Source organism: Pelophylax lessonae (assembly GCF_965119305.1).
Source record: "Pelophylax lessonae genome assembly, chromosome: 4".
NCBI lineage: Eukaryota > Metazoa > Chordata > Amphibia > Anura > Ranidae > Pelophylax > Pelophylax lessonae.
Window position 1 is genome coordinate 553,934,980 of NC_138771.1, and position 69,972 is coordinate 554,004,951.

General features: G+C 44.4%; 1 protein-coding gene across 1 annotated transcript; it reads left to right on the forward strand.

Annotated features, from left to right (window-relative positions):
* The first annotated feature begins 14,640 nt into the window (after positions 1-14,640).
* DDX56 (DEAD-box helicase 56) lies at positions 14,641-49,014 on the forward strand. The gene is made up of 14 exons (XM_082256239.1): positions 14,641-14,767; positions 16,948-17,109; positions 20,083-20,237; positions 20,320-20,490; positions 25,114-25,204; positions 25,877-26,118; positions 27,362-27,493; positions 28,276-28,389; positions 28,466-28,560; positions 29,361-29,437; positions 34,711-34,800; positions 37,417-37,522; positions 38,453-38,550; positions 48,741-49,014. The coding sequence occupies exons 1-14, from the start codon at positions 14,717-14,719 to the stop codon at positions 48,825-48,827; spliced, it is 1,671 nt and encodes a 556-aa protein (XP_082112365.1). The 5' UTR covers positions 14,641-14,716; the 3' UTR covers positions 48,828-49,014.
* The last annotated feature ends 20,958 nt before the right edge of the window (positions 49,015-69,972 follow it).

Below are 69,972 nucleotides of genomic sequence, written 5' to 3' on the forward strand. Positions count from 1 at the left end.
CTGGACATTGAATATTCAGATTGTCAGAGAGGCCTGGGTTCTGAGTGATGTGACAAAGTGACAACCTACCAGAATGCTTATGTGTCTGTATGGTGGGCAGCAGGGCATCAGGAGTTGTGTATGTAACAATGTTAACTGACTGGTGTTCAGTTGGCATCTGAAATTATGACTGAGGGAGGGCAGACCAGTAAAATGATAGTTTGTGAGTGGATAGATGTATGTGACATGTAACAGATGCATGACCTGCATTTAGTTCTAAGGTGTAGCATGAAGTACACTTTATTACCAAAAGTATTGGGACGCCTGCCTTTACACACACACATGGACTTTAATGGCATCCCAGTCTTAAGCCCCGTACACACGATCAGATTATTGAATGATCTGTCGTCCATTTTTTGTGGCATGCTAGTCTGATGTGGAAAGTGAAGAGGTTATTTTCATACGAATTTTCCGTACAACAGAATTCTACTTCAGAAGTGGTAGATGTCATGTGTTGAATTGTTTTGTATGTGTTATTTCGTCTCTGAGCATGCCTAGTCTTGCTCTTAAAGATTTTTTTCCGTCAAAATCTGTACTAATAAGACGAAAATCGGACGTTGTATTACAGACGACAAAAATTATATAGCCTGCACATCAGGATTTTGTCAGCCGAAAAGTCGGAGTTGGCTGTTGAAAGCACCATACTAACAATCCGAAAATCAGCAGATCGGTCGTCGGGTGAATTTTCCCTACAGATTTTCTTATCATGTGTACGGGCCTTAAGTCCCTAGGGTTCAATATTGAGTTGGCCCACCCTTTGCAGCTTTAAAAGCTTCAACTCTTCTGGGAATGCTGTCCACAAGAGTGTGTCTATGGGAATGTTTGACCATTGTTCCAGAATCGCATTTGTGAGGTCAGGCACTGATGTGGATGAGAGGGCCTGGCTCGCAGTCTTCGCTCCTAATTCATCCCAAAGGTGTTCTATTGGGTTGAGGTCAGGACTCTGAAGACCAGGGCTTGACAAATTTGCCTGAAATCTAGGAGCCAGCTAAAAAAGTTAGGAGCCAGTTTTTTTTTTTTTTTTTAAACTAACAACCAAGCTTTATTTAATAAAACGGATACTAAATTTACACATAAATACGACTAGAACCCCACTCTCCTCTATAGCGCAATTGGATGGAAACAGACTCTCTCTTTTTCCATCCGATGCCATCTGATCCGATCCTCCGATTACCGCTCCATAGAGGAGAATGAGGGGTCCGATCAGGTCTGTGAAAAACTGTCAGGCAGACCCGATCAGACAGCCCGTGTGAAAGGGGCCTTCGGCTGTGGCACGGCAATGAGGAAAAAAAAAGATTATATATATATATAATTTTTTTTTTAAAAGAATTGAAAAAAAAGAATATAGATATATATCATATTTTTTTTAAGAATTGAAAAAAAAAAGTTTTTTTTTTTTTTTTTTTTTTTTTTTAATTTTTAAAAAAAAAAAAGAAAAAATATTATTTATTTTTTTTAATTTAAAAAATAAATTAATAATAATAAAAACACTCCCTGTCCACTTACCTTTAAGCAAAGGTAACTGGACAGAGAAATGAAGCCTGCAAAAACTTCCCATCTCCTTCCAAAGAGCAGATGAGAAGGAAGGCATTGAGAACATGCATTACTCCCGGCCACCACAAGAGGGCGCCAGTTCCCCTAGCCTCTCATCTAACAGAAGAAGGCCGAAAAGCCGGGGCCTCAATTTATGGATGGCGTGGAAGTCCGTGCACTCGGGAAAGAAGGTGGGGGCGCAAAAGGGACAGGACACCTCCTGCAGGGCCCCCCAGGCGCCAGGTCGCTAATTCTAGTCGCAAATGCGACCTGGCGCCCGGGGTTTGTCGAGGCCTGCTGAAGACCATTCATTCAAGTTCCTCCACCCCAAACTCACTCATCCATGCCTTTATGGACCTTGCTTTGTACGCCGGTCAAAATTATTTGGTGGGCTTGGCCCCTTAGTTCCAATGAAGGGAACTCTTAAGGCGACAGCATACCAATACATTTTGGACAATTTTATGTTCCAACATGACTGTGCACCACTGCACAAAGCAAAAAGAAATGAAGAGAAAAAAGCACTTTCAAATCATACAAGGCTACTTAAAAATTCCTGATCTTCTAAGTAAATATGAGGATTTAGTCACACCATATGGTGCTTAAGCCCACCACTGCGTCAAAGTACCCAATTTTTAGTGGGTCCTACACTATTCATAGAATGAAAAATAAATCCCACTTCTCTTAAAGCGGTTGTATACTGCCTAAAAAAAACAAACCCTGCAAGACAAAGGCATAATGAGCTGGTATGCATCGCATGCTACCTCATTATGAAATACTTGCCTTAAAACGAAGCCCCCGACATGGACCCCTGGACACCGCTTTGGGAGCTGACATGCTCCCTCAGCGTCTCTTCCGGGTTCTACGGCTTCGGCGCTGTGAGTGGCCAGACCCGCGATGATGTCACACCTGCGCATGCACGCGGGAGTCCCTTTCCGGCAAGTGCCCGGCAAGGAACTCTGAAGGTCCGCCAGACCTTCAGAGCGCATGCGCCGCTAGCATCAGCGGCTGCATGCAGGGCAATTATCTCCTAAACCGTGCAGGTTTAGGAGATATTAATTGTACCTACAGGTAAGCCTTATTATATGCTTACCTGTAGGTAAAAGAGAAAAAAAGGAGTATACTATCTCTTTAACTAAGATAGATACTTCTTACATGGGAGAAGTGTGCTAGCTGCAGATTCCACTGTTTATACTGCACTATAAAGGGACGCTTATAACTACTTACTGGTGGATACTGATAATGAAGTACTGATGTGGGAGGGTTGGGTTGCTCCACCCCATAAGTCTGGTCAGGACTCAATATGTAACAAGCAAACAAAGGGTTGGGGGCACAACCTAAACATACATTTTAAGGCTGGTGATGCTATAAAGACCAATAAGCAAAGAGAAAAGCGCACACATACAAAAAAGCACTTTCAAATCCTGACCAGATTCCTGGGGTGGACCAACTCTCCCACACCAGTACTTCATTATCAGTGTCCACCAGTAGTTATAGAAGGAGTCCTTTTTATAGTGCAGTTAAGGCAGTGGAATCTGCAGCTCGCACACTTCTCCCATGTAAGGAGTAAGTATCTCCCATGGTTAAGAGAAGTGGGATTTATCTTTCTATTAACAGTGAAAGGTCCCACTGAAAATGGGGTACTTTGACGCAGTGGTAGGCTTAAGCACCGTATGACCATATAGTGTGACTAAATCCCGATATTTACTTTTTAAGATCAGGTATTTTTAAGTAGACTTAAAGTACTTTTTTTGTGTGCGCTCTTATCTGTTTTTATTTGTATATTGATCTTTCTAGCAGCACCAGTTTTAAAATGTATGATTAGGGTTGGTTAGTGCACAAAGCAAAGTCCATAAAGATATGGATGAGCCAGTTTGTTGTGGAGGAACTTGAGCTCAACCTGACAGAATGGCATGGGATGAATTGGAGCTTAGACTGCAAGCCAGGCCTTCTCGTCCACATCAGTGCCCTGACCTCACAAATGTGCTTCTGGAAGAATGGTTAAACATTCCCATAGCGACACTCCTAAACCTTGTGGACAGCCTTTCTAGAAGAGCTAAAGTGATTATATCTGCAAAAGGTGGGCCAACTTAATATTGAACCCTACAGGTTAAGACTGGGATGAAATTGCTGGAAACAATCACTATAAGGAAAGAGTCCAACAAATGCAAATGATGATCCACTATAAAAGATAAAAAGTTCAGCCACCAAGAGATGGAGTCAGTAAGATGGAAATATCAACCCCACGTGCAGCAAATGGTGAAGATGTCTGCTTACCAGAACCTCATGACCCCCTGTTAGGGTGGGTCAAATAAGCGTGTAGTAGGGAAATCCAAGGAGGGGGTCCTCTAGGCTGAGGGAACCAGTCCGTTACGATCACTCCAAAACAGGCAGGCTTCCGGCATCCAGACAAATCAGTGCATCAGGAGACACTACCATACCTCAAAATGAAAAAGGAGACTCCAATGGCATAGTAACCTTCAAATCTTTAATGTATGGAAAAATATATAAATGGCAACTCGCAATCCAAACAAGTCAATGCACATGGAAAGTGTAATCTGAAGAAGCGTGACGACTTGTGGGTGTGCCTGACGTTTCGTCCTACTCAGGACATTTTCAAAGGCGAAGCCCACACATGTTTACACGCTATATATAGGGAAGGACTGATGTACAATCCTCTACGGGGTCCCGGAAATCCGGAGCCACGGGAAGTAATCCTCCGGAAGAACCGTCGTCGGCGGAGATACGTCACTTCCGGTTTGTGGCTCTTCCGGGAGAGAGCATGCGTTACATCGCTACTCCTCCCAGTGGCCTAGGAAGGAAACTCCCCTCAGAGCGGTTGTCATCTGGAAATTACATTCCAGTTGGACAAATCCTCCTCCCGGCACTCGGACCCCTCCCAGCGGCATCCATCATGACCGGAACTCCCGCAGGACCTCACTATTAGAGGACAACACATATAACCATGTTTGCATAATAAATTAATTAAACATAGAATCCAAACATGACATATGGAACAATCATTTAAAGAAGTAAGCCATTACGGGGAAGCGGAATAAACCCCATAAAGGAACATACATAGAGTAATGATCATAATCCCATAAATGCACGAATACATGGAAACACATTCAATATGTAATACTATATACAGTCAGGTCCATAAATATTGGGACATTGACACAATTCTAATCTTTTTGGCTCTATACACCACCACAATGGATTTGAAATGAAACAAACAAGATATGCTTTAACTGCAGACTTTCAGCTTTAATTTGAGGGTATTTACACCAAAATCAGGTGAACGGTGTAGGAATTAGAACAGTTTTTATATTTGCCTCCCACTTTTTAAGGGACCAAAAGTAATGGGACAGATTAACAATCATAAATCAAACTTTCACTTTTTTAATACTTGGTTGCAAATCCTTTGCAGTCAATTACAGCCTGAAGTCTGGAATGCATAGACATCACCAGACGCTGGGTTTCATCCCTGGTGATGCTCTGCCAGGCCTCTACTGCAACTGTCTTCAGTTCCTGCTTGTTCTTGGGGCATTTTCCCTTCAGTTTTGTCTTCAGCAAGTGAAATGCATGCTCAATCGGATTCAGGTCAGGTGGTTGACTTGGCCATTGCATAACATTCCACTTCTTTCCCTTAAAAAACCTTTGGTTGCTTTCGCAGTATGCTTCCGGTCACTGTCCATCTGCACTGTGAAGCCCCGTCCAACGTGTTTTGAAGCATTTGGCTGAATATCAGCAGATAATATTGCCTGAAACACTTCAGAATTAATCCTGCTGCTTTTGTCAGCAGTCACATCATCAATAAATACAAGAGAACCTGTTCCATTGGCAGCCATACATGCCCACGCCATGACACTACTACCACCACCATGCTTCACTGATGAGGTGGTATGCTTTAGATCATGAGCAGTTCCTTTCCTTCTCCCTACTCTTCTCTTCCCATCACTCTGGTACAAGTTGATCTTTATTTCATCTGTCCATAGGATGTTGTTCCAGAACTGTGGAGGGTTTTTTAGATGTTGTTTGGCAAACTCTAATCTGGCCTTCCTGTTTTTGAGGCTCACCAATGGTTTACATCTTGTGGTGTACCCTCTTTAGTCACTCTGGTGAAGTCTTCTCTTGATTGTTGACTTTGGCACACATACACCTACCGCCTGGAGAGTGTTCTTGATCTGGCAAACTGTTGTGAATGGTGTTTTCTTCACCAGGGAAAGAATTCTTCGGTCATCCACCACAGTTGTTTTCCGTGGTCTTCTGGGTCTTTTGGTGTTGCTGAGCTCACCGGTGCATTCTTTCTTTTTAAGGATGTTCCAAACAGTTGATTTGGCCACACCTAATGTTTTTGCCACACCTAATGTTTTTGCTATCTCTCTGATGGGTTTGTTTTGTTTTTTCAGCCTAACGAAGGCTTGCTTCACTGATAGTGACAGCTCTTTGGATCACATATTGAGAGTTGAAAGCAACAGATTCCAAATGCAAATAGCACACTTGAAATTAACTCTGGACCTTTTATCTGCTCCTTGTAAATGGGGATAATGAGGGAATAACACACACCTGGCCATGGAACAGATGAGCAGCCAATTGTCCCATTCCCTTAAAAAATGGGAGGCACATATACAAACTTGTAATTCCTACACCGTTCACCTGAGTTGGATGTAAATACCCTCAAATTAAAGCTGAAAGTCTGCAGTTAAAGCACATCTTGTTTGTTTCATTTCAAATCCATTGTGGTGGTGTATAGAGCCAAAAAGATTAGAATTGTGTTGAGGTCCCAATATTTATGGGTCTGTATTTATGGGTATGACTGTATAAATAGTGATAAAAGTGTTGCCACAATTAGAAATGTTGCCACAATTAAAAATACAAATAGTACTACTAGTCAATAGTAATGTATTCCCTTATATTCAGTAAAAATACATTCACACCAGTGAAGGAGCAATATAAAAATATGTTCATAGGCTGGATAAGTCCATTAAGACCTTCAATAAAAAATACTGGACACTAAAATTGGATTATTCAATATGAAATCCAATTAAAAAGTATAAATTTAGTATATAAAAATTAAAAATATATTAAAAAGGAAAGGCTGATAAAAAGGACTAGTACATAGAGCTGGGGTCAACCATTATTCACAATGGTTGGAAAGGAAAGAAGGAACAAAATTGAAAAAAAGAAAGAAACGACAAAGTCAATATATTAACATTACAATATGATAAAAGCTTAATATCAGTTGGCCAGCAGAGACCCAGAGATAGGGTTAATGCCCCGTGTGTGTTATCCAACCAATATTTGAATAGAAAAAAGCTGCTAAATGGCCATGTATGTCCATAAATAGAGAAACACCTTCATCCCAATTGAACATGTAAACAATTTCAAAGAGTTTCCATGAGGCAGACGCGAAGAATTGCCCAACTCCAGTGGTGGAAGGCGCCAATCCACCCTATGATAAGTAGGCCATCGCATCCGCAACGTGGTAAGTAAGAGAAACAAAAGGAGGGGGGCTTAGCGGGATTTTAATGGTGTTTTACACAGATTTATAAAGACAAAGCAATAAAAATAAAGAATTATTTTATTACATCAAAACAAATAACATTAAAAGTGCAAAAGGCAGAATGAGTATATCCATTCAAAGAGCACATGATATGACAAGTAAATACATTATAACAGATAGGACATGGAAAAGTGCACATTTTTCAAAAAACCAGAACATCCGGTAAATTGGTGATTAGGAAAATCCATGTCCATCCACAAGACTTTACATGTATTTAGACCGCTTCTTCAGAAGTTTTTTGTATAAGCAGATACATATGCTATAATTGCAATGAGACAAAATAACAGCGTCAATAACATAGTTCATGGTAGTAGACCCCCAGCCACATCAAAAGGTCTCCCGGGCGGGTGCGGTGGCATGCAAAAAGTAAGGCTAACCCTAAGATAAGAGTGAGAGGTGGAGGAAAGTAATCATAAGAGGAGTGGGGGGAATAGAATAAAATATACTCCAAAGAAGGAAAATTAGGAAAAACCCACCTATAAATCGGTAGGCAGGATAAATGCCTCTTATATACCCATGAGTCCTCTGCAGTCTAAAATGAAATCAGAAAGGATGCCCCATATCATAATGACATGGTGTAATCCATAACACTGCACACCTAAAAGGGGAGATTTATATTGAGTGAAAGATGTCACAACAATATTTTATAATTGGTTAGATAATGACACAGGGATGTATATATTAACAAGTATATTCGTACAGAGAGTATGGTCCTTTAGAAAAAACAGGAGTCCAAAATGTGCGGTCAACAGGCTCTGTAGTCTAAAACATATGGCCACTTGATTTGACACAAGAAAAAAGGAATCACCAAATGGATCCCAGTGAAATATATAGCAGCTTGTATCAGGGTCACAAGTTTTCAAATGAGGAGACTGAAATAATGAAAAAAGAGATATCGAAGTAATAAATCTTAGGTCTGGACACATGCTTGGCCAGTCCATCAACTTTACCCTCAGCCCCCATATGTTGGGTCAAAATAGGCTTGTGTCCTCTTTAAATGGACATACAATCCACTGTGGAACTCCTCTGGTGGTCCTGAGTAGATCTCACTCCTTGTTCCGTACCCGGCTACAAACAGGGGTCTTCCTACTTTATATGCAGACACTATTCTTTTAAGATAGTTCCTTCAGCACTTTCCTCCTCCACAAATACAAAGGAAATTGACTAAATATTGTTTTATCATTAAATCTACTTTAATCGCTCACTCCCATTTAAAAGTTGCACTAACATTGTTCAGGTGCTTAGAAGAATCAAGTTACAGTTGCCTGTGTATCCATAGAAAACTTATAAGCATGTACAGTTGTGCTCATAAGTTTACATACCCTGGCAGAATTTATGATTTCTTGGCCATTTTTCAGAGAATATAAAGGATAGCACACAAACTTTTCTTTCACTCGTGGTTAGTGATTGGTTGAAGCCATTTATTATCCATCAACTGTGTTTACTCTTTTTAAATCATAATGACAACAGAAACTACCCAAATGACCCTGATCAAAAGTTTGCATACCCCAGTTCTTAATACCGTGTATTGCCCCCTTTAACATCAATGACAGCTTGAAGTCTTTTGTGGTATTTGTGGATGGGGATCTTTATCTTCTCAGATGGTAAAGCTGCCCACATTCTTCCTGGCAAAAAGCCTCCAGTTCCTTTAAATTCTTTGGCTGTCTTGCATGAATTGCACATTTGAGATCTCCCCAGAGTGGCTCAATGATATTGAGGTCAGGAGACTGAGATGGTCACTCCAGAACCTTCACTTTATTCTGCTGTAGCCAATGACAGGTCCACTTGGCTTTGTGTTTAGGATCATTGTCGTGTTAAAATGTCCAAGCACGTCACATGCGCAGTTTCCGGGCTGATGATTGCAAATTTTCCTCCAGTATTTTTTGATAAAATACTGCATTCATCTTGCCATCATTTCTTACCAAATTTCCTGTGCCTTTGTAGCTCACACATCCCCAAAACCTCAGCAATCCACCTCCGTGTTTCACAGTAGTAATGGTGTACCTTTCATCATAGGCCTTGTTGACTCCTCTCCAAATGTAGCGTTCATGGTTGTGGCCTAAATGCTCAATTTTGGTCTCATCACTCCAAATGACTTTGTGCCAGAAGGTTTGAGGCTTGTCTCTGTGCTGTTTGGCATATTGTAAGCGGGATTCTTTGTGGCATTTGCATAGTAATGGCTTTCTTCTGGGGACTCAACCATACAGCCCATCTTTCTTCATGTGCCTCCTTATTGTGCATCTTGAAACAGCCACACCACAGGTTTTCAGAGAGTCCTGTATTTCACCTGAAGTTGTTTGTGGGTTTTTCTTTGCATCCCAAACATCTTGGCAGTTGTGGCTGAAATTTTAGTTGGTCTACCTGACCTTGGTTTGGTTTCAACAAAACCCCTCATTTTCTACTTCTTAGAGTTTGAACGCTGCTGATTGGCATTCTCAATTCCTTGGATATCTTTTTATATCCCTTTCCTGTTTTATACAGTTCGACTACCTTTTCCCGCAGATCCTTTGACAATTCCTTTGCTTTCCCCATAACTCAGAATCCAGAGACGTCAGTGCAGCACTGGATGATGGATGCAAGGGTCTGTCAGGAGTCCAGAAACACATTGACATTTTATACACACACGATAATTACAAGCAAACAGATCACAGGTGAGGATGGTTACCTTAATAGCCATTCAAACCTCTTTGAGTCACCTTGTGTGCATGTTATCAGGCCAAAATCACCAGGGTATGTAAACTTTTGATCAGGGTCATTTGAGTAGTTTCTGTTGTCAATATGATTTAAAAAGAGTAAACACAGTTGATTGAACCATGAGTGAAAGAAACGTTTTTGTGTTATCATTCATACTCTCTGAAAAAAGGCCAAGAAATCATAAATTCTGCCAGGGTACGTAAACTTATGAGCACAACTGTACATCCTGAACGCGATGACGTCATCTAATACCCTCCGGAAAGTGCGGGAAAGACTGGTATTTGAGCATTGGAAACTGCTGATACATGCTTATGAGCAGTGCCAGGACAGGGTCATCCAGCCCCAGGGCAAGGATGCCAAATTGCACCCCCTTCCCCAATATTAATACATGCCGTAGAATGGGAGTACCACCCTGCATCCATATTTCCCCCCTTTGATTCACTGCGTTTAGAAAATTGCCCCTCCTTCTCACCCCTTGTCCTGGCCCTGCTTATAGGTGTTTTATGGATACACAGGCAATTGTAATTTGGTGCTTCTAGGCACCTAAACAATGTGAGTGCTGCTTTTAAAAGAGAAGTATTGTTTTTTTTTTTTGCCAAAGCGAACTTCATAAAGACATGGATGACCAAGTTTGGGGTGGAGGAACTTGACTGGCCTGCACAGAGTCCTGACCTCATCCCAATAAAACACCTTTGGGGTAAATTAGAGCGGAGACTGTGAGCCAAGCCTTCTCATCTAACATCAGTGCCTGACCTCACAAATGCACTTCTGGAGGAGCAGTCAAACATTCTCACACTCCTAAACCTTGTGGACAGCCTTTCCAGAAGAGTTAAAACGGCAAAGGGTGAACTAACTCAATATTGATCCCTACGGACTAAGACTGGGATGCCATTAAAGTTCATGTGCGTGTAAAGGCAGGTGTCACAATACTTTTGGTGATGTAGTGTATATGTTGCGGTTTGCAAGTGGTTTACCAGGATTATGGCTGAATATAGCCATAACCCCAATATCATTTTTTGCAGCCGGTGGTCAGCTTTCTCATGAAAACGATTAGAGCAGCTTTTGAGCCACTGTAATGGTTTCCGAAGCAGGAGGTGGGGATTTCCCCTCCCACCGCTCGCCGGTGTTTCTCGGGCGTACCTTTTTGCTCGAGAAATGACCTGACAGTGCGGCCAGCTGCTCCCATAGGCTATCAAAGAATAGATGCTATTTGATCGACTCTATGACCTTGGAGGACAGGAACATTGTTATTACGTCACTTCCAGTCCAGGCTGGAAGTAAATATATATTTTTTAAAGCAGAAGATCAAAAAAAGAAAACATTTGGGGTCTTTTTGACCCCAGATCTCTCCATAAAGAGGACCTGTCATTCTTATTTCTATTACAAGGGATGTTTATATTCCTTGTACTAGGAATAAAAGTGATAAAAAAAAGTAAAATAAATAAGAAAAAAATGCATGCATATGTAAATGGTATTCACACCACACATGTGAGGTATCGCCGCGAATGCTAGAGCGAGAACAATAATTCTAGCTCTAGATCTCCTCTGCAACTCAACACAGGTAACCTTTAAATCCGTTTAAAATGTCGCCTATGGAGATTTTTAGGTACGGTAGTTTGTCGTCATTCCACAAGCCTGCACATTTTTAGGGCGTGACATTTTAGGTATCTATTTACTTGGAGTAACATCATGCTTCATATTATACAAAAAAGTTGGGGTAAATATTGTTTTTTTTTTTTTTTAATCAAAGTGTATTTTTTCCAAAAACACGACTGGTCGGCGGAAATTCGTTGCGTGTGTACGAGGCTTTAGTATGGTGCTTTCGACAGCCAACTCCGACTTTTCGGCTGACAAAATCCTGATGTGCAGGCTATAAAATTTTTGTAGTCCATAAAGTGGGGTACACACTAGTAGAAAATCTGCCGAAAATTCCCATCCGAGGTAAAATCGTCCGATTTTCGGCTAGTGTGTACACATTTTTCAGAAGCCGATGCCGACATTTTCAACGAAAAAAAAACGGAGGGACAAACACCAACATTTTTTTCGTCCGTCCCCAGACGACCAATTTTCGTTTAATGTGTATGCAGTACATCCGTGAAAAATCGGATACGAAAGACCGCGCATGATCTGAAGTTGCTGACAACCCGGAAGTCTAGGAACAAATGTGCCAAAAAAAAAGAAAAACCGAACGAGAAATTTAGTGAACATTTATGCACTGTCAACTAAAAACGGTAATGAACGCTAAGAAGACAGAAGAAAAATCAGAGGATATTTCGTCCTATTTTCGTCAAGTGTGTACGGCCCGAGTTTTTGTCTCATTAATACAGATTTAGACGGAAAAAAATCTTAAGAGCAAGACTAGGCATGCTCAGAGACGAAAGAACACATACAAAACAATCCAACACATGACATCACTTCTGAAGTAGAATTCTGTCATACGGGAAAATTCGTATAAAAATAACCTCTTCACTTTCCACATCAGACTAGCATGCCACAAAAAAATGGATGACAGATCGTTCGATAATCTGATCGTGTGTACGGGGCTTTAAGCTCCTGTTTGGCTGCCAGTATGCCAGTTCTGACAGTGGAAAGCCTCTCACCTGGCTGCAGATCACTTGCCCAGTTACCTCTGCAAGTGTGGACCTTCCTTGAGCTGAGGGAGAAAGACAAAATGGAAATTTTTTGTCGTCCGTAAAGTGGGGTACACACTAGTAGAACATCTGCCAAAAATTCCCATCCGAGTGTAACCCTCTGGAGTTACACAGGCTGTATTATCTGAAATGCCCAGTAGATGGCAGATGGACTCAGTATGCTGTTAATAAAACATTGAGCATTGATCACAGGACTTGCTGCCTTTTCAGTCACATGGTTGTGACATCATACTTACTGTCATTTTCCTTTCCTGGTGCCTATCCATGGCAGCATACCAATGATAGAGCTCCGTCTCGACTCCTCCCTCAGGAACAGTGAATAGCTTAAATTAAAGACATAGCCCCTCCCCCAACATTCTCCATAACATAGAAATACCGAAGGGTGGGAGCGTATGCTGCCATGGATAGGCATCAGGAAAGGAAAATTACGGTAAGTATGATACAATTTTCCTTTTTCCTGGTGCCTCCATGGCAGCATATCAATGATAAATAACTAGCTTACACGGGTGGGTATGATGCTAACAGAAAAAAAATGTATTTAGGCAATGCCATGGCTGCACGAACTGTGTTTCTTCCAAACTGTACATTCGTAAGCCCCTTCATCTTCACTGATCAGAGGTATGAGGAAAAAAAGGAGAAAATGTTGGGGGGGCTATGTCTTTATTTTAAGCTATTCACTGTTCCTGAGGGAGGAGTTGAGACAGAGCTCTATCATTGGTATGCTGCCATGGAGGCACCAGGAAAGGGAATTATCTTCCCTGGGCTTGTCAAGGAACCCGGGTAATTGTGGGAAAAGGATTTAAAGGGGCCTTTGCCTGTAGCTGAGCATGGTAAGTAAATGGGCACGCCACTGCGTTAGCTTTTGCACCCAAACCAGTTTGTCCTACTGAGAACATAACAGAGCTTGTCTTCTCATCATGAACCTACTGACCGAGACCAGTATTGTGCAATATGGAACCAGCAACAGAGGGAGCCGACTGGATATTTGCAACTTCCATCCTGACTGAGTCTGACAACCTGTCAGAATAGTGAACCAGTCAGATTAGGTAATGGAAGTGACGTTCCGTCAGCTGCGCATGCGTTCCACCACTACCAGGTTTGCTAATCTGACAGAACAGCTGCAGTCAGAAGGCAGAGGTGGACATCTTACTACACCCAGCTACCTCTTGAATTTTAGAGCAATTTTAGCAAGAAAGTGAGCGTATATACTGTATATAAATATAGTATATTGACATCTGTGATGCTTTTTTCATGTTACATTTTTTAAAGAAGCTGGATGGCAGGAGTAGGAAGGTGGCGGAGGCCATGTTGGTACACCCCACACTGCTCAGTGCTAAACCTTTCGGCTTTCTAATTTAAACATCCAAACAGCATCACAGATATCAATATACAGTAATCCCCCGCTCCATCGCGGTTCAGTTTTTGCGGTCCCGGTAATTCGCGTTTTTTTTTGTAATGTTATTTTACTATATAAATCATTAAAAATGAAATATTTTTGTGTTTTCCATAGCTCTTGCTCTGTCTCTTAGTACCTTTTATGTGTTTAAATGAGTTTCTATTGTTTTAAAAGTGTGTTTAAAGACCTTAAAATGCTTTTACACGTACAGTGACAGTAAAAAAATCATGCCTACAATGCATTTTAATAGGGTTTTTCTATTTTGCGGAATTTCACTTTTCGCGGCTGGGTCCGGAACGTAACCCCCGCAATGGAGGGGGGTTTACTGTACTATATTTATTTTTATGCGCTCACTTTATTGCTAAAATGACTGAGATTCAAGAGGTAGCTGGTTGTAGTAAGATGTCAGCTGCTGCCTTCTGACTGCAGGTGTTTTCTTAGTTTAGAAAACCTGGTAGTGGTGGAACGCATGCGCAGCTGATGGAACCTCACCTCCATTATCTAATCTGACGGCACAAAGGAGGAATTTACTTAAAATAATAGTCTTATTTCTCCTTTCAACATCATGTCAGCACTTTTATTATTTAGCATTTTACACTTAGTATTTTTCACTTCGGGCTTCAAAAATCATATTAGTCATTTTTATGTGACAAAACTGCTCTCTCAGTCTCACAAACATGTATAGACTGAAGTCTTCCACAAGATGGCGCTGCGTCTCACAAGCGGATTATCCTTCCTGGTACAGGAGCTGGTTTAGTGTTTTCTCTATGGTATGCTCCGACACGCTACCTAGTACAGGCGTCTCGGTGGTATCGGTCCTCCACGGTACTACACGTGGGTATGGCTGCTCTTCGCTTCCATGAGCTGGGGCTGGATGACCGTCTGCTGAAGGTGAGAGCTCGGTGTTAGTCTGGTGTTGAGTGTAGAAGGGTTAAGTGCTACTAAAGAAACTGTGTTGTGTGACCAGCTGAAGGCTGTACACAGTGCCTGTCCAGGACTTGTAGAGCCAGAAGTCCCAGCATGGTCTGTAGATCGAACGGGTGCACAGAGTGTAATGTTCCTCCCATACAGGGGCTGGCCATCGGAGCTTGTTGTTATTAGACCCTCTACCAGGGCCCATCCTATAAGGAACAGACCCTCCATCAGGACCCACCCTATAAGGAACGGACCCTCCGCCAGGGCCCATCCTATAAGGAACAGACCCTTCACCAGGGCCCATCCTATAAGGAACAGACCTTTGATCAGGACCCACCCTATTAGGAACGGACCCTCCGCCAGGACCCACCCTGTAAGGAACGGACCCTTCACCAGGGCCCATCCTATAAGGAACAGACCCTTCATCAGGGCCCATCCTATAAGGAACAGACCTTTGATCAGGACCCACCCTATTAGGAAGGGACCCTCCGCCAGGACCCACCCTGTAAGGAACGGACCCTTCACCAGGGCCCATCCTATAAGGAACAGACCCTCCATCAGGACCCACCCTATTAGGAACGGACCCTCCGCCAGGACCCACCCTGTAAGGAACGGACCCTTCACCAGGGCCCATCCTATAAGGAACGGACCCTCGGCCAGGGCCCATCCTATAAGGAACGGACCCTCGGCCAGGGCCCATCCTATAAGGAACGGACCCTCGGCCAGGGCCCATCCTATAAGGAACGGACCCTCGGCCAGGGCCCATCCTATAAGGAACGGACCCTCGGCCAGGGCCCATCCTATAAGGAACGGACCCTCGGCCAGGGCCCATCCTATAAGGAACGGACCCTCGGCCAGGGCCCATCCTATAAGGAACGGACCCTCGGCCAGGGCCCATCCTATAAGGAACGGACCCTCGGCCAGGGCCCATCCTATAAGGAACAGACCCTCGGCCAGGGCCCATCCTATAAGGAACAGACCCTCGGCCAGGGCCCATCCTATAAGGAACAGACCCTCGGCCAGGGCCCATCCTATAAGGAACAGACCCTCGGCCAGGGCCCATCCTATAAGGAACGGACCCATTCTATAAGGAACGGACCCTCGGCCAGGGCCCATCCTATAAGGAACGGACCCATTCTATAAGGAACGGACCCTCCGCCAGGGCCCACCCTGTAAGGAACGGACCCTCCGCCAGGGCCCACCCTGTAAGGAACGGACCCTCCGCCAGGGCCCACCCTGTAAGGAACGGACCCTCCGCCAGGGCCCACCCTGTAAGGAACGGACCCTCCGCCAGGGCCCAATTGACCACACTAAGCAGGAGAGCAGAGCATGGTGAGATCTCTAGCTGTGCTGGGAATTCCACCTGCTCTCCAATGATCAGGTTTGTCCTGACACCTCTCTGCACAGCCTTTCACTGGGAAGATCAGTGTGTTGCTGTTTCTCCTCCCCCAGTTGTTATGCAACTGAAAACAGATTGTGATCCCTTATATATAAAAAAAAAAGGGGGGGGGGGAAAGTGTTTATATTATATATATATATATATATATATATTTTTCATACATCTATACATAAATGTTTTGCCTTTCATTTATATTTTAAACGGAATGGTTTGTTTAACAAAGTGAGAGTTTACATATACTTTAAGGGACCTGTTCATATTTGAACGATGTGCTGTTTCGCCAAAGAAATACCGGCCCTTTTTAGAGGCAGGATTCATGGGAGTGCCTAAAAAATGTGCGCAGCAGCCTAGTCACCTAGTCACCAATTTCCTTGTCCTAGTAACCTGCTTTTTGTTGATCTACACAAAAACACCTGAAGAAGCTGACAGTTATATGTGAACCTAGCTTTTGAACGTTTTTCAGTTAAAGAAATCTCTGCAATACATCAATGATAAAAAAAAAAAAATAAGTTGTATGAAAGTTGTTTTTGATGTCCTGAAACATTTGATTTATGTAAGGTTCCAATCTTTGCACAAGAGTATGAAGCTGTTGAATAGTGCACGTATGTCGATCACCTTGTCTTCACAGAAACCTTAGAAGTCATTGGTCCATAGAGTATATATTACTAACCTTTACAAATTTAGTAGCTTGACCTATAAAATAAAGTGTGTGATTTTTTTTTTTTTTTTTTCCCCTGCTATTTCCATGTCGCTGTAGGCCATAGCAGATTTAGGATGGGCCAAGACAACGTTAATTCAGGAGAAGGCCATTCCGCTAGCCATGGAAGGAAAGGACCTGCTGGCGCGGGCAAGAACAGGGTCAGGGAAGACCGCAGCCTACTCCATTCCCATAATACAGAACCTTCTACAGTCCAAGTTGGTATGTGTACTTGTCTTGTGTTTTTGTGTTATGATGACTTGTCCTATTTATTCTCTCTCTATCTGATGACAGTATTGTCTTTGTATTTTAAGTACTAACTAGGGATGCACCAAAATGAAAATTTTGGACCGAAACCGAAAATGCAGGATGCCATTGGCCGAAAACCGAAAATGACTTTCCCCCAAAAAAAATTAAAATAGATAGAAGAGGGGCATACACCAAAAAACAGGCAGCAACGTACACCTGTCGCTGCCACCCTGTCACAGTATATGTACTGTGACGGGTTGGCAAGAGGTTAATTTAATTACCAATGGTATTTGTATTATGCAGCATGAGGGGGTTAATGTATTGTCACTGATGCATTAGTGACCGACCAGTGGCAGGTAATTAACCCTTTTGTGCTGCATTAGTGCAACCAGTATCAGTGTTAATTAACACTGGTTGCACTGATACTGGTTGCACTAATGCAGCACAAAGGGGTTAATTAACTGCCACTGGTCGGTCACTAATGCATCAGTGACAATACATTAACCCCCTCATGCTGCATAATTAATACAAATACCAATGGTAAGCTGCCTCAGCTATCACCCCTCCCCCCTCCTCTCTCAGCCTCAGCGTCCCTCTCCAACTCACTCAGCTCCTCCGGTCACTGTGTCCATTATTCAAAAGTCCCGCCTCTGGCCGACCGCCCGCCTCCCGGTGATGTCACTACTACTAGGATCTGTCCATGAATGAACTGACACACCGGGCGGGCGAGCGGCCTCTAATAGCTGTCACTATGAGCCGTTCACTTCTCTTCAATTCCCTGACAGTCCGGGCGGCCGCTAATACATAGTACTATGTGATCCTTCCTGTCAGCTCAGCGGGACTATGACTATGTGTGAATGAGATCTGATCTGACCTGACACCGGGCGGGGGGGGCGGGTTGGAGCGGCCGCTATTAGCTGTAACTATGTGAGCCTTTCACTTCCTTGTCAGGCATGTATCTCCGCTGACAAGGAAGTGAAAGGCTCACATAGTTACAGCTAATAGCGGCCGCTCCAACCCGCCCGGTGTCAGGTCAGATCAGATCTCATTCACACATAGTCATAGTCCCGCTGAGCTGACAGGAAGGATCACATAGTACTATGTATTAGCGGCCGCTCGCCCCGCCCTGCTGCCTGGTATGTCCCTTCACTAATGCAGAGATCCTAGTAACAGGGACGTCATTGAGAGGCGGGCGGCCGGCCAGAGGCGGGACTTTTAAAACCTGCGCTGCGCCCTCCTCCTTCCTCACGGCGGCCATATTAATTTCGGCACCGTTAACCCATTATCGGCCGAAATGAGAGAGGCTCATTTTCGGCCGATAATTTCGGTGGCCGAAATTTCGGTGCATCCCTAGTACTAACTATATGGCTGCACATGTATGTAAAATTAGTACCATCAGTTTTAGAAATGTTAATGTAATATTACTGCAGCTTTTCAGCACTAGGTCATGGTTATTATCCTTACTAGGCCTTTGTTTTTATGTCTGTTCCATACCATATCTGCATTGGTTTACATTAACTACCACTGTTGGGGAAGAGCTGTTTTTTCTTTTGAATATATATTTCTGTTGCTGTTGAAACCTAAAATCACCTGCTGTCTAGTAATTTATACGGTCTGGGCTATGAAATACTGCACTGAAGCGTAACTCCTTGTTTACTGGGGATTTAAATGGTCCAAATATTTCCTTCACTATCTGATGTGTCTGCTAAGCATGCTGTATAGGCACCAGCTACATAGAGTATACAGGGTTGTCTACTGGTAATGGAACAGCGTTGCACAGCCATCCATTGAATACAAAGCTTCCTTTTGGTTGGCAGAGATTGTGATATCATCCACCCTCCTTTCTGCTTCAGCAAACCAGAGGAAGTTTTGTATTCAATCCAAAAATACAAAACCTGTGAATGCCCGACTTGATTTTGTTGCGAGAGCAAGGAGTCCCTGGACTGTTTCTGAGACCCAGCACTGTGTCTATGTAGCTGATGCTACATACAGTTTATACCGTGTGCCCAGCAGGCAAATCTGTTGAAGAAAATAATTTGTTTGGGCCAAATTTAAGTATTGGTAAGGTGGAGTTAAGCTTTAAAATAAACCTGCCATGAGAGAAGCATGATTAATGTCTTTGCTTTCCTTCTTTTCAAAATGCAATAGGCTGGTAGTCTTTGGCTTTAAAGCAGATTTCCAGCTTTTGATGAAGTTTTAATAGTTTGTTTGAACCAAACCTCAGGTACATACAGTATACAGTGATGTATTCCGGCAGGGGGATGGGCACTTCCTGTCCCACACTCTGAGGAACATTAATTTGGGCTGAGCGCTCAGTCTGACTCAATTTTGTCCCGGGTTTGGAGCAGACTGTCCCCATCCCAATGAAGGAACATAGCACTGTATACTGTATGTAGCTGGGGCTACATGGAGTTCATACAGCACTGAGAGCCGCTGTATGTCTTAGTGAAGTAAATGATTTGTTTGGACTAAGCAAACTTTAAACTTCACTAAAATCTGGAGTTCAGCTTTAATGCTTTGATTTGCTGACCTGGAACAAGTGTTAAGATCAGGAAAGTTAAAAAGTCCTTTATCTGCATACCTGTTCTAAGTCCGTTTTTGTTTTGTCAGGGTCAGCATGACAGCCATTGAACCATATATTTTCAGCAGTTATGTTGGGATCAGCAGTACAGCCTCCATGTTTCTGCAGGGCAGGATTCCTTTAGATTATACATACTTGCTTTAGAAAGTACTATTGCTGCTCTATAAATAACCGATAACTATGCTGATGTGGGAAAGAATGGGGCAGCATAAGGGAGATAGTAAACATCATAGTATTCCTTGCTTTTGTAAATTTACTTTCTCCCCCTTTTCTTTCCTCCTCATATTACTTGAGTTCATTGTACACAGTATGAACTTTTTTGTACCTCCTGTGTTCTCATATCTCCCATATTCTTTTGTTTGCAGACTGTCTCTGAGCAGGCAGTCCGGGTCCTGATCCTAGTACCAACCAAGGAGCTTGGCCAGCAGGTTCAGCAGATGATTCGCCAGCTGACATTTTATTGTGCCCGTGATATAAGAGTGGCAGACATCTCTGGGCAGGTGGATGTTTCTGCCCAGAGGTAGGTGTTCTTCATGTACAGTGCTTAATACCTTTTGTAAAGTTGGTGCACTTTCAGTAACTGGGGCTCCTTTTCATTTCAGGCCAATCCTTATGGAGAAACCCGACATTGTGGTGGGTACACCATCCAGAGTACTTTGTCACATGAATCAGGGAACGCTGTGTGTGCGGGACACCCTCCAAGCAATGGTGATTGATGAAGCTGACTTGATCTTCTCATTTGGGTTTGAAGATGATTTAAAAAACTTGCTGTGGTAAGCACCAAATTCCTGGAACTTAAAGTGATTTACAGTGTTACCAAACCCAGGTACCTGCATTGGCTATATTTGGTCCCCACGGTACACAGAACGTGGAAATGCAATGATTTTTTGTAAATATAAACTGCTAAATACCTTTTCTCATAAGCAGTATATAGCAGTCTTGTGACTTCTATCCGTGTCTGGTTAAAGCTTGAAGGTGGAGTTTTTTCAGTCTCTTCTGATTGTGCTATGAGGCTGCAGGACCCCTGGCCTTCTGTCTGGACAGTGCCAAGACAAAAAACCTCTCTAGCAATACAAACCAAAATGAGCATGTGCAGAGTGACTCCAAAGGCAGTGTCTAATCAGGAGATGATTTGGGGACACTAGGAGGATCCAAGAAGACAGGATCAAACAGCCTTTTTACACAATGTGGAGGATTACATCTCCACAGTGAGTATAACAACCATGCTTTTCTGCAAATACAGACTGATTTTACTGATGTTGGTTTAATAACACTTTAAGGTTGTTCAGCTGTTGATTTCTTTCGCTTCTGTCAAAGTGGATTCTGGAAAAAGCTGGAAGTCTCCCCTCCCCCCTCTCATAAATGTCTGTATGGTGCTATTGGCAAAAGACCTATTTGTACTCTTTTGTGATTGGCCCCATGTCAGTATAGAGAAGAGAGAAGTACTGGCTATTCTGCATAATGGAGACACCCGTCATATTATTTCTCATTTTCATTGTTTACTGAGCTTTGTTGGCATCTGTCAAAACCTCTAAGTTGGTGGGGAAATGTTTAAGCCCATGATTGCAACAGTCTTAATATTACAATTAGTAATGCCCCAGTACTATTTATTTTTTAACCAGTAGTGATACTTTTTTTTATTACTGGACTAAACCAATTACTGATACCTACCGCAACTGATTTGTTTGTTTACACTTCAGCTGTCAGCAATTGTACAAAGTTTCGAAAAGTTATTTACAAATGAAATACATTTTTTTTTTTTCTATTGTGCGCTTTTTTCAATGTGAAACATATAAATATATGTTAATGTTTTTTTACTTGACCGGTTACTTTAAAGGAGTTGTAAAGTCAGAAGGTTTTTTTATCTTAATGCATCCTGTCTCAGCCTTCTGGGACTCCCCTCCTCATTAGCTAAGACACAGCAGTGCCATTGGATCCCGGTGCTGTCAATCAAAGTCAGCCCTTGAGTGATAGGGGGCAGGGGGGAACCGCAGCTCCATGTCTGAATGGATACACAGAGCTGTGGCTTAGCTTGGGTCCCCCCATAGAAAGCTGCTTGCTGTGGGGGCACTCAAAGGGAGGGAGGGCGAGGAGAGCTGAAGAGGGACCCGAGAAGAAGAGGATTGGGGCTGCTCTGTGCAAGACCAACTGCACAAAGCAGGTAAGTATGACATGTTTGTTTTTATTGAAAAAAAATAAAAACAAGACTTTACAATCACTTTAAACGGCCTTCATCTGCAGATCTAAGTTCATCCCTTTGATCTATAGATAAAGAAATAATGTTTTTTTATCTTAGTGTTTCAGTGAGCAATGTTGTTGATAAACATTGCCAAGCTGCCTTTTTTCTGACCTCTCCAATCATCAGACTTCTTTAACACTTTAGCTGTCAATAGGGGAACCCCACTGATAGCTGAATGAGTCATCGGTTGTTAAGGACACAGCGGCCCCACTCCTTAAGTACTGATAATTGCATTTTTTTTCATATTTCAGCTGTTAGAGGGGGAATCCCGCTGACAGCTCAAAGAATCAAGCCTGAAAGTATCGGTTTCAGGTATCGGTGCATTTGAACGAGTACCAATACTCATGCAAATGCTTAAATATCAAAAACAAAAGAAAATCTGTGCCAGAATTAAACTCAAAGCTGCTGAGCAGTCTTCAAGATACAAAAACACAAGAAATATAAAGCAAAAAATTGTCCAACAATCATATGTAAAAGTCCCAAAATCCAGTGAAGAGGATAGTCCTACAATCGTTGTGATAGGTAGGAGATCCTGATGTAAACCCAGTCACACACACACATCCTGCTTACCATAGCTCGTGTGACCCGCTGTTAGAGCGGTCAACAAACGCCTGTGTGTATCCCGACTCACCAGCCACAATGGTAAGAGAAGGTCAACACCAGTTAAAACCAGGAAGTACTTCCATGCGGCGCGATAAAATCCAGCAAAATCGTAACTTAAAAATAAGATTGCCAACATAGCATGATGCCGTATAAACTAGAAATGTATTAAAACAATTGTGGGTGCACTCACATTTTCAGCATAAATTGGTGAATCAAACGCTAAAATCCTTGATATCCAGAAGTTAAAATGGCAGAGCTGTGACAGCACATGCGTACTGGTGTGCGTACATCTCACACTACCGATTTTGTCACATAATGATGCCATCAGGGACATGCACACGCCTCACCAAGCACTATATATTGGCGAATCAACAGGGAGGGACCATTTGTGATTGGCCAACAGTTCAACATCATTTGAACCATTGTAATTAAACTGAAGACAATTACCTCATCACTGCCATCTTGTGGGGATATAAATAATGGGGTTGGAGATTTTAATTTTATTCCCATGACAAAACCATGAAGTACTTCCTGGTTTTAACTGGTGTTGACTTCCTCTTACCATTGTGGCTGGTGAGTCGGGATACACACAGTCGTTTGTTGACCACTCTTAACAGGGGGTCACACGAGATCTGGTAAGCAGGATTTGTGTGAGAGGTGTCACTGGGTTTATATCAGGATCTCCTACCTATTACAACGGTTGTGGAAATGCTTAATATCGGCACTGATATCAGTTTCAGTGCAGCTCTAATAAAAATGTTACTAAACCAACAACAGTAAAATCTGTATATGCAGTAAAGCATGCTTGTTATTCTTGGTATGGAACCTAAAAAGGTTAGTCCTCCGCATTGTGTAAAAAGGCTGTTTCATCCTGTCTTCTCTTATCCTCCCCTTCTTCCACGGTCCCCAATCCATCTCCTGATAGTACAGAGCCTTTGGAGCCACTCTACACATGCTCAGTTTGGTGTGTACTGCAAGAGTTTTTTTTTTTTTTTTTCTTTTTCTTGGGAGGGTGCATGTGATCAGCACTGTCCAGACAGAGGGTCAGGGGTCTTGCAGCCTCATAGGACAGAGTAGAATGAAATCTCCTCCTACATGCTTTAACCAGACACTGATAGAAGTCACAAGGCTGCTATATACTGCTGACGAAAAAAAACGTTTTTTTAGCAGTTTATATTTACTAAAATAATTGCATTTCCATGTTCTGTGTAAACCCAGGACCCTGCATTCATTATATCTGGGAGACCAGATATAGTGAATGCAGGGTCCTGGGTTTAGTAACACTTTAACTGTGTGTTCTCAAAGCACAATTCCTATCTGAACATTTTATTTTGTTAGAGCCTTTTTTTTAGCATTATAATTTTAGTATTGCACAAAAAGAGAACTTTTTACCATGTTTATTGCTGTCTGTGTTTTTTTTTTTTTTTTTTTGTCCTGGTGACAACTGTTCCTACAATGGAAAATCTCCCAAACAAGATCAGACTGAAATAAAAATATATATTAGAAAATCCGCACGAGTGGAGTACTCCATGGAATCAAAAGCGCTTGCTCTAAAAAATGTATAAATACCATCAACCCACCCAAATTATGCAAATAAACAGTATGACAGTTATATTATGCGTGAGAAAATAAAATATAAATGCTTGTGCAACAAAAGAAATTTGTGTCAACCCCCCCCCCCCAAAAAAAAACCCAGTGCACACAAACGTAAATTAATGTCAAGTGAGAACAGTCCCAACAGTAATCCCCTGTATTTGTCAAGAGGAACGGCATAGTCTTCCTGCCATAGTGAATCGATACGTCCCAAAAGTGAATCCTATTGCCAAGAAAGGTGACACCCTGCATGAATAGTGAGTGTAAAAATCCCCACTCACCAGATGATGTTGATCCTCCTTACCATATGGCAAGAGGATCAGGGAAAGCTTTGATGGTCTTCATGACCAGGATGTAGTTTCCAGCCAGTCTTCCAGTTCCCCTTCCTCACAGTGAATAAAGAACTCAAAGATAAATGCAGGAGAGAGGAAATGAATACGGAGAGCAAACTCCTCATAGCGTAAAAATGTATGGTAGCCTTTATTTAAAGCCCCTGAGTATGGGCTAAGCATAAAAAGTTAAATAAACTCTCCCGTGTGGACTCCCGCACTGTACAATGGGAGCAATGTAAGCTGGACCTGCCGAATAACAGTTTGTAGGTGGAACGCAAATAAAAATATACTAGACACTTTAGGCAAAATCTAAAATAACATTTTGGATAGAGTTCTACTTAAAATAAATCCTTATAGTTTGTGCACTGTTTCCATTATGGAAGGAGGCAATCTGGGGGGTTAATGTAGATTCTAAAAAAATGCTGATGATGTATAAGCTAGTATAGTGAATGGATGGTATAAGTCATGGTTTTTGAGGCTTATTTATAAATGTGTTTACTCAGGATTTTTACAACTAGATTCTTTTGGAAAATGTGTGGTTCCTGGGTGAAAGTTGTGTGAAAACGTTTACAAATACTGTAGACCTTGTCATTTTTTAAATTCCTTTCTTTTTTTTTTTTTTTTATCAGCCAACTTCCAAAGATATTTCAGTCTTTCCTTATGTCTGCCACATTTAATGAAGATGTCAAGGCACTGAAAGAGCTTGTATTGCACAACCCTGTGAGTTTGATTTTCTGCCTTATTTATATTTATATATTTTTTTTATATATATAATATTGCTACAGAATTTATTGGTGGAGGGTCAGCTAGATAGTAGTTTTGCATTTAGTATACTTGAAGGTGATTTCTGAAAAGCCATAAAAGTAGTAGTTCTTGGACGAGATTCCTTCATTTTTGAAAACCTAAATCTGGAGTTGAAATATTTCTTTATAGAAGGCTTTGGGCCCTCACTTTCCTTCTTTGCATTATTCCATTTGCATTATTCCATTGTATAAAAGTGTTGATGTATTCATGCCCTAAATCCTATCCGCGTGCGTGCGTGCGTGCGTGCGTGCGTGCGTGCGTGCGTGCGTGCGTGCGTGTGTGTGTGTGTATAATATAATATAATGTGTGTGTGTGTGTATAAAGTGTGTGTGTGTGTGATTCTGCACAGAACGGCTGCCCTGTATATCTGCTATGAGGCGGTTGGGAAGTGGTTAAGGGGAAAGCTGAAGATTGATTTCTGAACAAGGAACACAACTTGCTGCTTTCACTTGAGTAAAAGCTAGTTAAGCTTATTTACTTTGTTGTTTTTTTTTTTTTTTTTATTACAGAAAGCAGACCATCGCCCTTTACTGTCTTTTATTGCCTATTAATTTTTTTCTGTCTCCCAATTTCTTTCCTGCAACCCAGGTTACCCTGAAGTTGGAAGAATCTCAGCTGCCTGACAGCTCTCAGCTGACACAATATCAGATCCAGTGTGAGGAGGAAGACAAGTTCCTTTTACTGTACACTCTTCTAAAACTCTCCCTCGTCCGTGGCAAGACCATTCTATTTGTTAACGATGTGGATAGGAGTTACCGGCTCAAGCTTTTCCTGGAACAGTTCAGTATTCCAGCTTGTGTGCTAAACTCTGAACTGCCGGTTCACTCACGGTACGTCTGAGAGCCTGGGTTCAGCTACCACCGGAGACACTATGTGAATATAGTTTGTAGTTTCTCCCTGGATGTACTTGGGTTTGTTTTAGGTCATCTGGTTTCCTTTCAGATCCCTAAAATAAAATTTATATTGCTGTTTTTGTATTAAAATATTTGGTTTGGTTTCCTTGTGGTTTAGTGGAAAGGATCATACTTACTGTAGATATGAGGCAGATTCTTCATGATGATCAATGCAAGTATGCATCCTTATACTGCTCCACTGTCATGTCTAGGGACAGCTGAAGGATATCAATATTTCTAAGCACGTTCGACGACCTCTCGCATGTCAAGGCCCTGAGAGAGACCCTTGAGCCCTTCTCTCTCTCTTTACTGATCGACTTCATAGTACATTTGTGTGGAACACCTTTTGGGGAGTATGCTAAAAAAGTGCTGGAATATAAGAAATAAGTTCATAACCAAAATAATTGGAATCTTTAGTATATGATGCATTAGATGGGTCCTTAAACCTTTTAAACCGAAGACCCAAGTAAGAAGATTGTTACCATACTGGCCCACAGGAAAACTGTTACCAAAATGTCCCTGAAGCCAAGCATATAAAAAGAAAAGGACAGGACAAAATAGGCTAGGTTTACCACGCAGTTGTGTGGCGACCCATTACACATCCACTACACAATTTGGGTACCAACACATAACAGACACTGGTGTTTGAAATGTAGTCAAGGTACTTGCAGGTAGATCAGTTCTGCAAGCAGAATGTAGAGAACCCTCTAGTTTTGAGTAATTACATAACTTCAGTCCTATCAGTATCTGATAGTGACATGGAACGAAGGCTTGGGTTCCAAGCTAGCAGTCTTTAGAAGACAGAGAGCATGGTTTATATACAATCGTTTTTGGGTTTTGTGTAGAGATAAAGAGTAGTGCATGTTCACTTTGTAAAATTATTTTTAACTTAGCGAATCAAGTAAAGCTAAGCGAGAATACACTTTACAAGGGAAATGGTAAAAAAAAAAAAACAGGATTTATGCTTGCACGTGATTTTATGATTAAATATGCCCCAGCATCACTTCATGCACCTTTTAAAAATTCGCTTTGCAAACCGAAAAAATACTTGTCTTATTGAGTGATATGAATCTGTGCTCACATCCTTTACTCCTTTTGTAAATCAATCACAGCGCCTTTGTGTTGTGAAAGTACATTGGCATTTCCCCAGAGAATTATAGCTAATGCTTTGGTCCTGCAGGTGTCACATCATAGCACAGTTTAATCAAGGTTTCTATGACTACATCATTGCAACAGATGAACACTCATTAGCTGAGCCCAGTGGGAAGGAAAAGAAGGCAACTGGAAAGAAGAAAAAAGGAAAAGGAGAAAAGTGAGTTTTATTTTCCTTGTAAATCTCAAACAGTGTAACCACTCACTAAAGACACTTATGCCCCGTACACACGTACCGATTGTCGGCCGTAAATATTCGGCCGACGACCGATCGGCCGATTGTAGGCTTGTTAGTATGATGCCTCCGACAGCGCATTTTCGGCCGAACAGAATCTGTCGTGCAGGCATTAAAATTTTTGTTGGCCAACACCAGAACGGCCGATTGTTCGCCAGTCAGTACAGATTTCGGCCGACAGACAGCAGATTTGCAAGACTGGGCATGCTCAGAAAAGAAAAAACACACGGAAAGTTAACCATCACATGACATCACTTCTGCAGTCGGCTGTTGTTGGCCGACAAAATTCGTGTGCAGTCTTTTGCAGTTTTCAACACACACACGACAGCCCTGGACAAAAGACGGCCGATCGTTCGGCCGACGATCGGTACGTGTGTACGGGGCTTAACTCATCTGTGTCCTACCCTCTCCATTGCTGCTACTGACATCCACCATACCTGTAATCTAATGTCTCCACTGAGTTGCTAACCATTCATTCCTATATGTGCTAAATAGCCATCTATATCCAGCCCTTAACTGTCTCTCCCAAGTGCTGAAATATGTTTGTATCAATAACATTCCAATTACAGAAATTAAAAGCATTTGCTGATTGGTTGTACGTGGCAACACATACTCTCCTATTTCCTCCAGATTTTAATAATTGATTTTTTTTTTACTTAAAATGATACTGCATTTTTTACTATTCTCAGCTGAACTTTTCTTTTCAGAGGCCAGGACAGTGAATATGGAGTATCTCGGGGCATAGACTTTCAGAATGTGTCTACAGTACTAAACTTTGATTTCCCCCAATCTGTTGATTCCTATATTCATCGAGCTGGAAGGTATGTATAATATCAAGTGTGGCTGTGACATTTTTCAAGTGTGGGTTGAATTTTTTTAAATTGCTTTTTCTTTTAGGACTGCTCGTGCGAACAACCCAGGTGTGGTCCTAACATTGGTGGCACATACAGAGCTCTCCCTGCTGGCGGAAATTGAGGAAGCTCTTGGTGGAGGTAAGGCAAACCAAAGATTATGCAACTTTTCTTTCCTCCGCCATGGGTGGAAGGAAAGTAAATTGTTCTATTCCCTCAACACAGTCAGTGTTGATGAGGGAATCCCTCCCGCAGCACTATTGTGTTCTGCCGACGAGGAGCCATCCCTGCCAGAATAACACAATGATTAGTGTTGCTGGCTATATCTAACAGCACTAATCCTTAGGGGAAAAACCCGAAAGGCTGGTTGTTTACAAGGTAGAATGATAGTGACTTGTGTACAACCAGGATGCCCATACATGGATCGAAATTTGGCCGGTTCCTGCTGATGTGCCCAAATTTTGATCCATGTATAGCCAGCTTATGTTTAATACCTGGACATCCTGGCATACATTTATCATTGTAGCCATCATACGTGATCTTTAGCTGTGAGTCATACTGTAAATCTAGGATTTGGCAACAAACATTTGTCAGCAAAACAAAGGTTAGGCTTGCACAGAGACCATAGAGACCTAACATTTTGCTTCTGTCTGCATGTAAGATTATGCAATTGTTAATGTCTGTACCTTTATAGACCTAAAAAAGGTGAAAGTACACAAATCCTGCTTAGTTTCCACCCTCCCTAAGGTTTCACTTTTCTGTTCCTCTCATTTAATTTGTATCTCTGAAACAAAAGGAGGTAGACAAAGCATAAAGTAAGAAAAAATGTAGCCACAGAGGCCAAAAATTACTCCTGATTTGGAGAATTAGATAGGACCGATTTTGCTTTCTTTTTTTTTTTTTTCAGTTTCTGTGGCAATAAGCAAATATTTATCTTGCAGTTGGTACCGAAGAAAGGGTCCTGCGTCCCTACAGGTTTCGCATGGAGGAAGTGGAAGGCTTCCGGTATCGTTGTCGGGTCAGTATGACTGAAAATATAGAAGTGTTCTGCCTGGTTTTCTGGGCTGTCTTTACAGGAGGAAATGTTTGTATTTTGACAATGTATTTAGCTTTTAGTTTATTGTTCATTTTTAAAAATAAAGGCATTGTACATTCTGCCGATGTCATATAATATTTTTATGGAGTGTAGAATTTTTCAGTCCCACATTGTATTTTGGAAACTTGTCTGGTAGGCATATTTATATTTGGTTCCTCAGTATGGTCACTGACTTGGAACATGCAGGAAACTAGTGAAATCAGAAGTCTTTATATACAATACTTTTTCCATTGATGTGGCTTAGAAAATCTTAGAGACTGTTGATCAGTGTGATAGCCAGACAATTAGCATTTTCAGAAGGGCAGTGGAATCTTCCATTTTTTTACCTAATACAGTTTTATAGTGTCGAGTTTAAAAAGTAGAAGTTTGGGGGGCATGTTCTGCCAAGGCCTGTATTAAGATATGTTTGTCTGGTGGAATTCTTCACTATTCAGGCATCATTCAGCGTGAAACCCATGTTTGACACATGGTGGGTATTGTATAGCTACCTGCTCCAAGCCCATTTTCTGTCAAAGAGAATTTTTCCACCACCAACTTCTTTTGTGGCTGTGAGGTGTTCTGTGACTGATAGGCAACAGCCGCTGTTGGAGAATGTGAAAAGGTGTCACAAAAAGCAATGACCTTTATGAACCTCTATTTTTAATCGTGCCACCAATCACAGTGGTACCATGACTCTCTTTAGCACTCAAAAATCTTTCCCTGCCATGAAAGGACCACTTGGTGGAATTTGACCACCATCCTAAAAGCCCTGTTGAATCTTAACTCGGTCACAGCTTTAGCAGCTTATTAAAAGTTACAGTGATGAGTTGGTGGTAAGTGTGGTCACTGCATAGCAAAACATGCTGTTCACAGCTTATTTGCATTCATTAGTGCAAAGGCAGCTGTCCTGAGAATGTAAAAAGAAAAGAAACAACTGCGCTAATTCAAAAACAAAACAAAAAAGCAGCAACTTCATGTGCGACTGACACCCCAAAACAAATATATAAAAACAAGTTGCGTTGTGAATTGAACCATCAAATGAAGTCCATAAATGTCCAATAAAAAATGATGAATGAAGAGACTTGTGCAGGTACCGCTTACCAAAAGCTGAATAATGAAAAGCCAAATATAGAGTGGTTCCAACTGTCCTCAGGAAATGTGACACAATGGACCTCAACGGTTCCGGTGTGGATCTCCTCAATAGGACGTTATAAAATAAAGGAAAACAAACACCATAGTGTAAATCCGAAAAGTAAATTGGGAATAGCACCCAAAATTAAATATATGACTTGTGCAGGTACCGCTTACCAGAAATATGAAAAAGAATGGCCAGATATTAAAGGGTGACTCCAACACGCCTCAGGAAATATGACCAGGGGACCTTGCGGTTCCGATGTAGATCTCCAGCAGTGTGATGTATAGGGTATTATATGAAATAAAAAAGGGCAAACGCCATAGCGTAAAACCACAAAACAAAAATGTGAAGACAACACCCAAAGTGATCGAAACAAAAAGGTTCTAGTGTAAAAAGGTGAATCAGTGTGGATGAGTGAAGCACCAACACCACCAGACTCAATAGGTACCCCTTACCGAGTGCTGTAGGATAATGGCAAAAGGTTTGAAGGACACCTTCCCCAGTGGAAATGGCCGCTTACCAGAATGACCTTATGGAGAGCGTAGAGAGAGGGGGGATCCCAAACGTGTAAACCAGGGGAGCGACAGTATAAGTGGGTACTCTTACCAACTCCAGATAGTAAATAGGCAGGGGTTCAAATAAACACTCTCCACTAGGACCTCCACTGCGAACTTCACAAAAGGGCTCAGGATATGGTGCAGGGGTTACCCAGGGAACACAGAGGAGAGAGCCATAGAGTAAAACCCAACAAAAATTTATTGCATGAAAGAAAGACACTTACAAACGTCAGACAGGTGCATGAATGGAGAGGGATAAACAGCCGCCAGCCGGACGGCTCCGCTCGCCCGTCCTTCGTAGACAGATACGTAGGGATGACGTCAGCACGCCGTGAACTGACGCGTTTCATCAAAGATGATATTCTCAAAGGTACGGGCGGCATGCTGACGCCACCTATAAATGGCAATTAAATCGATGACCGGAAGTTCCCTTGCCGCCATCTTAACTAAGGTAACCCAGAACCGGAACGTCTAATGTAGTTCGGAACAGGATGTGAATGGGATATGTGGACGATAACATTACCCATAGTGAATCCCATAGAGCAATTCTTAATATTTTTCCATCCATCCTCTCACCAATGCTCATCATGAATCGCTTTAAAACCTTTTGAGGTTTGATATAGTCCTTTATTGCTGGATGTACTGACATTAAGGTTTTTGTATGTTTATAATTTTTATCATCATGATTTTTTGTTATATGATTCCATTATATGAGGAGTGCAACTTTATTTTCGATGAATTTTTTAAGATTTTTTATATAATATTCATTTTTATATAATATTCATTTAATCTTTTTATAGTTTCTGTATGATGAAATGTAATGAGGATTTTAAGTACAAGAATCCATCACCGGAATATCCCATTATATATAGTCGATCTTATATCTTGCCCATTTATATATCTATTTTCCTTGATATGTTTCCCGCACATTATATCAGATAGTGGGAAGCCCGGCCCATTTGCTCTATGGGATTCACTATGGGTAATGTTATCGTCCACATATCCCATTCACATCCTGTTCTGAACTACATTAGACGTTCCGGGTTACCTTAGTTAAGATGGCGGCAAGGGAACTTCCAGTCATTGATTTAATTGCCATTTATAGGTGGCGTCAGCACGCCGCCCGTACCTTTTGAGAATATCATCTTTGATGAAACGTGTCAGGTCACGGCGTGCTGACGTCATCCCTACGTATCTGTCTACGAAGGACGGGCGAGCGGAGTCGTCCGGCCGGCGGCTGTTTATCCCTCTCCATCCATGCACCTGTCTTCTGACGTTTGTAAGTGTCTTTCTTTTATGCAATAAATTTTTGTTGGGTTTTACGCTATGGCTCTCTCCTCTGTGTTCCCTGGGTAACCCCTGCACCATATCCTGAGCCCTTTTGTGAAGTTCGCAGTGGAGGTCCTAGCGGAGTGTTTATTTGAACCCCTGCCTATTTACTATCTGGAGTTGGTAAGAGTACCCACTTATACTGTCGCTCCCCTGGTTTACACGTTTGGGATCCCCCCTCTCTCTACGCTCTCCATAAGGTCATTCTGGTAAGCGTCCATTTTCACTGGGGAAGGTGTCCTTCAAACCTTTTGCTATTATCCTACAGCACTCGGTAAGGGGTACCTATTCAGTCTGGTGGTGTTGGTGCTTCACTCATCCACACTGATTCACCTTTTTGCACTAGAACCTTTTTGTTTCCATCACTTTGGGTGTTGTCTTCACATTTTTGTTTTGTGGTTTTACGCTATGGCGTTTGCCCTTCTTTATTTCATATAATACCCTATACATCACACTGCTGGAGATCTACTTCGGAACCGCGAGGTCCCCTGATCATATTTCCTGAGGCGTGTTGGAGTCACCCTTTAATATCTGGCCATTCTTTTTCATATTTCTGGTAAGCGTTACCTGCACAAGTCATATATTTAATTTTGGGTGCTATTCCCAATTTACTTTTCGGATTTACACTATGGTGTTTGTTTTCCTTTATTTTATAACGTCCTATTGAGGAGATCCACACCGGAACCGTTGAGGTCCATTGTGTCACATTTCCTGAGGACAGTTGGAACCACTCTATATTTGGCTTTTCATTATTCAGCTTTTGGTAAGCGGTACCTGCACAAGTCTCTTCATTCATCATTTTTTATTGGACATTTATGGACTACTTCATTTTATGGTTCAATTCACAGCGCAACTTGTTTTTATATATTTTTATATATAGCTGTCCTGAGAGCACGCGCCCCGCCAGCTCCCGGCAAAGTTACTGGCGGCTAACGGAAAGCTCACGATTGCTGCTTGTGATTGGGAATTTTCCGATCGTGTGATTCACAGCAGGCACACTAGTCGTAAACCCTGCCCCAATTCCCGGCATCCTAAACCCCTTTAGGCGCCCACACAATGAGGTTAACCTTTGCCATCTACGGGCAACACAACTGAAATGTAATGCTCCCTTCCACAGCTGCACATGCATTGCTTGGCTCCCATGGTTATGGTAAACTGTTGAAAGCAAAGAAATATGGCCCTGTGTAAGCTGTAAGTCTCTCCAGTCACAGCTTATGCAAAGCAAGGCTGAGGACTTTGTCCTGTGTGATAGCGATGGGCCAGTTGGAAAGTTGCAGTGCTGTTACATGCTCCTCTATGCCTAAAAGTACTGGGTATTTTCTTTCCTATGCAAATGGTGCAGGGGGGTAGAAAGATAGGGATGTTTTGCTGTGGAGAGGGACAAAGCAAGTGGTCTTTTTCCTCTGCATTGAGAGCCCCCACCTGGTAGTTGTCACAATCTGCGAAAAATAGACGTGTGGGGTTCAGCCACAGTGTTCTGTAAATGGTAAATTACAAGGATTGTAGTTCTCAATGAACTACCACAGCACTGTTGAGTTCATTAAGGCTTCCTACCGCAGTGTAACTGTCGGGCGGGCCATATCATGGGGAACAGCCAGACAGATACAGTCTTCAGGACCGTGGCTTTGCACCCATGATCAGAAGTTTGTGAGTGCAATGCTTTACAGCTCAATTGCAAAACAAAATAATGCATATTTTTTTACTGGCAAAAATGTGCATTTTATTTTTTTGTAAAGGTGAACTCATCCTTTACCATAAAGGTTGTTGTATTTTTTATTTTTTTTGGATGGAGTATGAATCTCCCACTGGCTTTTTTTTTTTTTTTTTTAGTTTCTGATCTGTTTTCACACACTTGGAATTTAGTGTATTCACATCCAATCTGTTGCATCCTCAATAATAAACTAAATGTCTGACTGGGAGATTGAAAACCCACAGCATGTGAGTAAACCTGCTAAATGAAGCACAGGATCTTAAAACTAGAATATTTGGAAGATGTATAAGAGTTATCAGGTGATCTAGCTCTTCAGAATCTTAACAAAATCTGAAACCCCAATTTCAGGGTTTCCTCAGCTGGGCAGACAGTTGGCTCCTACTTGGAAGTGTGGAGTGATAATTAGACTGTTCTTTGAATTTTTGCGACTGTTTGTTAACAGCAAAAATTGTAACTTTAAGGCTGTTGTCTCTTCCTCATATAGGATGCAATGAGGTCAGTGACCAAACAAGCTATAAAGGAGGCACGTCTAAAGGAGATAAAGGAGGAACTACTCAACTCTGAGAAACTAAAGGTTGGGGAAAACCATGTGACCTTAAGAACTAGCTTCTGTTTATCTTTTTTGTAAAATTATTGATATTGTGTCTGCTATCCACCATATTTTGGAAGGATAAAATCCCATGTATATTTACCTGGATGCCAAGGTAGGGCAAGGAAGGTGGGCCAGGCAAAATGTTTCCCTTGAGCATCTGGAGTTGGTCTGGAGCCAAGGTAAGTTTCAGTGCTTTTAGACTAAAGCCCCGTACACACGCATCGAAAATTGGCAAGGAATTTTCGTCCAACGTCCGATCTGCCGATTTTCGGCTTGTTAGTATGATGCTTCCGACAACCGACACCGACTTTGCGGCCGAAAAAAATCTGGTGTGCAGACTATAAAATTTTTGTTGGCCGTCAAAACACGGCTGATTTTCGTGCAGTCAGTACAGATTTCGACAGGGAAAAATCTTATGAGCAAGACAGGGCATGCTCAGATAAGAAAGAACACAAAGAAAGCAAACCAACACATGACATCACTTCTGAAGCAGATTTTTGTTGGGCGAGAAAATTTGTGTGCAGTCTAGGCACATTCCAACCAACAAAACACCACTCTGGACAAAAGACGGACGATCGGTCGGCCGATAATCGTTGCGTGTGTACGGGGCTTTAGATTAATTTACTGGTAAGTTTGATATAAACCCGAAGTCAGAGAGGCCCGCAAACAGGTTAAGCTCTAAGAGTTGTGTAAGGGGGGAAGAGACCCCACGATCAAGATCATCGGCAAAAATAATCAGTTTTTGTTTTTCTCCAGATATTTGAAGACCATGGTAATCCAGTTTGCACAGATAGCTGCTGCCAAGGGTTCAAGCCCTAAAATTAATAATATAGTGGAAAGAGGGCATCCCTGCCTAGTGAAATGCCTAGAAGGAAATGGGTCCAAGGTGAAGCCTAGATAGTTCAGCATAGCTAAAGGCAAGCATAGAGAACTAAAGTCGAGGATTACATTTTTTCGTCAAAGCCCCACTTCCAGAGAGCAAGAAATAGTATCAAAAGCCTTTTTGTTATTTTATCCGGTGATTACACATCCACATCTGATAGACTACATTTTCTATTAATGTTGTTGTGTTTTTTTTTTTTTTTTTTTTATTGTAGTTTTTTTTAAATTAAACAGTCAGGTGTGAGCTTGGTGATGCTGCCAAATTTAAACAAGTGCTTTGTCAGTCATTACAGGGCAATAAAGTTTGCAGCTGAAGTTCATGGAGGCAGTGGCAAGTGTGCTGTATAAAGATTTTCATTGTGTAATCCACCAGCATGCTTATTTTAGTCCAATACTACTTCTACATTTCTTTTGCAATAAGTAGCCCAGTGTAAAAACAAAATCTTGCTGGAGCTGTTTTCTATGTGGTCTAGCTGTGGTCCTGTTCAAGCATACCTCGTGTCTGCTTCCAGCTTGAATAGCAACCATTCCGGCAATAGTGCAACACAAATAATTGTTACATATAATAAACCTGTTTTCAATTCAAACAGAATGCCAAACAAATATAAAAATTACTCTCTAGTTAGGAGTTCAAATTATGTCTGAAAATGATACTAGTGTAACTTAGCATAGCAAAAATCAGAGCTGGAGATTATGCAATTTGAGCCATTCAGACCGTGTTGCACATTGCTGTCAATCTAATATGCAGACAGAATTGGGAGATATTTAGGCAGCTTACAGTTAGAGGAAGGTAAAGAAAGGAGCTCAGCAGCGAAGTGATGCTTCTTGATAGTCGGCAAACAGGCAGGTGACATAGGAACCCGAAAAGCTGTGGTAGTGCATAGTGGAGTCATCTTCCAGGATGTATAGTGTGGCAAAGGTGTGACTGAGCAGAATTCTAAAATTTGGTAGGCAAACTGTTCACATGTTGTGTATTTTTAGCTGTATTGCGTCCCGTTGATCTGCTCTGATGATCAGAGCACATAGAGGACTACATTAATGTTTTATAACCACTGAAAAATGGAAGGTAATTTTTATACTGCTTTAATGCGGTTTCCTCTGTACAGGGATCATCTAAGGTCAGCCAGTGATTCATAGCTCCATGTTCTTTGCAAAGCACTCTCTGACCTTACGCATTGAGAGATTGCAGCCTTAAATAACCCAATGTCCGAGCTTCTTCCATTAACATTTGGCAACTGACAAGTCTTATCAGTACAGTGAGCAATGTGTGCCCAAGAATCAGATAGTCTATATTCATTCTATGAATGTGTATCTCATCTGAAACTATATATTTTTTCTGTGAGGTATAGTAATCCTTTTCCCCGTACACTGTCAGGGCAGATATTATATAAAGTTCAGTTATTTTGCTGGGAGTTTGGGTCACTAAACAACTGATTTAATTCTCTCTGAATTTAGGATTGAAAGCTCCCTGCAGAATTTATATTTCTACTCCATAAACGGGGTGTTTTGCTCCTTATGCTGCATTTAAAATGTCTCTAGGAAGTGAGGAAAGCTAGGAACTGTGGATATATCTCTGTAAATATGGCAGCAAGAATTATCCACTCATAACTAAATGATAGTTTGGGGCAGTTTTAATCCATGTATTATTTTCTTGGTTCCTGAATATATTTGTATACATCTTCAAAGTGAACCTTTTCTTTATCATTTTCTCTCCAGACATATTTTGAAGATAATCCACGGGATTTCCACCTTCTTAGACATGACAAGCCTCTGCATCCAGCAGTAGTGAAACCTCACCTGAAAAATGTTCCAGAATATTTAAGTAAGTATATATTCTCCCATTCTTTGATGTGTTAAAAAGCAGAAGGCTTTAACCACCTTCCAAGCAGCACATGTATATAGATAGGTATGTATGTGTGTGTGTGTGTGTATATATATATATATATATATATATATATATATATATATATATACACATATACACAATTTTACAGCACTTAAAATAACCTAATCATTACATATATTTAAACTAACCATCCACTGATAAGCTGTGCATTTAAAAATATCATGTGTTGTCTGAAGAAAAAAGAGAGACAATAAATGGCTGCCATTTTTGAACTCCTGAAAAATCTTCTTGCTTGGCTGTTGTGTTGATTTAATGTATTTTTTCTTTCTAAGAAAACGTATCAGATCAGGGAAGTTAGAACCACTGGGAATATGAAAGTAGAACTTTTTTTTGCCATATGTGCCCCATTGCAGAGGTATCCCTTTACTTTCCGTCCCATAGCTAAACAGGAAGTGAGAAATCCCTGCAAATTAAAGGAATTCCTTGGGGACCCCCAGGTCACCATAACCAGTGTCCCCATTAGAAGATTTAAATTTAGGATTTTCTTTACTTTTTCAATGATAATGGTAAACAGGACAAATAAAAAAAGTAAATCTCTCTAACTGGGGCACAGACCACACTAAAAAGAACTGCCTGGGGTTCTAATCCCTCTCCCCACTATCCAAAAAAAAAAAAAAAGTTTTGCCTTTAGTTATACTTTAACTCCTGAACATCCTATGCAGACATTACTGTGCTTCACTTCCTACTTCAGTTTGTCTATAGTAAAAAAAAAAAAAACATGACACACTGCAAGAAAATATTCAAATGTAAAAATAAATCCTTAGTTTATACTTCCTTGTTTTTAGCTTTTCCATTGTATTCACTAATCGCATTATTTTCACTTGCTGTTACGTTACTGTTTCTCAGTTCCACCTTCCATGCGCTCTGTCGTCAATCTTATGAATAAGAGGAAAAAAAGGCTAAGAACAAAGCCAGGAGGGTTTTCCAGGTTTGCTTCCAGCAAGGTGAGAGCTTGAGTGTTCCATGGCTGCGGGAAGGGGTTTGGTTTTTAATGCTAGCATGGGTTTGTTGTGTATCCAGCAAGTTTGAAATTTATGGTTTTGGCAAATGCAGAAATTGGGTATACTGGACTCTGTTACAGTAATGTACTACCTGGCGTTTGAACTTGTTAGCTTGCTAAGAATGACCAATAATGATGGCTTTGTTATGTGCCCTAACTATAAAAAGGTGGGTTCTCAGCAGCCATTTGTCATTGTGTGTTGGAGTAGTTTTTGAGGGAAGTTGACCGTCATTGCAATATGGCAGGCTTACATTCAACATCCCTACCCCCATGTTCAGAGACCCAGACCTGACTGTGTGGACTGGCTCTCTTTTATTAAAATGAACCAGTTTTGGATATAGCCAGGTCTACAAAACCTCTGCTGCTAATGCTGTAGATTCAACATTTAATTGCCATCTGCCCACACCTAATATCCCCACAAAAATGATGCTGGCTACAATTACCTAGGTGCCATACAATGTTTCCACAGCTGGACCTGCCAAATTCCTAAAATATTTGCTGCAGGAAAAATCCTGTGTTGTGCCTCAGTTTGCTGCCTGTCCGGTGCTCAAGTACTGTATATTTATAAAAAGAAAAATTGTTAAATGTCAGCCATGGCACTGCCCAAAAAAGTCCCTGTGTCTTTTTTGACAATAGCATGCATATTCGTTTTGAAACTAGTCAGAATTTAGTATCAAGATTCGCCTCCCCTAGACTCCAATGCGATTTGTTGCAAATTTCACAGGATTCAAATTTTATTTTTATTTTTTTACATTCTTTTTTCATTCAACTTCATTGCTAAGTAAAAATTAAAGGTTGAGGGAGCGTGGTCTGGACATGGCCGGCTGAGGTCGCATCCCTGCTGAGCTCCGTGCCTTCCTTCACCCGGCCCGACTTGCCTAAGCTGTGGACGTTGATATGAGGTCGGCCAGAAAGAGGAAAAACAAGGGGACCCCCGCAGGTGTAGGAACTTCTTCGGGGAAGCGTTCCAGCGGTGAGATCCGGCACTTTTTTCCGGCATCCCAGGCCTCCACCCCGGCTGGCAACATGGCGGCCATGCACAGCCCTGGGCCTTCTGGCGGGAATGATCCGTCCACCTCTCCTGCCTCCTCTACTGGGACTATCCTGGACACTCCAGCGGCGTTTCACCCGCCGACTTTGGGATCCCAGCCTGTAACGGGTGTGGATGAGGAACTTCGGGCGCTCATTCGCTCCTTGCCCAGCACTAGAGACATTGAGGCCATTGTGGGCCGCCTGGAGGCGGCGCACCAGCGGGAAGTGCAGAAGGTCCGTGGAGAGGTCGAGCGGGTGGCCGACCGTGTCACGGCGGGAGAGGCTACCCTTGCTTCTGTGGACCGGCGTTTGGCGGCGGTGGAGCGGGAGAATGCTGCACATCGGGAGGCCGCGGTGGCAATGCAGCTCCACATGGAGGATCTGGAGGATCGGAGTCGGCGGAACAATGTCCGCCTCAAGGGACTGCCGGAGGCTACCAGCCAAGAGGACCTATCCGCCACCGTCAGCGCCATCCTGGGAAACCTGCTGGGGGAACACCTACCCACTAATGTGGAATTTGATCGGGTCCCCAGAGCCCTTGGCCCCCGCTCGGCGGACCCCGCTCGACCGCGGGATGTGATTTGCCGCTTCCACCGGTATACTCATCGGGACCTAGTGATCCGGAAGGCTTGGGAGGCCGGCTCCGTGGACTTCGACGGGGCTCAAGTTAAAATCCTGCCGGATCTTTCCAGGGCTACCCTGTATCGTAGAGCCCTTTTGAGACCAATCCTGGACCTGACTCGGAGGGAAGGTGCTACATACCGCTGGGGATATCCGCTGACGGTCACCATCCGGAAGGGTAGCTCTTCCTTCACCCTCCGCTCTCCGGCGGAGCTGCCGTCCCTCTTCGAGTTCTTGGAGACCCAGCCAGTGGAGGTGCCGAACTGGCTGACGCTGCTTCCGCGACCTGCCGAACGGCGGAACAGACCATCCCGGAGCGGGGGTGCCTCGCCCCCCCCGCGGCCGCAACGCACCCGCCGCCGATCCGGGTCCAGGGTGCCGGAGATTCGTCGCGAAGACTGAACAGTGCGCAGCCCGGTCCTGTGAGTATAGGGGTGCACTGCCACCTGCCCTGTATATCCCCACCGGATTGTTCTTTTTTGCTCCCTAGGGAATCCTGCTACCACCCCGCAAGGGGTTGTGTGGTGATGGACCCCTGCTTGTGTGATGATGACCTTCACGTGCCCCCCCCCCCTCCCCCCCCCCCTTGTTTTATAGGCCCTTTTTTGCCCTTTGTCCCTGTTGGCACATTAGCCTGGACGCTGCCCCGAACCCCGGAGAAGACTGTCATGCTTGTGTGCCCTCCCCGCCCCCGTGTTGCCTTCCTCGCCCTGGACATATGGTTCTCTCAGTGCTCTGTGACATGCCTGGAACCCGCTGCTGCAGGGTCCCCGGGGACTCTTGGTCCCGACGCCTTGACTGCCTAGTTGCTGCACACCTTCCCCTGTCTGGGCGCCACGAGATCCCTGGCTGGGGTGTCCTTGGGGGGTGGCCCCCGGGTGGCCTGGGTTCCGAGTCCCCCTCACCTGGCCCACGCCCTGATCTGGTGGTTTGGGGTGGGGGGTTGATTGGTGGAGTGGCCTGTGGCCTGGTCTCCGGGGACTGTTCTATGGATGTGTATTGCTGCTCTGGACCAGGGACTTTCGGATATGGTCGGGGTGTTGGGGGGCTCGGCCTTCTGGTCCCTCCAGGTTGGATATGTGGGGTGGATTGATGGGTGGAGGTAGGCGGGCTTTGCCAGGAGTTGGGGCTTGTGTTTTTCTGTTGCCTGTATTGGGGGAGGGGGGCTGTGACTGTTGCTGATGTGGGGGATGTGTCAAGGGTCTCTCGGTGGGGGTCGTGTGCCTTCTGACTTCCTGGAGGGGGGTCCGAGTGGCCACGCAGTTCGGGATGCATGGGATGGCGGGTTGGTGGGGGGGGGGTCGTACCCTGCCCGCTAGGCTGGCCCCTATGGTGATGTTGCGCCTGCTCACCCACGGGACCTCGGGGGCTGGCTGCTCGGACCCCCCTACCAACGGGGTATTGTTAATTTATTGCAAATTACTGTTATAACTGTGGGTTTTGTGGGTTGGTTGATGATCCTGCTGTGTGACGGTGCTGTATAGCCGGCTGCGGTTCTTCTCATCTGGTACTCCTATGATACGGATCCCTACTCTTTACTGTTTTTTTTTGAAGGGACGAGCTACCTGCCATGTGGGTCTAGCTCGCTACCGTCCACGACGGTCCCTTGGTTGCACTGCCGCCTCTGTCTCCTTCCTCACATTGCCCATACCTGGGGTCGGACGGGGTGGAGGGACGGAGGCCGCGGTTCAGGCTATCCCTGTCTACCCGCATCCCCAAATAGGCCTGCGCTGGAGTGCCCTTAAAGGTCTCCGAGCGCCTGGTGGCTTAGCTGCCCGCTAGTTGGAGCGGGGTGTTCCCTACCCCGACTTCCTTCTCTACTTCCCCGCTTTTCCTTTCAGTTTCCATTCTTTCTCTTCCACCCTATCCATCTTTCTCCCCCGTCTTTCCAGCTCCTTTTCTTCCCTCCTACCCATTGTCTGGTCCTTTGTATTTTCCCTTGCCCCTTTCGGTCCCTCCCCCCCCCCCCCCCCCCTCAGCATGGACGAGCTCACGGTGGTCTCCCTGAACGCTAAGGGGCTGAACGTCCCAGGGAAGCGTAAGGTCCTTCTTAACGAATTACGTCGCCAGCGAGCTGATGTGGCGTTTCTTCAGGAGACGCATTTCCTCTCTGACCGCCTGCAGCGGCTGACCAACCGCTATTACCCCACTTCCTATCACTCCTCGCACGCTGCTGCCAAGTCAAGGGGGGTGTCCATTCTTGTGGCTGCTAGGGTGCCTTGGACTTGCCAGGACTCTCTGCTGGACCCGAACGGCCGTTTTGTGTTTCTGAGGGGCACCATTGGGGAGAATATGGTGACGCTGGCCAGGACGTATTTATCGCCCGGGTCCTTAAGCGGTTGGCCTCCTTTCAGGTGGGCCAGCTGATCTTGGGGGGCGACTTCAACGTCCCGCTCTCCCCGACGGTGGATACGTCCTCCGGCGGCTCTTCAGTGCCCCACTCTGCAAGGAAACGGATTCTTCGTGCTCTCCACGAAGCTCAGCTTATTGACGTGTGGAGAATGCAACACAATGGGGAACGGGACTATTCCTTTTTCTCGCCACCCCACAGGTTGTACTCCAGAATAGACTATTTTTTGATCCCGCATTGCCAGTTGCACGCGGTGCTGGAGTCCACGATCGGCACGGTGACCTTCTCCGATCACGCGCCGATATCGCTCGTGTACAGATTGGCGGACGGCGCGCGGGGGAGGACGCGGTTCTGGCGTCTGAGCGATTCCCTCCTCAATAATGGGGAGGTCCGTTCAGACGTTCTGAAGGAACTTACGGAATTTTTCCGGACTAACACCGCGGATGACTGTGATCCGGGGATCGTCTGGGAGGCCCATAAGGCGGTCATTCGGGGGGTGTACCTGAAACATGGGGCTCGGCTGAAGAGGCAGAGATCCCAACAACTACAGCGACTCTTGGGGGCGATCCACCTGTTGGAAACCTCCCACAAAAAGCACCTAGACCAGTCGGATGAACAGGAACTATTTGTACTCCGCCGCCAGGTGCAGGATCTTATGTTCTCCAAAGCCAGGGCGGACCTGCAGAGGGCCCGGCATGCCTTTTATATGGAGGGGAACAAGTGCGGGAGGCTCTTGGCGGCCTCGGTTAAGGCGCAGAAACTTGCCAATTATATTCCCCGTGTTACGTCTCCCTCGGGGGGTTCCGCTACGTTGCCCGAACAGATCGCTGGCGCGTTCCGGGCTTTTTATGACTCCTTGTATAACCTCCCGGACCAGGGGGGCACTCCGTCCGCAGTGGAGGAATACCTGGCCTCGGTGGTCCTCCCATCGTTGGGAGCTGAGGCCAGGGAGGAGCTGGAGGCACCCATCACCCTAATGGAGCTCCAGGCAGCGGTGGGATCTTTGCAGTCGGGGAAGGCGCCGGGTCCTGACGGCTTCACCCTGCCTTATTACTCCACCTACCTGGAGGTCCTTGGTCCTCACCTGGTGGCATGGCTTAACTTACTGGGAAGGGGGGAGTCGTCTTTTCCACCGGACACACTTCGGGCTCACATATCGGTCCTCCCCAAGGACGGGAAGCACCCTTCCAGCTGTGGCAGTTACAGGCCTATTTCCTTGCTGAACATAGACCTGAAGGTGTTCACGAAGATTCTGGCCAATCGCCTCAGCCACCACATGCCGCAGTTGGTCCACCTGGATCAGGTGGGCTTCATTCCCTCCCGGGAGGCGAGGGACAATACCTCTAAGGTCTTGAACCTTATCCACGTGGCCCAGTCGACGAAAACGCCCCATCGTCTTACTCAACACGGACGCAGAGAAAGCGTTTGACCGCGTCAGTTGGCGTTTCATGCTTTCTACGTTGATGGCGATGGGCTTCGGGGATACGTTGATGTCCTGGATAGGGCATATTTACTCTCGCCCATCGGCCCAAGTGAAATGTAATGGGGTGCTTTCTGCCCCTTTTGACATCTCTAATGGCACCCGACAGGGGTGTCCCCTATCCCCGCTACTGTTCGCGCTTTCTCTTGAGCCGTTTCTGGGGCATGTGAGGGCCAACCCCGACATATCGGGAATTAAGGTTGGTGATATGGAGTGCAAGGTATCGGCCTACGCCGACGACATGCTCTTCTCCATCACGAACCCGGCGATCTCGGCGCCTAACTTGCTGAAGGAATTGGAACGGTACGGCCGGTGTTCTAACTTGAAAGTGAACTTTCACAAATCCGAGGCTCTGGGGGTGGGCGTCCCGGCCCCCCTCTTGGCGCACTTATCATCAACGCTTCCTTTTAGATGGACGCAGGGGGCCCTGACGTACCTCGGGACCCAGATCCCCTCGGATTTGGCCAAAATCTATGAATTGAACTTCCCGCCCCTCCTGACCCACATTCATGGCCTGCTACAGACTTGGAACTCCGGACTGCACTCTTGGTTCGGCCGGTGCAACCTAATTAAGATGTCGATCCTCCCGAAGATTTTGTACCTACTGCAGGCGCTGCCTGTAAGGATCCCGGCCTCATTCTTCGCTCAGGCCCACAGCATCTTTCTGAAATTCATCTGGGCTCATGGGAGGCCGAGACTGTCTCGGGCCCAGTTGACTCTACCGAAGCACTCTGGGGGGCCTGGCTCTCCCCGATGTAGCTAAATACCATCAGGCGGTCCACCTCGGCCGGCTGATTGACTGGCGGAGACATGGTGCGGGTAAACTATGGGTGCAGTTGGAGAGGGGACAAACCGCCGCCTCCCTGGAGGGGATGCCGTGGGTTCGAGGGGAACTTCCGCGGGACCTCCGGGCGCATCCCACGATAGGCATGACGATTACTACCACTCGTCGCGCTCTTTCCCACCCCTCCATATCCACGCCGACATCCCCGCTTTACCCGATCCTGGGTAACCCAGAGTTTTCCCCTGGACTGGGGGACTCGGCTTTCCGCGAATTGATGTCCAGAGGCATTTCTCATGCTGTCCACTTCCTCAGGGGATCTCGGTGGCCGACGATCGAGGAGCTGATGTCGACTAGTGGCTCCTTTCGACTGGGGTTCTGGCACGCTGCCCAGGTACACCACTATCTTCGCTCCTTGCCGGACCCCTCTGCGTTTTCCAGGGACCTCACTCCATTTGAAGAATACTGCGTGGGGGATGGGAACTTGCCGGGCACGCTGTCTAAATCCTACGGCCTCCTGATCTCCCCGGGGGAGGACTATGTCCTTCCTGGACTGGACAAGTGGGAGCGGGATCTTCAGCTGCATCTCACCCCGGCGCAACGCCTGAAAGTGTATACCTTTTGGCTTTGAAGACCCCGACCTGTGCGAAATTGCAAGAGTTAAACTATAAGGTCCTCACCCGGTGGTATAGGGTTCCCTCTGTTTTGAATAAAATCTTTCCGGACACGTCGAACCTTTGCTGGAGGTGTCAGGGCGCAGTAGGCACGATTCTCCACATTTTCTGGTCATGCCCCCGCTTGCGCCCCTTCTGGCAAGCCGTCCGGGCCCTCTTGGGGGAGCTATCGGACTGGGAGATTCCGGACACTCCGGAGTTCTTCCTACTTCAGGTCTCCTCTACACCGATCTCGAAGAGTAAAAAATCGATGATTCCCCATGTTCTGAGTGCTGCAAAGGCCTGCATCCCAGTGCTGTGGAAGACGACCAGAGTACCGACTATTGGGGATTGTATGCGCAGGATGGAAGACATAAACAGGATGGAGGACCTCACCCTCACGAGGCAGCATCGCAGGGAACGATACGATAAGATCTGGGGTTTCTGGAATGTCTTTGTGCTCTCTGACAGGGGCAGGTCTCTGATGTGCGGTTGACTCTCACCTCGGGGGCGCCCGTGGGTTTTGTCCATGCGGGGAATTGCCCCCTCTGTTACCCCCCTCCCCTCCCAATCCCTTCGCCATCCTTCTTTGTCTTCTTTGTGTGTTACCCATTCTTGGGCTCTGTTTTCTCTTATCTTTCCCATTCTCTAGATAAAATTGGGGGGCGACAGCCGGGAACGGTTTTCCTCGCCCCGTGATGCAGCCTTTATACATGCATGAATTGGTGCCTGGCTATCAGTGAATCGTGTTGGAAGTACCTGCACCTCCCCCGCCACCGGGGATGGGTCCTACGATTATGCCAGGACCTTCATTGATCATCGATCTACTGTTTTAGTTTGCTCTTTCTTTCGATGCTCTGTTTATTACATATGTCTGTATGATGCATGTCACGAATTGTTTCTCGACTGTTGTTCCTTTCCCATAAATAAAAATATTTGAAAAAAAAAAAAAAATTAAAGGTTGAACGTGAAGTGGATAATGTTGTGCAATCAATATGTGGTCATCATAAGATAAAACAATTTATTATGTGCAACAAATCATACAAGTTGATTCCATAATGAATAAAAATTAGCAATCCTTACAAATATCTGCTGCATTCGAAATCTAATTACCAAATTTATCATAATGGGAATGGTGAGGAAAAAGAAAGTAAAGAGACCAAATGCAAAAGAAGGTACACAAGCACTGGCAAGAATAATAGTGATACAAAATAGCAGATCATTATAACTGATATTTATAATACACTATTTGGAATTTATGTTTTTGGAGTTAACATGATTATTAGGCCCGGGTATGCTTGTTTTTGTGTGTTTTTCCTATATTTAAGGAGTTCTAAACTACTTTGGGGCTTATTGGCTTTACAGCAACATTTTGTGTGTGATATAAGCAGGTATACTGTATATACATTATAACACTTTTGAGCTACCCTAATTGCTTTTTTTTATTATTGGAAAAAATTGCCTCTGCAGCTTGTCATATTTTAGTAGTTTTTTTACCCACTAGATGGTGCTGTCTGTTTTCAGTTAGCAGTAGTTATGATACTCCTGAAAGAAATGATAGCTAGTTGAAGGACATATTTTGCCTATCATTAAAATGCAGCAGAATTTTGATCAAAACTTTGGTTGAATGCTTTTACTGCCACTAATATAAGGCATATGTCGGCGTCAGCACCAGCCTTTAAACAGACTCCTGGCCACAGCCCTGTCCAGCTGGCAGGTTGTTTACATTCTTAGTCACCTGTTAGTTTTCTACTGTAACTAATCTGGGCAACTGTAAAGCCTCCTGATCACCTATAAATGTATAATAAAAAGATGCCAACCCATGCCATGTGTCTTGGGATCCCCGGTCCATTGTAGATGCCCAGGACATCCATGGTGAGTGTCAGCAGGGTGAATGGTGGGAGATGAGCGAACATCTGTTTGTTGATTGTCCCCCTGAACAATGAACCTGGAAGCTATGAGCTCTGATCACTCCCGGGCTCAGCGTTGTCAATTCCTGGCCTCCCTAGCCTGTTCTGTGCAATTTTAGCTTCAAATGAGCACAGAGTTGACATCCCAGATAGCAAGGATAACTTGCCACAAATTTTGTGGCAGTGTTGAATTGCAAGTCTGTTAACTTGCTGCAAATTTTCACTGGCGAGTTGTACACCTGCAGAGCACTTGAAGCACAAGTTTTAATTAAAATTTTTCCAATTTGTAGCAAATTTTACGTGGTGAGTCTACAGCAAGAGCTCTGCAAGTCTACAGCATGAAAATTCAGACACAGTGACCCCTGTGGTGGGATGACTATTGCACAACCGAACCAGAACTTGCAGCAAACTTGCAGAATGTTTGCAAAGAAAGTTGATCTGGAGTCATGCAATGTGGACTTGCTGCAATTGTGCAACAAACTTGTGAAGCCTGTCAAGTCTAGCATAAGCTCAGCAAGTCATTTTAAAACTTGCAGCACAATTGCTTGCTATCTGGGATTAGACATCTGATGTGTCTAACAGAACCTGTCATTTGCTGTATTAGTGGGGATAGAAGCACCTTGTAATAGCAATAAGGCTAAGTGAAAAGAATTTTCATTTTTTAACAACGTTTAATAATTTTTTGCTTTATTTAAGTGGGATTAGAATTACACTGTTGGATAAGGGGTTATACTTTTAAATACAGCTGCTTATATGGTTTAATTTGCACACTGTGGAGTTGGTTTACACTTGTGAGTGTTAGTAGCGTAGTGTGGGGATACAATATAACGTATTGGTTATCGCCACATGTCATTACTTCAGTATTGTCACATGAAAAGATATACTAAAATATTTACAAAAATGCCAGGGGGGTGTACTCACTTTTTTAAGGTACTGTAAAAAATTGCAATTGCCAGCATCTTAGTTGGAGAGAGCAGAGTGATAAACTCATCACTCTTCTGCTTCTCTTGTCACTGCCCATTCAAAGGCTGTGGGAGGGGAAGAGACCTATATGTGCTACTTAAGTACAAAGAAAAATCCGGTTTCCTGCTCTGACAGGCAGAGCTTTGCTGCATTGCAGAGCTGTGTACATTTCAGAACTAGACCGACAGAAATACAAGTCTTTTTACAGGTAAAACTGCTTTGCAATATGTATGGCATCTGTGTGTTTAATGGTTTGCATGCAGTACAGCTTTGAATAAAATGTTTTTGGTACTGTTTAAAAAAAAAAAAAAAAAAAAAAAAACCTTGTCTTCTCCTTTATCTAGTTCAAGAGGACACAGAATCCACTTCGCACATTCAAATATACTAAAGGAAAGCAGAAGCGTGACAGGAAGGAGTCAGAGCAGACCTAGAATGCACAAGCTGTCTTTGGTGGAATTGTGTTGGATGAACTTTCAGACTTGTCTGTGATATTTTAACTGAAACAAAGTAAATTTAATCCATTGAAGTGGAATCGCCAGGTGTGGTCCTCTTGTCAGCTTACCAGGTGTGCGTTCAAAAGTATTGAAAAAGAAGATACCACGAAGATTTTGTATAATGACTTGTATACATGGTCTTATGTATGTAAATAAATAAATATATTTTTGTGGAATCCACTACACAGGCTTGTTGTGATACAATGACCAGGTATATTGCAGTTCATGTGTGTACAAATTACCACATTCTCTGCAATCACCAGTAATGATAAAAAAACCTTTAGGCCCGATCCACATAAGCAGTAAAGAAGGACATTTGGCAGGTGGCACTGACCCACAAGTAGGATTTTACATGTAGTGTGCTCAGTAGACTTCTGAGTGATTGGCAGGTGGCCCAAGTCTGGGTTGCAGATTGCTGCAACTGGCCATTCACTTCTATTTCTCCCTTAACAGACTTGCCACCCAATCCCCCCCCCCCCCTTCAGAATCTGCCAATGGCTGCAAGAAGGCCCCATACACATTGCTGTGACCTGAAACTTTGTGGTGCTGCAAAAAAAAGTAGAGGATTCACATTCAGCGATGGTACCTGCCAACATGCATCATAGAACTGCAATTGCAGCTAATGGTCACTGTTTCATACGGAAATCTCTTTGAATAAGCATGCAGAAGGCATCATACTGCCTCCTGATGGCTTGTCACCAAGGGCAGCCACTGCTGATAAGGCAATTCACAGCATAATGTGTCGGCAGCATTACCAGCGTAAAGGGGGTTTAAATCTTCCTGGCTACCAGCTACACTGGAGTAATATATTAACTGCATTTTGTACTCTTCTTTTACCCAGTTGTCTTTTCAAGAAAGCAACCTGAGAGATATTCCTCCTCCTAGGCTATTCAAACAGAACAGTAACCACCCATCCCACAGTTTAGATTGTGTTTTCTACTATCCTGCTTTTGCACGAAGTTTGTTGTTCTGATAAGATGGACATTAGATTGGTGGTCCTCTCCTCCAGAGGGAGATCTCCTTGAGTCTCCTGGTTCTCCCTGTACTTCCTGCTACATTAGGGGGGGGGGGTTCCCCTCTTCTCTCCCAGGATCTTGGCCCCTTTATGCTGACTCTAGTTGATTCTTGAAACCCCCTGTGCCGCTTGTCCTGTCCATCCCTCCCCCACCCCTCCGGAAAGTTTTGTGTGTGACCCAGTTTGGCAGCGGCAGCCTAGTCCGAAGCCTAGATGGTGGTGCTATAAGAGTGTATGCCAAGCCTTAGAAATGCAGTATGTTACCTTTGACAGGCTAGGATGACATAATTCCAGCCCTGCATGCAGGCAGTGTTCAGAGGTCAAGAAGAGCCCAGGACAGTGGGGGGGAGGGGAATCAAAGCTCTTTTTCCACCACTGTAGACACGGCAGCAATGTGGCAAGCAAACCCAAATGAAGACCTGGGGCCGGTGAGTCCTTCCTTGTAAGTGCCACTTCAGCGCCTTGGGGCGGGTTGTGTCTGGGTTTTGGAAAGTTTCCACTATGGCAGTGGTTGGTAGTGCAGTGTTTTGCAAATTTAGGTTTCTTGTACACAAAAGCTCCTGCATCTTTCCTTTTCCCGAGGCTAGCGGTCAAAGTATACATGAAACCTTAGGAGTTTATTAACACAACACGTTTGGATTGATAAGTCATCAACGGCACCACAACCCTTCTCCGAGCCAAAACACAAAATATCATAGAATATTGGGACTTTAAATGTGCCAACCATCAATAGCCTCACAACCTTTTATATCCTTTTTTATAGTAATTTTAAAAACCGTTTTGTACACAAATCATGAAAACCTTAATCCCATAAAAAAATAGAATGCCCTTAAAGCTGCAATGGACAAGCACATGCCTAATTATACATATCCAGCCCTCCTGTGGGCCAACTCGCTCTCCCTTTTATAGCGTGTGTTTGCCAAAACATGACTGATGTAACATAAGCACCCTACTTCTACATACATAGCATAGGTATCTTAGAACCATATGAGTGTGGCTCAGTTCAGCTGTTTAGAAGTAAAGCTTTTTCAGGAACCCAGAGGTACTCTTAAAAGCAGGCAAACATACTGTATGTAATAAGCATCCTAATAAAGTTTCAAACTTAAAATTTAAACATTTACATAAACCGTATATACATACTGCTAATCTGCTTTGTTTGTGCTGTTTAAAATAGCTTCATTATCATGCACGTTCCTGGGAGTTAAAAGGAGGTATTCCCCCTGACTGTTGCCTTCCCTCTCTTCTTTAGAAGTTCATTTGTCTTGACAGGCCTGCTTCTGAAGATTCCTTTTGAGCAACCTTTTCTGCCCCAGCCTTCAGCTTTGATTAATGTTTACGTTCTGGGCCCATGTAATTTTATGTTGTCTTCTTCATTACAGGCCAAGTAGGCAACATGGAAAGGTTCTGCCTCGATGCGAGCTTTACTGGACCTACCTTCCAGCTGTTTAGAGCTGTCCTCATGGATTACTTACCTTCTGTTACTAAAGCTAGACCTTTTGGCCCCATTGCTTTTCCTCCCCCTAAGTTAACTTCCTTACTTGCAAAGAGAGTTTTTTTTTCTAAGGCTGGTTATGTGTGAAGTTGCAGCTTTATTGTAGGTCTTCATTCTTTGTCTACTCTATGTACCTTTCAGTCATTCAGTATGGCCACCATCTTGGTAACCTTGTGCAGTTGTTTAGGAGGAGGAAGAAGGTGAAGTTGATGAGTCTTAATTCCTCTTCTGTCTTCTTGAGGAAGTTGGGGAATCCCTAGTACCTACTAATTAACCAGGGGGACAGGTTGTTGCAGACTGCTGTGCTTTAAAAATCCAGTTTGGCGAAGGTTCTTACCGTTCAGGACTATAGGGAAAACTGCACTCAGAACATTTTCGGTACAGGGTTAGGCTATGTTATGCAAAACAAATTAGCTACGGTATCCATCTCTTCCTTTGCTCTGCTTCTGGTTGTCAGACCTGTCATCCTGATTACAAAGAACTAACATACCTTTAGGGCTCTTTCACACGGGCGGTCCGATCAGATCCGCCTGTCAGTTTTTTAGGCGGATCTGATCGGATCCTCCATGCAGCTCTATGGGGCAGCGGGTGTCAGCGGAGGTCACCTCCGCTGACACCCGCTGCCATCCGCATCCGATCCTGTGCTGAAATCTGGACGGATGGAAACCCTATTTTTCCATCCGTTCAGTAATCGGAGCGGAGTGGATCTGATGAGAGCGGACAAGCGGTCCGCTCTCCTCCGATCCCCCATAGAGGGCAGCGGGTGCCGAGACACCTCCCTCTCCGCTCTGCAAGCGGAGACGGAGCTGTCATCCGCCCGGCTCAGCGGGGATCGCGGATCGATCCCCGCTGAGCAACACGGATCTCCCTGCGGAGGCGGACCGCGTGAAAGAAGCCTTAGGCTGTTCTGGCATCAGTCCTTTCTGGGGAAGTTGTTTATTTTGGAATGGCAAAGGTCTCTTGGTTGTTTGGGTTTTTTTTTTCCGCATGCTTGTTCTACTCACTGTGGAACCTGAGGGGTTACTACTCTGCATTGTGTAAAAAGGCTGTTTGATCCTGTCTGCCCGATCCTCCCATTCTTCCACTGTCCCCAATACATCTCCTGATAAGACATAGCCTTTGGAGTCATTCTGCACATGTGCAGTTTGGTGTGTATAGAGTTTTTTCTTTTTTTTGAAGGGTGCATTTGATCGGTGCAGGGTCAGGGGTCCTGCAGGCTCATAGGATAGTCAAGAGTGGAATGAAAACTCTTACAAGCTTTAATGAGACACTGATAGCAGTATATAGCAGTCTCATGACTTCTGATGAGAAAAAGTATTTAGCAGTTTTAAATTTTACTAAAATTGCATTCTGGGTTGAAATGGGGGAGGTAGTTGGAATCGGCGCTACCTAATAAATATGTAATGGGACAGTGATGTGTCCAAACCATAGAGTATCACTCTATAAATTAGTGCAGATTAAAAGTGCCAGTGCAGAAGTGTATTTGGATCAATAAAAAGCTGTGCGGATAAAATTATGGCTGGGTAAGTTAAAAGACACAAAGTGCTGGTGAAAATATTTAATGTGAAGTGACAGATTATAGTGATAATGAAATTAATAAAGGTTGGATAAAAATTGCAAGCGTGTGCTAAAAATAAGTGAACAAAGTGCTTGTGATCAAGACTCGAGTGCTTGCGTTCCAATTGTCCACTAGAGGTCGCACTCACCCTTCAACTAAATTACCAGTAATTGACTATAGAGATATCCACCAGAGGGGTCCGTAGTAAACTCCCAGATATGTCTCCTGGAGGTCTTCACAGACGTGCGGGTCCCATATCATCCACTGTAGTGATTACAAACAGAAAGCCTGCCCAAATATTAAAAACAGGTAATCAACATGCTTTTGTCGAACATCAGGGATGCCGTTTATAGAAAAACAGATTTTGAGATTAAGACTTGTGAACAAAAAGTGTCCGAAATAGGGCTGGGGCTTAAGTGGTTAAGCGAAGTCCTGGATGTATGATCTCGGTATTGCGTGCTGACCAGCCACTGTATAGGCTGGGTAGGGACAGCATCCTGTGTTCACAGCAAATGAGCAAGAGCTGTGAACACAGGATGCTGAAGGATCTACATTTTCGCTGAAGCTGAACACAAACAAGGACTGCCACAATTTTGTGTTTCAGCTGTCCCTACCCAGCCTATACAGTGGCTGGTCAGCACGCAATACCGAGATCATACATCCAGGACTTCGCTTAATCTCAAAATCTGTTTTCCTATAAACGGCATCCCTGATGTTCGACAAAAGCATGTTGATTACCTGTTTTTAATATTTGGGCAGGCTTTCTGTTTGTAATCACTACAGTGGATGATATGTTACCCGCACGTCTGTGAAGACCTCCAGGAGACATATCTGGGAGTTTACTACGGACCCCTCTGGTGTATATCTCTATAGCCAATTACTGGTAATTTAGTTGAAGGGTGAGTGCGACCCCTAGTGGACAATTGGAACGCAAGCACTTGAGTCTTGATCACAAGCACTTTGTTCACTTATTTTTAGCACACGCTTGCAATTTTTATCCAACCTTTATTAATTTCATTATCACTATAATCTGTCACTTCACATTAAATATTTTCACCAGCACTTTGTGTCTTTTAACTTACCCAGCCATAATTTTATCCGCACAGCTTTTTATTGATCCAAATACACTTCTGCACTGGCACTTTTAATCTGCACTAATTTATAGAGTGATACTCTATGGTTTGGACACATCACTGTCCCATTACATATTTATAAGGTAGCGCCGATTCCAACTACCTCCCCCATTTCCTACACAGCTAATGCACATACCTCTCTACTTATTTTGCAGTCTGCTGGCGGGTACTGCTGGTGGGTAGTGCTTTCGGGTAATGCTGGTGGGTAGTGCTGGCCGTTACAGCTGGCGGGTAATGCTGATGGTTACCCTGGTGGGTAATGCTGGCGGGTAGTGTTGGCGGTTACTGCTGGCAGGTAGTGCTGGCGGGTACTGCTGGTGGTTACCGCTGGTGGGTAGTGCTGGGGGTCACTGCTGGCAGATAGTGCTGGTGGTTACTGCTGGTGGGTATTGCTGCCAGTTTCTGCTGCCGGGTAATGTTGGTGGGTACTGCTGAGAGAGAGAGGCCCGAGAAAGAGAGGGGGAGGGCTGAGAGGGGGGGGGGTGAGGGCTGAAAGAGGAGGGGGGAAGTGGGGGGTTTAGGGAGAGGGGGTCTGAGAGTGGGGGGAGAGGGGGTCAGAGTGCAGGGGGAGGGGTGCTCTGAGGGGGAGATGTCAGAGACCCCTAGCCCTGTTCCTAGCTGCAGTCCCTCCCTATTGTCCCAGAGTGTCTGTTTGCAGATCTGCAGGCCAGGTCTGTGTATGTTGACAGACAGTACCTTCCATGCCATGATGCCAGTCTGTCTTCTTTATTTTCTTCCACTTCCAGCATCTCCCGCAGCAGCCTGCACCTCCTGCCCGTCTTGTATCACACCTTTGTACCCCCAGTCAGCCTGTCCTCTGGCTCCAGGCCTCACGTTTGAGAGCGAAGAGAAAGTTGGAGCAGTCCATGCTCTGGAAGCGCAGGGTAAGCTGCACCCGCTCTTTCTTGTCTCTTCAGGGGGGCGGGGTCAAGGAGGCGGTGCCATGGTGGAGCTCTTCTCCTGAGTCCCTGGCTCTCAGGCTGCCTGCACGGTGCTGATTGTGGCTGCTCCCCCACAGACAGCTTGACAGCTGGGTAGAGGATGAGGTGCGCTGCCTAGCGGTAGCGCCGGCCCTGGGTGGGCCGCATTGCCTGCGGTACCGTGCCGCAGGTTGGACATGCCTGCCATAGATTGTCCTCCGAAGACCCTGGCAGACTTTCCCAGCATGACTGAAACATTAGGAATGTGCACTGTCACTGGCCATAGTGGATTCTCTCTCTTTTCATGTGGGTCTATGTAAATTTGCCTTGCAATGCACAGGTTTGCTTTAACTTGCTGAGTGCCTATTTTAGGTAAAGGACTCGGAAAGCATAGAAACCAAGAGTAAACAGCCAGCCAATTGGCATGCTCGGAAGGAGCTCAGAAATGGCCGCCTCCATTTGCCTTGCACAAATTTGGTTTACCTGATTTTTTGGCACACTGCCCCTTTTTGAAGACATATGACTTTTATATCTAGTCGCCTCCATACTGATAAACTGGTCACTGCAGTGTAGTTATCTCCTGTCTGTCCTATCAGTGTGGATCTGATGTGTCCCCTGGCTTCATATTCTGCTTTCTCACCTTGTACCAAACCGCTGGCAATGAGTATGATTAGAGGAGATAAGATAATGCTCTGCTGTCCTTGGCCCACAGACTCCACTGCATCAGTATTGTCCTGATAAGACGAGCAGTCAGTTTCAAGGTATTCTTATTGCTGGTATCTTTTTTTTTTTTTTTTTTACTGGTGTCAGCCAAAATGTCCTTTAATCCTTGAAGTGTTTCTTTTACTGTCCTAGCTAGCTACAAGGGGCATGCAGAGCAGGCTGCCATACAACAAGATCAGGCTCTTGGATGGCAATCCAATTTTTTTTTTTTTTCTCTTTTCAATCAAGTGTTCTGACTTCCCTGATCTTATCTGGCTTATTTATTTTAAGACACTGTAACTAGCATTTTCAGAAAATGGTTAGCAATGGTAGTCTATATTTAATTAGTTAAGCTCACATGCAAGCTACAAAACTGACTTATCTGATATTGGGCACAGCTGTGCTGCCTAATCATTTAAAGTTTACTGTAAATGTTGGCAAAGTATATTCTGACACATTTAAATGGTAAATAAAAAGCAAATAAAATGATATAGTATATACAATTGCGACACAAGTCATGTAACTGAATGTTATAAAAAATGACATTACCCTTTCAATCAGCAGTGCTGTCATTTCCTGTAAAATGTAATATGGCTACCTGGAGGCGTTCTCTACACAAATGGTGTACAGAACGCCCCCCAGAAATGTAATTTCCTGGCTTACTTATTTTCCTGGACGTTTGCACTAAGATAAAAATTAAATTTTGAGTAAATGTCGTTTTTGGTGAGATAGCTCCAAGGGAAAATCCAGTCTAAACGAATGCCAATTTCCTCATTGGAGCCCTGCAGGTGCAACAGCTAACTGATAATTCTAAAACCACTCCAATACAGATTCACTTTGCACATGGAGACAAACAGCAATTCCTTCAGAATAACAAAAGGTAGGAATCTGCAACAACGTTTGTTAAAATCCGTGCAATGTGCGGGAATGTTTTGACCATTCTTCCAGAAGCATATTTGTGAGATCAGCAACTGCTGTGGAGGAGAAGGCCTGGCTCTCAGTCTGTGCTCTAATTTATCCCAAAGGTGTTCTGTCAGGTTGAGGTCAGGACTCTGTGCAGGCCAGTTACGTTCCTCCATCCAAAACTTGCTCACCAATGACCCAAAACATACTGCCACGGCAACAAAGGAGTGGCTCAAGAAGAAGCATATTAAGGTCATGGAGTGGCCTAGTCAGTTTCCAGACCTTAATCCTATAGAAAATTTATGGAGGGAGCTGAAACTTCAAGTTGCCAAGAGACAGCTAAGAAACCTTAAAGGGGAACTTCACTTTAGTGGGGGGAAAAAAAAATAGCAAATAAAGAAAAAACAATATAGTGTATACAATTGCGACACAAATCATAATGTAATTGAATGTTATTAAAAATTACTTTTCCTTTTCAATCTGCAGCCACTGTAATTTTCTGAAAATGCAATGCAATATGGCTACTTGGAGGTGTCCTGTACACAGAATGTGTACTGACCACACCCCAGAAACATTTTCTGCTTATGTGATTGGCTCACCAATTTTCCCAGAAGTCTGCACTAAGATATAAGTCAGATTTCTGGCATCCCCTGCAACAAAAATGTCATTTTTGGTGAGAGACTCCCAATAGGAACACGTCTAAAGGGATGCAGACCAAGCAGCTTTCCTCATGAAGAGCCCTGCAGCTGCCACAACTGAGAGATAATTATGAAACCACTCCCCCATTAGACCCACTCAGCACAGAGAAACAAACAATGATTTCTTCAGAATAGCAAAAGGTAGGAATCTGCAACAAAGTTTGTTAACCACTTCCATACCGTGTCATTGAAAAATTACGGCGGCAGGAAGTGCTCCTCGATCCGGGCTGACATCATATGACGGTGGCTCGCTCTGGACGCTACTGCGGGCCCCCGGGGGGCGCGCAGTGCGGCGATCCAGGATGAGGCTCATCCCTCGGACTGAGCCCATCCGCGATTAAAGTAAACAGCCAATAAAATTGGCTGTTTACCATGTGATCGGCTGTGTCAATCACAGCCGATCACATGAGCGGCTCCAGCACGAGCCGCTCGTTCTCTCCTCAATGCGCGCTCCCCGGGGGCGCGCAGCGCGGTGATCGGGGATGATGCTCGTCCCTCGGACAGAGCCCATCCCTGATCTTGGTAAAGAGCCAATGAAATTGGCTTTTTACCACGTGACCGCCTGTCAATCACAGCCGATCACAGAATGTCAAAAGAGAACACGGTAACTAGCTGTCACCGTGTTCTCCTCACACACTGATCCTGTGTGAGGTGGAGATTGTGGAAACCGCTAGTTACCGATTACAGTGCACCCCAAAACACACTGATTGCCCCCCCAATAAAGAGGACCTGTCACTACCCCATCAAAGTACCTGTCACCAGCCCATCAGAGTACCCGATTACCTGTCACCAGCCCATCAGGTACTCTGATGACAGGTACTCGGGTACTCTAATGGGCTGGTGACAGGTACTCGGGTACTCTGATGACAGGTATTTGGGTACTCCAATGGGCTGGAGACAGGTACTTGGGTACTCTGATTACAGGTATTCGGGTACTTTGAGTACATGTCATCGGAGTACCCGAGTATCTGTCTCCAGCCCAGAGTGCCCGAGTACCTATCTGCACCCCATCAGATTACCTGAGTACCTGTCTCTAGCCCATCAGAATACCCAAGTACCTCTCTGAAGCTCATCAGAGTACCTGAGTACCTATCTGCAGCCCATGCCTCCTAGATTATGTGTTGGGGTGTTTGCTTTCCAAAATGGGGTAAATTTGTGGGTAATTGCATTGTCCTGGTGCTCCAGGGCCTTCAAAAGTGTGATAGGTCGTTAGGAAATTATATGTGTAATTTATGCTCCTAGAACACATTACGGTGCTCCCTGCATGTTGGACCTCTGTATGTGGCCAGGCTGTGTAAACACATGTGGTATCGCCATACTCGGGAGGAGTAGCAGAATGTATTTTGGGGTGTAATTGCAAGTATGCATATACTGTGTGTGAGAAATAACTTGTTATTATGACAATTTTGTGTAAAAAAAAAAAAAAAGTATTTCTTCATTTTCCCAAGAATTGTGGGAAAAAATTACAACTTCAAAAAACTCACCGTGCCTCTTACTAAATACCCTGGAATGTCTACTTTCCAAAAAGGGGTAATTTGGGGGGTATTTGTACTGTCCTGACATTTCAGGCCCTCAAAAAATGAGATAGGCTGTCGGTACATCAGGTGTGATCAATTTTCAATGATTGGTACCATAGCTTGTAGACTCTATAACTTTCACACAGACTAAATTATAACCACTAATTTGGGTTATTTTTACCAAAGATATATAGAAGTATAAATTTTGGCCCAAATTTATGAAAAAAAATTACTTATTTGCAAAATTTTATAATAGAAACTAAAACAATGTGTTTTTTTTTCAAAATTTTCGCTCTTTTTTCACTTATGTTGCAAAAAATAAAAAACCCAGTGGTGATTAAATACTACCAAAAGAAATCTCTATTTGTGTGAAAAAAAATGATAAAAAATTTGATTGGGACTGAGTAATTATCATTCAAAGTGTGAGAGCGCCGAAAGCTGAAAATTGGTCTGGGCAGGAAGGGGGTGTAACTGCTCTGTATGGAAGTGGTTAAAATCCCTGCAATATACAGAGATCATCCAGAGGGGAATGTTTTTTTTTTTTTCTCAACAAAAGTGGAGTTACCCTTTAAGGATCTAGAGAAGATCTGTAAAGAGTGGACTAAAATCCCTCCTGAGATGTGTGCAAACCTGGTAACCAACTACAAGAAATATCATACCTCTGTACTTACCAACAAGGGTTTCGCCACCAAGTACTAAGTCATGTTTTGCTTAGGGATCAAATACTTATTTCCTGACAGACTCCATGGCAGCATACGTATCGGGTTTGGCCCCGCCTCCAAACCTACCCATAGGACATCACTCCCATAACTCTTTGCACCTGTTCAGCACACGTGTTCCTTTTTTGTCCTCCTAATGGATTACCTGTATCCTACCTGAAGATGGATCCCAGGAGATGGATGTCTCTACCATTCGGGTATTGAGTTCTCCAATAAGCCCCAGCTGTTGCAGGGTATGGAGCAGGGGCGAAGATTCTTCTAACGTGCACCTTGGCCAAAAAGCCCAGCTGCTGCGGGTGGCCGGGACCCTGAAAGAATCATGAAGTCCGGTGTGTGCTGTATGCTCATCCATCCCTGGTGGCTAGCGGTTCGTTGGTGGTCGTGAGTACTCCTTGCCTGTCATATTTGTTTAACTCCATGGCAGCTTAAGTTTTTTTATTTCAGCTGGTTTTGTATGTTCTTTCCTTATTTCCTGTTATTTCCTGGTGGCTAGGGCTACTGAGCATCTGCGGGGCGCCTCAGAATGAGGCTTGGTTCTCGCACATGCTCAGTGACGATGTGGAGCATGTGCAGTAGGGTTTTTCGGCCCTGCTTGATGATGTCAGCGGGTGCCATATTGAAAACCCTTCTCAGGTGTCAGCAGAGTGTGTAGATCATACACTCTGTTGCTGGAAGTCTGTATTTTGCTGTCGGTTTCTCGGTGTGTCTACCTGCGGCATCCGCTGCTGCTCTGCATTTGCCCATACGGTCTTCCTGGTGAGTACCGGCCCCAGGTTTTTGGGAGTTATTCCCCCTCTCCTCTTTCTTCCTCTCTGATCCCGTTGTCCGGCTCATCCCTGTAGGTCAGCGCCAGATGGAAGCCTCCTCACCCTCAGCCCACCCTTAATAGGTATGTGGGGCTTGGGGTGTGTAGAGAGGGGGGATTAGGGCATCATTTATGTCCTGGCTCCCTGTTTGTCTTGCTTTGTTCCCTTGTTTTACAGCCCTCCTAGGTCGGAACGGCATTCCTCACGCAAGAGTGAACATCGCTCAAGTCCACACCACCGGCACTCCTCCTCGAGATCTGCTCGGAGGTCACAGTCAGGCTCCCATCATCGTGGGAAATCATCTGCCTCAGCAGGCCCCTCGTGACGCCCAGATAGAGAGGGCTGTTGGGGTTGTGGTGCACGTGTCCCTGAAAGCAAGTCAATGTGTGACAAATGCTTCTCTCAAGCTGCGGGAGAGAGGGACAATCCAGACCAGCGACTGGAGGCCCTAGTCAAGAGGGTCGTCAAGGATTCCCTGGCAGACGTGGGAGTAGGTCGGGCGCAGAGCCCAGAAGTGACTCCTCCAAGCCCTCCCCTTGGAAGACAGCCTAGGGAAGATCCTGAAACCTCTCAACCTAGTCACCTGTCAGAGAGTGATTCAGAGATTGAAGATCCCTGCTTGGGATTTGAGTATGCTCTCGTCCCCTCCTTAGTCAGAGCGGTAAGAGAGACCCTGAATTGGGAAGACTCTGCTGTTTTCTCCACCAAAAACAGAAGAGATTCTTTAAGCAGCTCTGCAAAGAGCGACTCAACTTCCCTTTTCTGGGTGAATTAGGGGATATCACTACTGAAGAATGGAGTAAAGTGGAAAGGAAGAATTCCATGCTTTCCAAAATGTCCCGGTTATATCCTTTCAAGGAAGAAGATGTAAAACATCTAGAATCTCCTCCCTTGGTGGATGCCGCAGTTACGAGGCTGGTCAAACATGTGACCCTCCCACTAGAGGACACAGCCTCCTTTAAAGATCCTTTGGATAGGAGGATGGATTCTGATCTTAAGAATCTACCTGACTGCGGTAATGGCCTGCAAGCCGGCACTGGCCTTAGCCTCATTATCCAAAGCAATGGAGTTGTGGTCTGACTTAGTGGATGAATCCTTTCTGAGCCTTTCTGAGGAGGCTGCCAGAAGTTCCCCAATTCAGGAACTTAAGATGGCTTTGTCTTTTCTGGGGGAGGCATCTATTGACCTTATACGTCTGTTGGCCAGGGTTATGCTGTCCTCAGTAACGGCCAAGAGGGCTTTGTGGCTCCGCCCTTGGATGGCTGACCCAGCTTCCAAACAAGTCTAAAGCCGTATTCCTTTTGGAGGCTCCTCCCTCTTTGGGAATAAGCTGGATGAGGCGATAACCAGGGCCACGGGCAGCAGGTCTGGGTTTCTCCCTCAGGCTCGACGCCCTCTCAATCCAAGGAAAGGACAACCCAGAAGGTATGTTCCTGACCGTGCCAGGGAAGCACGTACCTATAGGCCTGGCAGAGAATTTGGTCGCAACTGGAGAGCATGACAAACCTCCTTCGCGGAAACCTTCCGGTGAACGTGATATGACTAAGTCTTTTTGAGATTGGGCCCGCTCAGACATGTCGGGTGGGGGCTCGGTTGCTACACTTCCGGCATGTCTGGGCGGCCTCAATCCGAGACTCCTGGAGTCACGTACGTGCACAAGTGGATTTTCAGAGAAACTCCAAGATCAAGGTTTCTTCCTACCTCCCTGCCACCCTCAGGAGCGAAGCGCCAGGCACTATTTTCCTACATAGAGTCACTAGTTTCTCAAGGGGCTGTCGTCTCCGTACCAGAACCAGATTGCAGCCAGGGAATCTACTCCCCTCTTTTCTTGGTTCGCAAGAAAAACGGAACATGGAGGCCAGTCATCGATCTGACCTTTCTAAATCAATTCATCAGAAAGGAAAGGTTCAAGATGGAAACTCTTCTTTCTATTCAACAGGCGGTCCAACCTGCGGACTGGATGGTGTCTATAGACTTAAAGGACGCCTATTTCCATGTCCCTGTTGCAGAAGATTTCCAGAAATACCTCCGGTTTTCCATCAATTAATTACACCTTCAGTTCACTTGCCTCCCCTTCGGGCTCTCCACTTCTCCACGAACCTTCTCGAAAGTTTTGCTGGCTGTGGTAGCTCTATTGAGAACAAAGGGCATTCGCTTACATCATTACTTGGACGATCTGCTCTTCTTGTCCCAAGACAAATCTCAGCTGTTGAAGCACCTGGACCAGGTGGTGTCCACCCTTCAGATGTTTGGGTGGCTGCTAAATCTAGAGAAAAGTCATCTAATTCCCACCCAGTCTCTCGTCTACCTCGGGGCCTTGTTCAATACACTAACAGCGACAGTGTCCCTTCCGGAGGAGAAAATCACGGTGGTCAGGGACAGGATTCTCCGTGCCCTTGCATCACCTCACCTCCAAGCGCGTCAGTGCTTGAGAATAATCGGGACCATGGTGGCTGTAGCTCCCATGGTAAAGTGGGCCCTATGGAGAATGAGGCCTTTCCAAAAAGGCTTTCTTCGTCAATGGGACACCTGGCATTTGGATCATACCATCTTCCTGACCCCAGCCATGAGAGCAAGTCTTCCATGGTGGCTGCAGCGGGAGCATCTTCTGTGCTGCCATTCTCCTGTACAGACCTCATGGGTTGTGATACCATCGGATGCCAGCAGCACAGGTTGGGGGGCTCATTGCCTCTCGGAAGTGTCTCAGGGCAAATGGAAATTCCCCTCCCAGGGGATAATGTCCAACATTCTGGAGCTACTGGCGGCCCTTCAAGCTCTGAAAGCGTTCCCTCACTTGTCAAAAGGTCTTCCAGTGATGCTAAGACTGGACAACACCTCAGCAGTCGCATACATAAGGAAGCAAGGAGGGACACGCAGTTGGTCCTTGCTGCGAAAGGTGGAGCCAATTATGGTCTGGGCTCAAAAGAACTTGTCTGACCTGTCAGCAGTGTATGTTCCGGGAGTCCAAGGTGTCCAAGCCGACTTTCTATCTCGTGTGCAGTTGGACAACAACGAGTGGTCTCTCCACGAGGAGGTCTTCGAGTGGATCCTGAGCCTGGGGTTCTCCCCAAGGGTAGACCTGTTTGCCTCTCCTCGCAACCGCAGGTTAAAAAAATACTGTGCGAGGTTCAGGGATCCTCAGGCTCTGGGGTTGGACACCCTCACGGATTGTTGTAGGTTCAACAGGGCATATGCCTTTCCCCCAGTTCCCATAATCCTTCAGTTTCTCCGGAGACTCAGGTCGGAAGCAGCGGAAATAGTGGCGGTGATTCCATTCTGGCCCAACAGGCCTTGGTTCCCTCTGCTAACACTCCTCAGCATTCAAGAAACGATTCCGCTGCCTCTCATGCAAGATCTTCTATCTCAAGGCACCATATTGCATCCTTGTCCAGCCCGGCTGCATCTGAAGGTTTGGCTGTTGAGAGGGGAAGGCTACAAGCCTTAGGGTGCTCTGAAAAGGCCATCTCTACACTTTTGAGTGCCAGAGGGAGTTCAACTAATAAAGTGTGTGAGAGAATTTGGTCAAGATTTTCCTCTCATCTGGCCACTAGGTTCAAACCTCATTCATCCATCAGGATTCAGGATGTGCTAAACTTTCTACAGTCTGGTCTAGATCTTCCTCTATCAGTGAGTTCTCTGAGATTTCAGGTGTCGGCTATTTCAGCCTTTACCGGCATTTCTTGGGCTACCCATACGCTAGTCCGACAATTCTTTAAAGGGGCAATGAGACTCAGGCCCCAGAAGAAGCCAAGGTTTCCCAAATGGGATCTCCCCTTAGTTCTGGACTTTCTATCACAACGATTACGTGACACAGATGAAACTCTTACCATCAAGGAGTTGACATTGATGACCGTGTTCCTGGTAGCCATTACATCGGCGAAGAGAGTCTCTGAAATCGGAGCTTTAGGGGCACAGGAGCCCTTTCTAACCTTCTTTCCAGACAGGGTAGTATCAATCCCTATGCTGGAGGCTAGACCAAAGGTTACTTCAGTTTTTCATGAAAACACGGAAATAGTTCTGCCTACCTTTAGGCAAGAAGAAGATTCTTCCGTCCATCCGCTGGATGTTGGAAATTGCCTCAAGCAGTATCTGGAAGCTACGGTCTCCTTTCGACAGTCAGATCATTTGTTTGTCACTTTCAGTGGAAAGAACAAGGGTCTTCGGGCTTCTTCAAGGTCCATCTCTTCTTGGATCATCCAAACTATCCAATGGGCTTATAGGGCTAAGGGCTTGACCCCTTCAGTGGCGATTACAGCTCATTCAACTCGGAGTGTCTCTACGTCCTGGGCAGTGTCCAGACACGTCTCCCCTGCAGTGATTTGTAGAGCAGCATCCTGGTCCTCTATAAATACTTTTTTGTCTCACTATTGTGTTGAGCCGGCGGCTCTTTCTTCTGTTAATTTTGGTTTACAAGTCCTGTCTGTTTGACAGAGTAAAACCAAACTTTTGTTCAGCACCTGCCCACCCTTTTGTGTACGGCGAGTTATTTGCCGATACGTATGCTGCCATGGAGTCTGTCAGGAAAACTGAAAATTTATATCAAATACTTACTGTAATTTTCCTTTCCTGATGGACTCCATGGCAGCAGGAGTTCCCTCCCGGATTCTGAGGAGGATAGTTACAGAACACGTGTGCTGAACAGGTGCAAAGATTTATGGGAGTGATGTCCTATGGGTAGGTTTGGAGGCGGGGCCAAACCCGATACGTATGCTGCCATGGAGTCCATCAGGAAAGGAAAATTACGGTAAGTATTTGATATAAATTTTCCGTTTTTTCTCACTGAACTGCAAGTAAATTTATAGCATTTGTTTTATTTGTTTTTTTACAGGATTTTTGGTTGATGCTCTGACTCTATCATTTTAAAATACCCTTGTGATAAAAAAATATAAACCCTTAATTTCTTTGTAAGTGGGCAAACTTAGGCTGCATTCACACTTGAGCGTAGCGTTTTCGCGCATTTTTTTACAGCGATTTTACCGCGATTTTCAGGCGTTTTTTTCAGGCGTTTTTAGAGGCAGGCATTGACATCTATCAAAAACGCTGGTAATCAGCCCAAAAAAGAAGCTCATGTACTTTTTTCAGCTACAGGCATTTTGCAAAACGCTCAGATGTGAACAGGGGCCATTTAAATGGATGGGGTTTTACTTTTTGGGCGTTTTGGAACATTTTTTTTGGGCGTTTTTGGAGCTGAAAAACGCTCAAAAACACCCAGGTGTGAATGGAGCCTTACAAAATCTACTGCTTTAGTACACGAAGATTTCATACATCTTTAGGTTCCATGCACACTAGTGTTTTTTTTTTTTTTAAGCTCCTAGAAGCTATTGCCATTTTTTTTTTTTTTTTTTGCTCCTTCGAAGCTAAATTATGTTATGATGTGTCCATGCACATCAGCTATTTGTGTTTTTTAAGCTTCAGCGTCTAGGACAAGGAGCAGAAAAAGAACATGTTTATGTAGAGTTTTTTTGGAGCGTTTTTCCAGCAGAAAAAAAAAAAACAATGACCTCTCCTAAACCCCTCTAACCATTTTTTTTTTTTTCATGTACTGTAAAAACTCTAATGAAACGCTAAAGCTCCTAAAACTAATAACACGCTACTACAAGCTGGCACAAAAATGCTATTAGCATTTTTCGTCCAGCATTTTTTTAAGCTTTTTTTTTTTTTAAAAAAAAAAGCTAGTGTGCATGGAGCCTTATAATTAGCTAAAGAGTTACAGTTTTAAAACAATAAAGGAGCACTGGTGAGGCAACAGATTTTCAGAAAAGTGCCATAAAGTCATTAAACGTGGCGGAGCAGAGCTATACCAGGGTCACGCTGTCTCCGTCTTGCAGGACAATTCCAAGAGGTTTTCATTATAAAAGTCAGTCTGACCTTAAAACTACACGTGTTGAACGTTGACTCATTTCAGACTTATTACTGTTTGTTTTCAGTATTCTAATAGTGAACGTTTGATAAAATCACACCATGTTTATGGTCTAATAAAGAAGCTATTGCGTTAGACACGGCTTCTTCAACTTGGCCACTGATCTTGTCACAGAACTCCCAAGACCTTTTCTTAAACAACTTTTTCGTTTATTAGCTCACAAAATACATATTTTTTTTTTTTTTTATTAGTTATATACAAAAGCATGTGTATGAACTCCAATTTCTTACAATGGAAACAGAGTAACCACTTGCCTATAGGACACTTTCACCCCCTTCCTGCCCAGGCCAATTTTCAGCTTTCAGCGCTGTCGCACTTTAAATGACAATTGCGCGGTCATGCAACACTGTACTCAAACAAAATATTTAACTTATTTTTGAGACAGATAGAGCTTTTTTTTGGGGGTATTTAATCACCACTGGGTTTTTCTTTTTTTGCTAAACAAACAAAAAAAAGTCCAAAAGTTTAAAAAAAAAACAAAAAACTTTTCTTAGTATCTGTTATAAAATTTTGTAAATAATTTTTCTTCTTCCCTGATGGGAGCTGATAAGGAGACATTATTGGTGGTACTGATAGGCTGCAATAATAGGCATTACTGATGGGCACTGATTGGCAGCACTGTTAGGGCTGCACTAATAATCAGGACACTATTGATCAGTGCCCTGATTGTCAGTGCAGATATCCCCTGTGTGGATTTGCCGGTTATCAGCTCTCTACTCACGCGCTGTCAGATTGACCCCCGACACAGGTGTCAAACTGGTGGCCCTCCAGCTGTTGCGGAACTACAAGTCCCATGAGGCATTGCAAGGCTGACAGTTACAAGCATGACTCCCACAGGCAGAGGCATGATGGGATTTGTAGTTCCGCAACAGCTGTAGGGCCGCTGTACTGCCGATTATTTCAACTTGCCGAATAATTCAACCTCAGACGTCACTTCCGCCGCGAGTACGAGCGGCTAGGAGATTTCCAATGGAACTTGCAATACAATGCCTGGCCGCGGGAGTCGATGCCCGTGCACAGCGGCGAAAACTGTGCACGAGAGTTGAATTTCTCGGCAAGAACTTTAAACTCAACTGCGCATGCGCCCGACAATTGGAGCCGCTGTACAGTATATAGTTGGAGTTTTCGGCAAGCTGTTTTCCCAGACTTTTGGAGCTTATATATAAATATATAGAGGATTTACAAAAAAAAATCTGCAGCATGGTTAACACTACTATATATATATATATATATATATATATATATATATATATATATATATATGTGCGAATATATATATGTGTATATATATGTGTATATATATATGTGTGTGCGCCCGACATTTGGAGCCACTGTACATAGTTGGAGTTTTCGGCAAGATGTTGCGCCCGACATTTTGAGCTTATATATATATATATATATACAGTATATATGTATGTATGTATGTATGTATATATATATATATATATATATATATATATATGTGTGTGTGTATATATAGCTTTTTTTTTTTTTTGATCCTCCCGTTTATTTATTTTTATATCTATCTATAAAAATGGACGGATAAAAGAAAAAACCTACATAAATAAATACCAGTTTCTGACACTTTGATAATATATATATATATATATATATAAATCCTCACATTTATATATTTTATATACACATATATATATATATTTGATCAGAAGAACAGCCCTCTTTTGATATAGCTGGATGAGAGGAGTGACAGCCCTTTCATGATGTGCCGGCATGATGGGGGACACAGGTGGCAGAACAACGGGGGACACAGGCTGCAGGACGATGGGGGACAAAGGCTATGAGATGACGGGGGACAAAGGCTACGAGATGGGGACACAGTCTGCATGGTGGCGGGGGACACAAGCTGCAGGACGACAGGGGACACAGGCTGCAGGATGACGGGGGACACAGTCTACGAGATGGGGACACAGTCTGCATGATGGCGGGGGACACAGGCGGAGTCAGGGGTGTACCAATGGAGGGGTGGGGCACAGTGGCGGCTGGTGCTCAAAATTCTTATGGGGGGGCGCAAACAGAAAAATGTAATAGGCATTGCTTTGCGGCAAAAAAACGCTGTAAAAAATTGCGTTACTTTGAGGTCGCAAAAGTGTGAAAGGGGCCTTCAGTAATTAAGGTATAGTGTGCCCCCTTTCAATGCAGAGAGACCAGTGTGCCCCCTTTCAATGCAGAGTGACCAGCGTGCCCCCTTTCAATGCACAGTGAGCAGCGTGCCCCCTTTCAATGCAGTGACCAGTGTACATGCCCCCTTCAATGCAGAGATCAGCGTACATGCCCCCAATGGAGAGACCAGCATACATGCCCCCTTCAATGCAGTGACCAGCATACCATTCCCCCAATGCAGAGATCAGTGTACATGCCCCCAATGCAGTGACCAGCATACATGCCCCCAATGCAGAGATCAGCGTGCATGCCCACTTCAATGCAATGAACATTGTGCGGTGCCCCCATCAATGCAGAGTTCAGCGTGCGTAACCTCCCCCCCGCCCCCCCCCCCCCCCGAGAGCAGTGCACTTACCTGGAGCACGGCGGCGACGGCTTCTCTTGTCTTCAGTCCCGGACTCCTGGCGGGCGGCTTCTTCTCACTCCGGCTGCATGTCTTCTCTGGTCCTCCCGCTCCCGCCTCCTCCTCGGCCAATGGCATGGGGTTTGCCGTGCGGCCAATCAGGAAGCTGGTATTAGACCGGCTTCCTGATTAGCCAGGAGGAGGATCGGTGTGACAATAGCAAATTTTCATTTGCTATTGTCACACAATGGGCGGGCTCTGGGCGCACTGCTCTGCGCCCCGGGACCACCCTTTGCATCACCCTATTAGAGCCTCTGGCTCTAATCAGGTGATTTAAAAAAAAAAACCCAATAACCTGCATGCAGATTAAGGGGCCGGATGCATGGATGGGGGGGTGGCGCCCCTGCGCCCTGTATACACCAGCCGCCACTGGTGGGGCAGGGTGGGTGCTTGCCGAGATCTCCAACCCACGTCACCTCTGGTCGGAGATCTCGGCAAGTTGCCTGTACTGTGCATGTGCGCCAACAAATGCCGTGCACAGAGAAGTCCTATGCAGTGCACAAAAGAGTTGGAGTTCTCGGCAGGACAATGTATGCTACTGCGGAAGTGTCCACGGTTGGACTTTTCAGCAGGACAATCTATGCTACTGTGCAGGCACCCGCGGCTCCTGAAGCAAAAATTAAACACAACAGTTTGGAGAGCGGGATGTGAGCATCCGCAGTCCCTATTTTATTTTATTGTCTAATAAAAACCCGTGCACAGTACTATCCCCCAGAGTACTATTACAAATGTCAGCATCCACAGTCCATGTTTTATTTTATTGGCAAATAAAAACCTGTACACAATGCCATCCCCCACATTACTAGTATAAATGTGAGCGTATCTATGTGCTGTTTGAATGGGCAGAGTCGCAGGCAGGAGTTAGCTGAGCTATGCCTGAAAGGGAATGCTGGGATTTATAGTTCCTCTCCATACAAGAAATACAAAGCTGGTTCCAGATGCAGTGTGACCTCTCAGAGATATGCAGCATTGAGTGCTTTGGATCTGTAATAATATAGGTTGAAATCGCACAGGTGTGATTGGGCCCCTAGAAAATTAAGCTTTTTTTGCTATTTATTGTTGTGCTTTACTTTACATTTACACGCATTGCTTTTGTTTTTGCACAAAAACCCAAT

Coding starts and splice junctions, on each gene's coding strand:
- DDX56 (XM_082256239.1), top strand. CDS start 14,717: ATGGCTGCTCTTCGCTTCCATGAGCTGGGGCTGGATGACCGTCTGCTG. Junction 25,205..25,876: donor AGCTTGTATTGCACAACCCT/GTGAGTTTGATT, acceptor CCTGCAACCCAG/GTTACCCTGAAGTTGGAAGA. Junction 38,551..48,740: donor CCAGGTTTGCTTCCAGCAAG/GTGAGAGCTTGA, acceptor TCCTTTATCTAG/TTCAAGAGGACACAGAATCC.